The sequence below is a fragment of the Prinia subflava genome, chromosome 6 (assembly GCF_021018805.1).
Source record: "Prinia subflava isolate CZ2003 ecotype Zambia chromosome 6, Cam_Psub_1.2, whole genome shotgun sequence".
In the NCBI taxonomy this organism is placed as follows: domain Eukaryota; kingdom Metazoa; phylum Chordata; class Aves; order Passeriformes; family Cisticolidae; genus Prinia; species Prinia subflava.
The window spans coordinates 14,377,959-14,449,638 of record NC_086252.1 but is presented as its reverse complement, the minus strand read 5'-3'; the positions used below and the strand labels follow the sequence as shown (position 1 = coordinate 14,449,638).

At 42.0% G+C, this 71,680-nt stretch overlaps 3 protein-coding genes across 4 annotated transcripts in view; all 3 read left to right on the top strand.

Moving 5' to 3' along the window:
* The window catches only part of CD28 (CD28 molecule), a 9,784-nt gene extending 8,053 nt beyond the window's left edge, over nt 1–1,731 (top strand). For both annotated transcript variants that reach the window (XM_063399806.1, XM_063399805.1), the window contains one exon: nt 1,447–1,731. In XM_063399806.1, coding sequence (XP_063255876.1) covers nt 1,447–1,587 — 141 coding nt within the window. In that variant the 3' untranslated portion in view covers nt 1,588–1,731. The remainder of the gene's footprint in view (nt 1–1,446) is intronic.
* Nucleotides 1,732–32,420: 30,689 nt separating this feature from the next.
* On the top strand, nt 32,421–36,588 carry CTLA4 (cytotoxic T-lymphocyte associated protein 4). The gene is made up of 4 exons (XM_063399804.1): nt 32,421–32,602; nt 33,793–34,143; nt 34,604–34,713; nt 35,643–36,588. The coding sequence occupies exons 1-4, from the start codon at nt 32,545–32,547 to the stop codon at nt 35,811–35,813; spliced, it is 690 nt and encodes a 229-aa protein (XP_063255874.1). The 5' UTR covers nt 32,421–32,544; the 3' UTR covers nt 35,814–36,588.
* A 17,349-nt stretch (nt 36,589–53,937) lies between these two features.
* LOC134551820 (inducible T-cell costimulator-like) lies at nt 53,938–67,205 on the top strand. The gene is made up of 5 exons (XM_063399803.1): nt 53,938–54,069; nt 59,542–59,580; nt 61,543–61,881; nt 63,337–63,446; nt 64,040–67,205. The coding sequence occupies exons 1-5, from the start codon at nt 53,991–53,993 to the stop codon at nt 64,127–64,129; spliced, it is 657 nt and encodes a 218-aa protein (XP_063255873.1). The 5' UTR covers nt 53,938–53,990; the 3' UTR covers nt 64,130–67,205.
* Nucleotides 67,206–71,680: the final 4,475 nt, after the last annotated feature.

The window sequence follows — 71,680 nt, the reverse complement described above, 5'->3', positions numbered from 1 at the left end:
CTCCTGGTAGTATTCTTCAGATAATATGTATTCTGATTGTGGATGTATTTGGAGTGTTGTTGAATGTAAATACAGCTGCCTAGAAGACATTGTGAAATGTAAAAAAAGGTCCTCATTATGGTACTTGACAGACATGGCAAGCCTGATCAGTTCCTGAAAGCAGCTAAAGATTTCTCTATTTTCATAGAGTTCTGCCTTCCCTGAAGGAAAACTGCTTTCCGTTGCAAACGTACCAGTCTTTGATCCTGTAACAGCACAACAATCACTCATGCTAGCAAAATGTCTTTTTCCCATGCAAAACTACCTCCTAGATGAATTAGAAATCCTGTATTATGGAGATGAACACACAGAGATAAAGCTTTTGTATCTAATGCTTTACATGAACTGACTGCATTACATGGCTTACGCAGTGTGTAACTTACATTCAACACTTCACATATATAAAACATTAACATTAAAAAGCTTAAAATATTTCATAGTAACTGCCCCACTCTGCACATACAACATAATTCAGCCATCATATTTTCTAATGCAAACCTCCTCCAATTCCACAGCATTATTTGCATGTGTACTGCAGCATATGCAACTATTTCTGTACATGGGAAGGACATTTCAGTTAAAAGGAGATTGCAAAAGAGGGCATGGTCAGTATTAAGGAAAAAGCACGGAAGCACTTTAATTACCTCTGATCAATAAAGCCTTAAGCTATGTAAAAAACACCAGCATTTTGCACAGCCTGCAGCAGTCAGAGGCTGAAATGCTGCTGTAGCCACATTTTTGCTCTGTGATTTTGGGCAAATTATTTCACCTATCTTCTGCCACACTTATTTCTGAAAGAGATGGTTCTCTTGTATCACAGGGGCATTTCAAGCAGGAATCTAACAGTAGAAATAAGATTTTTGAGGCCCAGATAAGGAGACATAAAAGATTAACATCAGCTCTGATTCTTTCACTCCTTGAAGGAAGGTTCAGAACAACATATGCATTGTGTCTTACTGCTGTAAATGGTAGAAAAACACTTATACACGTAGTCTGGGCTGATTTTTCATGCTCTTACTCTATTCGAGTTAAGTTACTTTCTCTTTACCTCCTTATAAATGAGGACAGCCTTGGCAGCTCAAACGCTGTTGTTTATGCTGAATCATTCCACAGATGAGAGAGGCAAGATGATGGTTAGAGGCATCAGTTCATATCCTTGGTGTGTAGCATTCCTTTACCTGAAGAACTAACACTAAATCTCTCACCAGATAAGCTGGAGACTTACTTTCAGGTTGGGCAAATTCCATAGATTATTTGATGAGAACATGTGTTCTCACTCCTTTGTAAATGCATTTAAACCTGAACTGCCTTACAAATACGCCTGCTTCCCTGAACAAGGAGCCAGGGCCAGAACTGTCAGCAGTTAACATGAGAGTTTTCACAGCTGTCTTTACCCTTCTCCCACAGCAAAAATCCAAGAAGAGTATGTACCATCAGAGCGACTACATGAACATGACCCCACGGCACCCACCGTACCAGAAGAACAAGGGTTACCCGTCCTACGCCCCGACACGGGACTACACCGCCTACCGCTCCTGGCAGCCCTGAGCCCGCCAGGAGCCTCCTGCGCACTCACTCGCTCTGGGCACGAAGGACAGCCCCTCGTTTCTCATCATGTTTGTTGCTGTTGATCACAGACACCTACACCGTAGCAAGTATTAACTAAACTTTGAGCTACTAAAAGGAAATCCAGAACAACAAACCAATATAAAAAGGAGGGGGGGGGTGGGGGTGGAGGGGGGGAAGTAAAAGAAGCTTTCTCCATGGTGGCTGAAGATGAGGCCCAGCTTGTATTGAGGGTTGTCAGTGGATAAGATGGAAAGATGGCATCAAACCTCAGAGCTGGTTTCCTCCTAACACTTGTGGTTTTGCTCAGCTGTTGGAAGAAGCAGAATTTCAGATCTTTTCCAATAACTACTGCCTTAGATTTTACCCTTAATTTCCTTCCCTGTATGTGTAATCCTCAGATTGTTGCTGTTAAACCTGGCAAAATGTAAAAAATAATCTTTTTTTCTCTATAAGATGAAGACACAGTTTGAAGTTCAAAGCACATGCTTAAAAGAAAGAGGAAAAGGTCAGTCAGAAGGCATCCAAGCTATTACGCTATGGAACAAATGACCTGCCAGGACAAATCAAGCTAATAGAAAACTAGTAAACCTTCAACATGTGAATCCTTAGGCTGGACACCTTGTAAATGTTCATAAGGCCATCTGCAGTCATGACCAAGCAACTCCACAGACTAAAAAAGCAAGCAACCTGAAGACAAACTCAAGACAAGTGGGAGAGGAAGATCTGTCTTCATCATGAACAACCTCATTTCTTTTTTGTTTGCCTTCTGCAAGGGAATGCAAAGTCATATATGAAGCATTAGAAGACTGAGAGCTCAGATTTTGAGAAGATTTTTACTTTTGTTTTTGAATTTGAGAATTCAGAAGGTATTCTTCTGAGTCTTCCTGAAAATTCATGCACATCTTCTGGCACCTAGGTTGTACCTGAGCTCTTTCAAAAATCTGGGTTGACTTATGAGCAACTAAAGATCACTTAATACTTTTTTCCCATAAGTGTCTGTTTTTTGGGGTGTGAGAGGATTCTTCATTCTCAGCATTGTAAATTGGACCTGCAGGTTCTCAGCCATCTGCAGGATCTGCTCTGGGCACCTTGAGGAGCTTTGTGTTATCTGGAAGTTACTTTTCTCTGTAAACACGTTCTTCAGGACTGCTCTATGCTAGAGTAGGACCAAGTCTTTTGCAAAACAAGATCCATTCTTTCAATCTAGTATATTTACAATAACAGGACATCCTAAATTTTAATTAGGGTTGCCTTGGCATAAAATCCCTTTTCATACTGAGGAGACAGTGTTTATTTTATAAAGACTACTGAATAAACAATTAAAAGAAAAAAACCCCACCACATTCCCACCTTGAAATAAATTTTGGATTGTACATTTAATTTCCTTCAAACTGATATAAGAAGATTCCATCTTTCTTTGAGGAGACAAAAGTAGAGATATGGAAGCATGACAACAATGTGCTTTGACATCTTAAACCAAGGAAACACCTTCAGCACTTTCAAATTGCAAGTTTGAGTTTGCTGACTGGGCCACAGACCTTCTACTCTGAGTCTTGCATCACCATGAACCATGTTCCTGGAGGGTGCTGTGCCATCTCTGAGCAGCAGTGAGATGCCCCCTGCCCCAGCCACGGGCAGCAGAGCCCCAATGGCAATGGTAAGCAAGGCCCAGGAGGCAGTGCTGGGCCTCCACCATGGGAATCCAGCCATAGACCTGGCAGCCCCTGAGAGCCTTGGTCTGGTTCAGTGCAGCAAACTCAAAAGTTTATCACCAAACTGAAGAACTTTAAATAAAGTCTTACTTATTTCTTCTCCTTTGCCCTCACCACATGCACAAACTCTCCAAGGCTGACATTCTTCCATGTACAATTTTACTCTCTTTTCCTGAAAAGCCCTCAGTGCACGTTTGTACTGCAGCTGAGGCAGCAAGGAACACGTGCATGGAGCAGAGGGGAGGGAGCCTGGCAGGACACATGGCAGCTGCTGCATGGTCCCTTCCTGGCCTTCCTTGCTGGCACTGATGGGGAGGATGCTAATGCCTCACCACCTCCCTCCTCATTGGAGGGCAGACACGAATGATCCTGTGCTGGGGCGTTGAGACACTCCCAGCAAGATGAGCACGGATCTCTCTCAGGGTATGGCACTGTCTCATCAAGCTCCAGTCTGTCACTGAATGACACAATGACATGTATGATCACAGTGTGCTATGGAAAATCACAACTTCAAATATAAGATGAAGTGGCAAATGTATATCAAACCCATGAAACAGGATAAATATTTTTTACATAAACTGCATATATACGTATTTAGGTAAAGATGCATCTTTTTAATTGCATCTGTATTCCCAAGGGTTTTATTATAATTTTTGCAATCTCCTTTTAAAATCATTAAATTGATACAGTAAATTAAATCTTGAATGAATGTATTAGCCTGAGGCTAGTCAGAGGAAAGTGTTACTTTCTAAAGCAAATATTGGTATAATTAGCTTTCCTTCCCCTAACACTTTTATACATTCCGTATTTAAAACATACTGGTAGCTCCCAGGACATGATACTGGAAAGTAAGTCCTGGAACATCCGCAACAAGTATTAATTAGTTTGACTGACCAAAAAGAAAGAGGGATACAGAGAAATATACTAAACATAAAATGAAGAAATGAGGAGAATGAGGACATGAGAAGCCCCAGCACTGTGTCAAGGTGGACATTGCTGTTATATTAAAGCTCTGTAGGGACATGAATTACAGAGTGTTGGAACTGGGATACCAGTAAATTCCTTTTATCCACCACTGTAAAGGACTAAAATAAAGTGTTTGCAGAGAAGCAAACCAGTTAAGACTGGAGTCTGGTTCTGCATATGTGGGTTAGCATATCCGACAAACTGCGATCCTAATTTATTCCGTCTGGTTTTAGGCAATGCATAACATGCCAGGACAGCCCTGTCCCTCCCTGGCCCTGCCTTTGGGGTCTATATGTTTATGGGATGATGTAAAAAGAAACCTCCCTCTGCTGCAGCTCTGAACTTGGAAGCTGTCCCTCATGGAGGGCAGAGGTAAATCCGTAGGGTTTTCTGTCTTACACGTATCTTTTAATTCAAATGCAAATATAATCCTGCCAAAGAGTGATTTAATTTTTCATCCTCCTTTCCCCCACTTTTGGATCTCAGTGTCAAATGAACATCTGACCTGCAGTCATCACATCTGAACAGCAATCAACATGTGTTGCAAGGGGTCAACCAAGGGTTGTGCAGCTCCAGCCCCCTGCATGCCGATTCCTGCTCTGCACGTCTCTGCACAGCACAACACAACAGCCTGGCTCTCCTTTGCTTCCAGGAGCCAAAGCTCTAGAAGACGAATGCCGAGGAGGTAGCCTGTGCTATCTCTGCAGCGTCTTGAACCTTCCCTATTGGCGTGGTCAGGCTTACTAAAGCCAAAAGTCTTGGACATTCCTTCTAATCTGAATATACCAAATTCCGATATCATCCTCCTGTAAAACATTTTTCCAAAATGCCTCTGATTTATTCTGTAGCTATAAATGTGAACCCTGCATCTCTGCCAAACAGTATCATATCTTCCTTCTTAGTGCATCATCTTTTCCCTTTAATTTCCATTCCAGACTCAGCAGTTCAGGAATCTATCCTATTTGTTAATCCCAAACACCATTGTGTAGCCTTCACATGTACTCCTGCCTGACTGCTTACTTGCTTCATGAAGACTGTCTTGCATGCCACACTCCTCCTCAGCCATAGGAGACTGAACCATGTGGTGACTGGATAGGTACATGTTTTCTGTTTGGAGGATTTGGGGGTCTTTCATTCCTTTGAGTTTTCCCACTATCTTCAGATTTTCAGTTGTGCCAAACGGCCACGTGGGGATCCCACACACTGCATGCTTCCCACAGTGCATTGAATTTCTGTACATTTCATTTCCTGTGCATAGCAGGCCCTTGGCTATTGCCAAGTTCATTATGCCTGCAGACATGTTCTGACAGCAGAAGCAACTTTGGCTACTGATGGTATGTTTGACTAATAAAAACTTGGTACAAAACCCTTAAGTTTTAAGAGCACACAGGCAAAAGCTTCTGTGCTAAAGATCAAATCTTTCCACTTTCAGCAAGGCTTTTGCTGTGTGACTGGAAAATGTGTTATGCAAGATGAATCACAGGCCAAGACATAGTTTTGTTAGTCACTCATACTACAGAAAACAGGTTAGGGTGATGAGAACAGGATCAGCTTTGTTAAGGTCCAGTAAAGACTGGGAAAGGCTGAAAACAGCATTAGGCAGTAATTTGTAGCCGAAGTCAGTGTCTTTAAGTGGCTGTGAGAGGGAAGCTCGCTGCCTGTCTTGATGCAAATGGACTGTTCTTCACAATTAGGTGCTTTTGTTAGAGCATCACATTACAGTGTGTTACTATTCCAGCCTCAAGGGCATGCAGATAGTATGATGTGGCCAATTTGGCTGACAAAGTATTAGGAAGCTGCCAATTTCATATTAACCCCTTTGCAAAGAAACAAAAAGTTGAATGATCTCAAATTCATGGTGGGTTTTTTGTTTGTTTGTCTGCTTTTTTCTTTTTTTTACTGAATCTCCAGGATCAAGGCACGGGTTCTTATTTCCTGCCCCTCCTGCTTTTGTTGTTGTTTTTTTATTAAAAATTAAATACAACTTTAGATCACATAAACTTACCAGGAGCTCTTCAGTTTCCTTCATCATCGAAATTATAAGGAATTTTCAAATGCCACAGTTTTCATAGCCATTGTATTATGAGGCTACATAATTCCTTTTCCCTCATTGCCTTCTTATTCCTTCAAGGGAACTATTCTGGATAGGTTGAAATGTTCTCATGGGTTGGGACAAATCTAGTTTTTCAGACAGGAAAGATTACTACCTAACCAGCAAAATCAAAGATGCAAGCAAGCGATTAGTAACAGTTCTGTGGAAATTAACGTAGTGGTTTCGATCTGGTAGGAGGATCAAACAGTCTTTTTATAATTTCCTTTTCCTCTAAAATGAAGAGGTTTAAGAAACGATATACTAAAGTACCTTAAAAGACAAAAGACCAGGCTGCGAATTTAGGAAATCGAAGGTAGGAAATGCCAGAAGGAAGTTTTCCTATCCAGCTCCCCTTCTGCCCGCCTGTGTTCCCGGCGTGGCTCCTCACTCCGCGGCTCCTCACTCCGCGTTACCCCGCCAAGCCGAGCGGGGCCGGCCCCGCTCCTCGCAGCGCTGCGGGAAGGCTCCGGCGGGGGCAGAGCAGCGCTCAGCGGGCGGCAGATTCCGACAGCAGCTCAGGCCCTCCACACGGAGGGCTGCAGCAGGGCACAACCAGCAATCAGGCTAGCTTAGATAATAGCTACATTAGTGCCCGACAGCCTCGTCAGTGCCCCATTAAATTAGATCACTCTGTCGTGAGTCAGAACGAACTAATTTTCCTGCTATGCTGGCTGCCTGTGACAGCCCTCGGGCTACTTTAATCTTCAAACACCAGTGGTCAAGATGAGAGCTGATTTATTTTTTTTCTTCCTCATGAAAATGATTAAGTAGATTGCTCACATTTCTTGCTGGGCTTCTCAACCTTCCCCAGACAAATCAAAACTGGCTGCAGAAAGGAAACTGTTTCTCTGTTTGCACAGCTCATCAGCCCCTGATGCTTAGGGACAGAGGCCGAAGTCCAGGGTGGAATGTGCCTTTGGGAGCATTATCCCCTCCTTGTAGCTCTTCCTCTCATTAGCTGGTTGTTGAAGTAATGCCAATGTTTTATCTTAACAACAACAAAAAAGTATGAGACTGTGGACATAACAGAATTGGACAGCAGGAGAATGACCTCTCTCCCTCCTGCAGACACACGCAGCTGACACTACTTTCAAACCCAGCCCTGTAAGGGAGCAATTCACCAGTAAGGATGGGAGAAGCAAAAGTGGTTAAATAAGGAGAAATCACTCTGAAACCTCTCCGGTGAAATTCTGGAACAGTCCCTCAGGGACTGGAAATGAACAAACCAGCTGCAGGATGTACTACACAACTCAGATTTCGCCTTTCCCTAGCCATACACTAGAAATAACTTAAAAACTCCCTAGTCCTTCTTGCATCAAGAAGTAGTTCTGACTGTTTGGCTGCTCTGCATCATTGAGACATAAGCTGCATTGATGGTGAAAGCCAAGTTAGGTCCTGTGTGTGGACTTGGGTGCACAGCTGACTCCCAAGAAACTCTTGAGAAGAAAGCACAAATTATATTCAAAGGGCAATGGACAAGCAAACTGGCTGGAAAGGTAGGATGGATGAATGGCTGTCTGCAGGAAAAGGGAAGTTAAGCAACTTCAGGACTTTCCTCCAGCAGCTAGAGAAATGCATTAGTTTGAACTGCAGCTGTAGTGGATTTCCTCCAGTAAAAACAGCTCTTGGACTGATGAAGTGATTATGTCAGGACATTTAAATCAAAATAACCATATATATGCAAAAAAGATTTTTAAATACTCTTATTTTTGCCTTTTCTCTTTTCTGTAATAAATGATTACTTACTTACAAATCCTACATTTAACCTGCAGTATGAGGTTTTTAAAATCAGTGTTCCTTTGTTGTCCCTTTAAAAAAAATTAAAAAAAATTTAAGGTGTTTAGGTTGTAGTTCTGCAATCTGATTTCAAACCACTGAGGCAGAGGCAAAATGAGGTCCGGGGTATAGGCAGAGTATATTTGGACTGCGGCTCAGTCCAGTCCCCACACGCTGTAAAAAGACAGCAGGTACAAAGCAGAGTTCAAAGAGGCCACAGGTTACATTAGCAACCTGGTGAAGAAATGTCAGTTAGAAATGAGCAGCAGAAAGCAGCTCTATTTTCCTACTGCTGTGGCTTTGCCTGGCTATGATGACATACAAAGATTAAGCCTAACTGCACGAGCTCCAGTTGTTTATCTCCTTTTTTTATCATCGCCAGTAAGTGAAGGAGATGTGTGGGTATCACCTGCAAAAAAAAAAAGAGGTTGCATTTCTGAGAGAAAAACATCTGCAGATCCAAAAAGGCAAATGATCTTGTTTAATTTATGCATATCCCGTTTCCTTCCTGTCACTAATCTGCAGCACTGAATAGTCTCCTGGATTTCCTTAGCTTTATTATGCTGAGAGAGAGTGCAAGAGAGAGGGAGACAGAGAGACTTGAGCAATATTAAGCATCCAGAGTGACTTCAATCACTGAGGTCATTTGTAAATCACTAAGATAGCCTGGCTCCCAGGGCATGGAATTTGATTTTCCCTCCCCCTCCTCCGATCTGCTGAACTATGGAGATTTGCAACAAGAAAAACTATCTGCTGTGCAATCAATTTACAGAATAACATTTTGTTTGGTCTGCTATTGATGGATGCTAGCAGAAACTGGAAGCCCTGGGTTCATGACACAAGTGTTAGTGTCCACATAGAAGATGTGGGTTTTCTGCCCTTGCATGTTTATTCCTGTGACAGAATGAACCTCTGCACACAGTTAATCACTGCTTGCTGCATACATTGCACAGAAATCACTACTTTAAATAGAGATTTAAAAGCAAAGGCATCTCTTACATTGGATACTGATGGATACTACACATACGGACATGTAAACAACTGTACAAACACAGATGCAAGCTTTGGTCTTTCCTCTCCATTATTATGTATATATGTAAATATAAAATTAAAAAAAAAACAAACCTGTGAGCATATGTCTTGGATTGCACATCAAGCACAGTATGCTCACTGCATCTAAGGTACCTCTAGATTAATAATGTTTGACTTGGCTGTGTGCTGACTTGTCTGGGTCAACTTGCCAGCCAGTGAGATATAAGGAGTATCAGAAAAATTATAAATTCAGATACTATCTGAATGTATATATATCTATTTAGAAGTAATAATAATATCTATTTAAAAGTAAGACTTTCCTACACCTCCAAATTTGCTGTAATTTGCTCTAGCCCTGGACTTGAGATATATTCATAAGACTTTTATCACTAAGCCCAGTGAGAATGTTGATAACCATCCCTTTTGACTGTAGAACAGAGAGTGGGTTCCCTGTGGCTCTGCTACAGCTATTCTAATTGACAAACATGCATGTTGCACTCTTCTTATGTCCCAGCTACAGCCCAGGAAAACCAAGGTCTTGACTAACCCTTCTTGCCCAAAATAGGACATTCATCTTCCCCACTAAACAGACCTCTTTATAAAAATAAACTCACTTGTTCTCGATAGCTGCCATAATGAATGCTTGGTCAATAAAGATTAACTCCTTGTTCTTGCAAACAACAAGTTCTTGTGTCCGTTTACTGAGGGAAGGTATCCAGTTGATGTATCATTAGTTGTGTGAGGAAGTTGCACATCTGTGCAACCTGGTGTGGGAGTGTCTTCTTCCCTCATGTAAATGCTGGGTTGCAGTCTGGGTCAGCAAGCTAGTGTTTGGCACTTCTGACTACAGAAGAGCAGAAGAAAGATATCAGAACCAAACATCTGTGAAATTTGAGGGACTGATCAATTCAGTGCTGCCTCTGTTGAATGACATGAGCACTAGCAGCTGAGTAGCACTCTCAGATCTCTTAGGGTTGAGTTCATGCTGTAATCTCTCAAAGTTTGGCATCTCATGTGCATATAGATTGCAAAGACACAGTAAAATTCTGAAGGATCCAAGACAGTAGGAAAATAGAGAAACAAAGGTTTTTACTCACTAAAGGCAAACTGGTTTTGTGCTGCCAACAGGAAACCATGAGACAGTGCAAAGGATGTTGTGGCTGCTGGAAGGGCCACCACTATAATTACTGTGCATACCTGTGTGACTTCTCGTCACTGTGACACTGGCTTGCACTCTAATGTCCCTCCTCTCCCAGCTGACACCAGCTGGCTCATCCTGCCTGGCCCCTCCATGCTTCATCTCTGCTAGGGTATCATCTGGAAAGCACTTGGGCTGGCACTAGGATGGACTACACGCTGGAGTTGTGACATATATAGAATACACATGTGACGCACACAGGAGCGATGTGCCAGTCCTTGCTTGAGAAGATGCGAAATGGAAAAAGGAAGTGAAGGGGGAAGCAGAGGTACAGTGCTTATGTACATGTACAAAGCTCAGCAGCTGTGAGGACAGAAAGCACAACTGCGACATTCTTCACACTGCTTGTAAACTCTGCCCGCTGCATCCACCATGGGTACAAGTGCATCCTCTGGGGGACTCACTGCTCCACAGGAACTAGAGGGGATAATCATTTCATCACTGGTAAAGCTTTGGGATTGGGATTTTCTTGTAATGAGTTTTCCTATGGTCCCACAGTTGACCATCTCTCACAGGCTTTCTGTAACTCAAGTTGTCCCCTGACTACGGACAGAGGATGACAATGTTTGGTTATCAGATGACAGGGTTGGGAAACGTTTCCGTGTAATAAGAATGTCTGCTGCTGTGGCAGGAAAGTAGTAAAGCAGCATGGCTGTACACTGTGATAATAGAGTATGGCCAATTGAAGGCAGAAGAAAGCCGAAGATCTGTGTCAGAATTTGTCTGTGCCACCAGGCTGGACCCTTATGAAGAGTCCAGCCTGGTGGCATAGACAAAAACTGTCCCACTACTCTTCAGGAATGATTGGGAATACACCACATTACACAGCAAGAAAGCAAGTGAAAGTGATGAGTCTGACTTGGGAGCAGGAGCTTCAGACTGACTCACATTTTTTATTCCTCAAGAAGATTGCCAGGGTATTGAAAAGCATCTTTGGCATACATTCCTTCTTCAAACTGTGGAACTTGCTTTGCCTGCAAAGGATGAATTCGTCTGCCATTTATTGTTGCACAGATTGCAAGCCAATTCATGTACAGCAAGAATAATGACTGAAGCCTATTCCTTCATCTATCCCTGCAGATGCCCTGTAGCTCTGGGTAGCTGCTGTCCCTACAATTCAATGACTCACTGGCCAAGATCACCTGTGCTGAGAGGTCATCAGAAAGACTTGGCAGAAGCAGTGTAGTGTAAAGATGACACAGAGAAGCAGATAGGTGAGCTTTGTTGTCAGCACTGCCTTCGGAGCTTTCATTGGTACTTTCTATGTATCTACCATATTGTGACTGCAAGCTCTTTGGGCTATTTTTACTGGTGACTACATTTTTGTACAGTGCCTGGGACTCCACGTTTTGGTCAAGGTCCTCATATTGCAGTACAAATGACAGTGATAACTTCAGAAGATATTATATTAGATCCTCATTCCCTTCTTCAGCAAATGTCAGCACTGAGAGCCATGGAGGGGAAAGTATAAAAGCAAACCGGCAAAGTTGCAGGGACTGGTACAGAAACACATAAATGTTCTTATTTTCTTCCTTCCACACATTTCAATTATTTTCTGACATATCTCTTATTTACCACTTGGAACACATCTGGCCATCAGAACTGTGATCTTTCCAAAATTTATTTTTCACTGTATCACTTATTTATATAGCTTCACGTGTCAACATCGAAGGGAAGCCAAGAAAACAGTATCAACAGAGAGCTCTGAAAGTGATCTCTCTCTCTGTACAACCCAGAAACCACAGGTGATCCCCTCACACTGAATTCAAGCACAGCATTGCTCTGAAATAGTTCCACCGAGAGAGAACTTGGCTGATGCTTGACTCACAAATTTGCAACATCATGGTACTGGGGGCAGAACAAGGACGAAGCACAGAGTGCAGATCAAGCACATGTACACAATCCAGAAGACAAATGAGTGTTTTTCAAAGGGCAGAAGGAAGCTTTAGAGCCACCTCACACCCCTTCTGCCCTTCACCCCCACTCCCACCAACAGAACATACTGAACATACTTTATCCCATGGAAAACATCTGTACACAGTTGAGAGGGGTAAACATTTACACATATAATCAGTTCTATGAGAATATAATGTTTCTTTTAGAGTTATGCCAGCATGGTATTCTGTTTCCCTAGCGTTGCTCAGTGTAAGATCTCCTGGCACAAACTGTCCATGCTGCACAGTGACTGCTGCCTGCCCTGCTCTCTGGTTGGCAAAGTTTGACCATTTCTAATGGAAAAAACCCATGCCTGAAGAAACTTGCTTTTTGAATGCATCAGTCACTCCTCTCACAAACTAGATCATATCAACTCTCTTGCCTTGTCCTGGGGGACCCAGAACTCATGAGGCTTTTTGCAACAGAACAGAAACACACAGACCTGTTCTCCATCTGGCAATGGTGTCCGGTTTCGAACAAACCTAGCTGCTCCAGTGGAAGATATTAAACTTTTATGATAGCCTAGCTTGCCTCAAAAGCAATGTATTTCTATCATTAGCTTGCAATCATTGTCATTAAAAAGACACATTTATATTACAGTAATAATCAAAGATCTATTTTTTCCACGCTGTACAAGCTGAAAAGTGATATTTCATGTCCTGTAGAGTTTAGAGGGTAAAGGCAAAACAGATGACAGCTGATTGACTGGGAAATAGAATACAAGAAAATGTAAGGAATTGTAATATGATAGGCATGTATAGCTGTTTGCTTTTAAATTGGGTGAATAACCAGTGAAAAAGGAATGAAAAGAGAGGAATATATATGGTTACTGCCTTTTGGGCTTAGCTGGCTTTGTTTTCAAACACCAGTTTAATGCTTGAGAAGAGGAACACAATCTACATCTCTCTGCTACACTACAGTGAACAGTCAGCAGTGGCTGTTTGGGATTTACACTGGTGCAAGAGCGTGAAATTTGGAGCTGGAAATGTCTTTTTTTTCTTTTTCTTTTTTTTTTTTTTCCACAACACTACATATAACCTGCCTGCTGCAGCGAGCAATCTGCAGAGGAAGGTCTCCAGTTTTTGGCTAATTGGTTGAACAGTCTTTTTCTTCCTCTGAGCCTTCATTAACTTCCTCTCTGCTCCCAGCTGTCATTCCTGGAGAGCTTTGGTAGGATGCTGTCAGATACATGTGAGGGAGAGATTTCTTTTCACTGATGACCTGATCCCATTTTCCTTTCCAGAAAGGTGCTTTCTCCCGCCAGTATGTGACTGGCAGAACTAGGCTTTGTATTTTATGCCTCACCCAGACCTTGACTGCAGCATTGTATTCACTTCACTCATTAATTGCAACAGTTCTCTTTACTGCAAGCTGTAAAGGCAGAGTAATAAACCTAATGGTATTATGTAGTGTAGACTCCAGCTCATGTTGTTACTCATCCTCTCAAAGCAGGGACTGCTCAGAAGGACGGCTCCCAAATTAACGTCCTTCTGCATTGAGGAAGCCTTGGCAATTGGGTCATTTTAATTTAGATTTCAACACCAATGACTTTGATTTCAAAAGAACTCTCCCTTCCCTGGATCAAAACAAATTTGTCATCTCCAGCCCATTGGCCTCCAGGTTGCAGCTGCAGTCACAAACATTAACTGACAGAATAGGGAAATTGCTTACAGTGATGCTGAATGAAAGCACAAGTCATGTGCCCTCTTTGCAATGCCAACATGTGCTGATATTTCTTTAGCAAACACAGAATCTCACTGCTGACATCAGCTGTAGGAAGAGATATCTCTACATTACAGCAGGAATCCCATCCCCAAGGGAAATGGTATGGCAACATATAAGTTGTTTTGGAGAACTAATACAAAAATACACAAAGGCTGTGTAATGGTTCTTTTGCCCTCAATCTGAGGTCTCTGCTACTGAAGCAGAGCCCTCTTGATGTGGCTTGGCGAGTCCTGTGCACAGAGAGCACAACCATGGGAGTAAGCATTCCTTCAAAACCTCAGAAGAAATTTAGCCGTCCACTGGGCAACAGCCTGGATCATGAGAAGGTGAAGTCTCACTATGAAGAGTGAGACGAAGAACAGTGGCACATCAGAACAACCTTCTGTTGTTACAAGAAAAAAGAAAGACAAAGAGAAGCTCATAAAGAAATCTGGTACTCTGAAGGAACAAACCCACAAATCAGTATGGGACAAGTACCTGAAAGCAGCTTAAATAAAACAGGAACTCATGAGCCACCAGATGTACAGAGACCATTGTAAGCACTACAAGGCTGAACTATGCATGTCACCTAAATAATCCATTAAGTTTTTAGAACATGGGTTCTTTCAAAAGCCTTTGACTTCTCCATACACTTGGAAAGAGGCAAACTGTCAGGTCATCTTATCTTTTCCTAGATGAATAAAGCAAATAATTTTGCAAAAATTTTTCAGATGCTCTTACTGGAAAAGTAATTCAGGAGACAGCTTGAAGCTTGAGTCTTTCATGTAAATGAAGAGGCTGACCATCAACCTTTTATGACTTTCAGACAAGAGAAAGGAGAGAAATTGGAAATTGCTCCATTATCTCAAAAACAAAATGGCAACCCTAACATCTGTAAAGTCTGTTTCCTTTTCTGTTGAGATATTTTAGGGTTTGAAGGGTTAAGTCACCAGAATGGAGCAACTCCAACGCTGCAGAAAAAAAGCCTGTGAGACCTTTTTAGTGGTGCATATGTCTCTGCAGAGCGATGTGTCTGCAAACCATACTGAATTATCTGATTAGAAAGTGAGAAAAAACAAAGGCAGCCTGCAGTGAGAAAATGAGACTGTGCAGAATCCATCAGCCAGCAAAGCAATTAAAAAGATGGACTTCTTAGAACAGCATTGATTGTCGTTTGTGTATGACACTCAGTGGGCTGTGATTCCCACAGATAACACTCACGCATCGCAGCACCTGAAGACCACGTGATGATCACTATGTAGCTCACTGCATTTTCAGTAGCTAGCGCTAGTTTAATCCCTAACCAAGATATTTAACAGGTGTGAGACCGAACAGTCTCTTCACACAGAGCATGGTGCAGAAAGACTTGCTTGTTTGTTTTTTATTTCCTGTAAATGTATTTCTCAGAAGGTTTGTGGATATGTATCTCCCTCCTCTGGTGCACAATAAAGTAACACCCTGGTGGAAGATTTGGAAGATTTGATGTGGAAAAAAATGAAAATAGGGAAAGAGTCCTCAGTAAAGGAGCATTTCATAAAATTCACGGGAGATAGTTTATTTCTTTTGTTTCTCAATTTCATTATATTAATTTCATCCTATAATATAAATGTAATAGCTGTCCTCTACACCTGGGCACTTTGCATTCTTTAATAGTTTGCCCTAGAAATAGTTCAGCCCTGATTTGATGCCAAATCTCCATGAATGTCAAAGAAAGTGCATACGGCCCCCTGGCAAATTGGTAACAATTGATGAGGAGAAGGGTGAGGTACTCAAAAACCGTTTTTTACCTTTTTTACCATTGGAAGCCTCTCTTCCCACATCTGTTGAGTGGGTGGACTGCATGGCAGGCAGACTGGGGGAGCAAAGTGCCTCCCAGTGTAAGAGAAGATCACATTTGTGACCATCTATGGCACCTGATGAGATGCATCCCTGAGTCCCCAGGAAACTGGCTGATGTAGTTGCCAAGCCATGCTCTGTGATATGTGAAAAGACATGGTAGTCATGTGAAGTCCCAGGTGACTACAAAACTGCACCCATTTTTAGGAAGCATAGAGAGGAGGACTGTGGCAACTACTGAGCTGTCAAACTCACTTCAGTGCATGGGAAGATCATGGAGCAGACAACCTAGTGTCCTTCTATGATGGAGTGACTACATCAGGGGACAAGGGAAGAGCTACAGATGCCATCTATCTGAACTTCTGAAGTCCTCTGACACAGTCCCCCAGCACCTTTCTTTCTAAACTGGAGAGAAATGGTTTGATGGGTGAACAATCAATGGATGAGGAATTGGCTGCCAGTTGTATCCAGAGGGTAGAGATCAATGGCTCAATATTCAGATGGACATCATGACAAGTGGTGTCCCTTGGGTCTGTGCTGAGACCTGTACTGTTGCATGTCTTCACCAGTTGCAAGAGACAGTGGAATCGGGTGCACCCTTGGCAAGTTTGCAGACACCACCAAGCTGAGGGGTGCAGTTGGCACCCCTGATGGATGGGATGCCATCCAGAGGGACCTGGACAAGCTTGAGAAGTGGGCCCAAGCGAATCTCATAAGGTTTAATAAGACCAAGAGCAAGGTGCTGTACCTGGGTCAGGGCAACCCCTGGTGTTAATCCAGGTTGGGGCATGAACAGATTGAGAGCAGCTCTGCTGAGAAGGACTTGGGGGTGCTGCTGGATGAGAGGCTGGACATGAGCCAGCACCATGTGCCCCCAGCCCAGAAAGCCAATTGTGTCCTGGGCTGCATCCAAAGCAGTGAAACCAGCAGAGTGAGCGAGGGAATGCTGCCCCTCTGCTTTGCTCTTATGGGCACCCACCTGGAATACTGTGTCCTCCACACAGGAAAGGCATGGACCTGGTGGAGAACATCCAGAGGAGGGCCACGAAAATGATCAGAAGGATGAACACCTCTCCTGTGAGGACAGGCTGAGAGAGCTGGGGTTGTTCAGCCTGGAGAAGTGCAGGCTCAGGAAGACTTTATTGCAGCCTTGCAATACTTAAAGGGGCCCTACAAGAAAGAAGGGGACAGACATTTTAGCAGGGTCTGATGCAATAGGACAAGAGGCAATGGTTTCAAACTAAATGGAGGTAGATTTAAACTAGATATAAGGAATAAATTTTTGACAATTAGGGTGGTGAAACAGTGGAACAAGCTGTCCAGAGAGGGCAGAGATGTCCCAGCTCTAGAAACATCCAAGGTCAGGTTGGACAGGACTCTGGGCAACCTGTTCTAGTTGAAGATCTCCCTGCTCATTGCATGAGGGTTGGACTAGAGATCTTGAAATGTCCCTTCCAACCCAAACTACTCTATGATTCCGTGATCTTTTCCAAACTCAGTTCTTTCCTATCTTTCATCCCATAGGTTGATCCTATGTCTTATCAGGATGGTACAGAGACACATATTCCCATTTTCCTAGTTGTTTTGTTCATTCACAAAAATGGCATGACTAGCAAGCTGCCAGACCACATGTTAAAATGACGGTATTTCACTCATTTTGGTAATTTATGTTGATCTATACTTGGCACTACAGTGAGTCCATTCATGGCCTATGAGAGAGCCTAAAGAAACTGGGTTCATCTCATCTAACATCTGACATCAGTAAACAGAGGATTTGTCTCTGCTGATTTGAAGAGGCCCTGGGAGAACGACCTTAAATGGAGATGCTTGCATTGGCTAGCAGCCTGCCTGAGGCAGTTCTCAGAAAAAAACCTTCCCACCTCTTGTGCTCCACTCTACCTTCTGTTTGGTTCATCTTCAGTTTGAGCTGGGTACCCTGCCAGAAATCCTAAGAGAATAATATCATTGCCCTAGTCCAGAACATCAGCTGGAAAGGAAAGGTGTTCTAGGCAGGGAGTAACAAGCTATCACTGCTGACATCTGTCTGCAGCAGAGCAAGTGTTCCCTCACAGGTGGGTAGAAAACTGCTTGCTGCTTCTCCAAGCAAGACTGCTCAAGCTGGAGCAGAAAATTCAGATTAGAAGAGAAATCCTTCATCTGCAGACTTCTTTATTCTTTGACACAATTAAGGCAATTTAAGAGGAAAAACTCTGTGGGCTTGAGTGCTTACTAAGAGAAAAAGAATTAAAAAGCTTTACAGTGTGCAGAGCTCAACAGAAGAGCTTGGCAGACAGCTGCCAAAGAGGTACTTAGCTCAAGTGGCCTCACAAAATATGTCTGTATTATGACTGCTCAGCTAACCATGCCAGTGGTCCAGCAACTCTTACAGGGTCATTTGGGGGTCGGGGGTACACTGTTATCCAAGCCCAGCCATCCTCTAAGAGGTAGAACACCCAAATGGGCCTGAGGTAGTTATCTGTCGCAGTGGGAAAGGCACAAACAACAGCTCTATTTGCCCTTTCAATTTTTACTTGGCTGCATGGAAATTCAGCTTGTCCCCTTGAACACATGGACAGCCTTTGAGCTAGAAGGAAATAAATAAATAAATAAATAAACCCCAGAAGGAAATAAATGAATCAAGAATTAAAAGGAGCATCTAATACTAACAGAGGAAATGAGAAAATACAGAATACGATCCTGAAATGTAATGCACACCTATGTCTTTACTGCTTTCAGAATAAAATGGCAACAATCGTAGTATTAAATAGATCACTGCATGCTCAACACTTGGAAATTCAATTGCTTTTCTAAGTGTAAGTGATACAAGTGTGCAAGGCAGAGTGATTTTTAATGACTGAAACAATATTTTTAAATTCTGCAAACCATTTCCCTGCCTTTAAACTTACAGTGTTCGTACAGCACATTACTGCTGGGTGGGGGGGGGGGGGGGGGGGAAGAGAAAAAAAAAAAAAGGTTAAAAAAGAACTTTATTCTTGCACAGGACCTTTTGAGTAATGGATATTAAATTAAAAAAAATGTTGATTAAGTATGCTCCTATTTGCTGTAGGTCTACTTGTGGGTGTGCTGGTGGAATAGCAGTGGACTTCAGCAGCATCCACAAGTTACAGAAAGCTGCATTCACGCAGTCATCTCCTGTTCCCGTGCTGCGGTGGCAACCAGTGACAAGCGGCGGAGGAGCGCGCTGCCCCAGAGCCCGCACAGCCGTGCCCCGCGCAGTCCCCGTGTCGCGGGGCACGGCCCAGCGCTGGTGCCGGGTCGCCGCTCGGGGCGGAGGGAGCTGGGGCGGAGGGAGCTGGGGCGGGGCCGCGCTGCTCTGCCCGCGGCGCCGGCACGCAACGCCGGCTCCGGCCCCCGGCGCCCCCCCGCGGCCGCCGCTGCGGCTGCGCCTCTCGGCCCGGCCCGGCAGCCCCGAGCCCCTGCAGGTCCCCTGCTGCCTCTGCCCACGCCGGGGCCTCTGCGGAAAGCCGTGCGCTGCTGTTCTGCACCAAGAGTCTGCAAACCGCCGGAACGCACCGTGCCCCCAGCACAGCCGAGGGCTCATTCTGGCTATCCTCACATTCACATCGATTCACTTGGGGAGAAGTGAATCAATGTCCCTGGGAGGGCAGCTAGGAAAGGGGACAGTCCCTGGTATCTTAAGGTGCAGTGTTTCTCCACCTGCTGATCCATGTGGATCAAAATTCTCCTGCCTTTACAGGTCCACAGGAAGCTAGCTAGCAGCACCACACAGATTCTGGGATGTGCCTTGCCTCAGCTTTGGCCCATGCATCCAACTGCTCTGCTGCAAGCAGAAGAAGGCTAAGTTAGGTAGCTGAAGGAGAGCTGTGCATCCTTTTTGGAAAACCACCTACTCTGATGGGCTGCTGCACACAAGGGGCTGCAGTCGTCTGTTCAATATGGGCACTTTGTGAGCTGAGCTGAGGAAAACTGCATGTGGGAAAAAGAGCTGGGAGGTGCCTCTTCAGCTGAGATCCCATGCAGCTTTTCCCCAGGGTCCAGAGGAATTTGATGCATTTCCGAAAGTAACAAATGTTCTTGAAAGCAGTGACATCCAGTGCTGAGTAGCAGAGGTCTCCCAGGACTGGCTTGGACAGTTCCCACATGAGAGGATGTGGGGAGGAGAGAAAGAGGTCAGGGGTCTGTTTGGTCATTTTTTATATGAAGGCCAAATGAGGTAACTGGAGGCTCCAGAAAGTTCACCACAGTTCTCACAATTCTCTTCATTCCATAGTGCTGACTTGTCTCAGTTGATGAAAAAAGCCCGATAGTACAAATCCCAGGAATAAACTTTACTCGATCTAGTCAACTATTTCAGGTTTACACTTCTGCTTCCCAATTTAAGACTCTGCAAGACAAAGTATGACTCCATCCTAGGACAGCAGGAAATAGTCCCTGCATTTCCCATGAGCTCCCAAACTACTGATAAACTCTGGGCTTTTCACTGATGCCTTAAGTTTTATCTTTCATGTTTTTTGGATTCTGTGCTGCCTAGGGGTGCAGTTCTGAGACTCATGTTGGGTGCTGATGGGCTCTCTTCACAGAGTGGCTGGACAGGGTGGGTCCTTTTCCTGCTGGAGACCAAGGACAATTTTTGGGCCCAAGAGTATAGACAACAGTGGACTCACAGATGAGACTTCACGGCTTGGGGCTGTGGTTGGACAATTGGACCCTGGTGTGCAAATGGACCAAAACTTGTAGAAATGAAGAACCTTGTGACCGGTCAGCCATTTTGTGAGCATTTGAAGTTCACCTTGGGTGTAGCCCTGGTCAGTCTCCTGTCCTGCCCAAGGTGGATCCTGGAGGCCTTCCAATAAAAATCAACTTTATCCTCTAGCTCTGTCCAGTCTCTGTTTCAGGTCAGGCCTTCCTAAGGCATCATCACCTCACATCTTCATGCAGTGATACTCCTTCAGCCTCGTAAATGATGAAGACACCAGGACTGAGCAATGATGAAATGTCCCCTGGCAGGAGAATTGGGCTCTGCACAAAGCTGGCCAAGGAACAAAGCCACTATTGTTTTCCTGTGTGCTCCTGCCAGAACACCTGCCAGGACCCTACACTCTCCATGCCTCACCTGCTGACTGGGGAATGGTGTAGTGACCGCGCAGTGAGAAACAAACTTGACATATTGGATTTGTTCAAGGTCTGGGCTGGACCCCCATGATCCTGATAGAGCCTTTTCCCTATCTCAGGCAGCATCTGCCATGCTATGCCTTGTGGACCTTGTCTGGGGCCATGCAAATCTCTGTGACTGGACCTGGTGCAAATGGTCTGTGACCTGCAGAAGGACACTGAGCTTTCAACTCTGGTCTGCCCAGCACAACTGTGAGCAACACTGAGTAAAAAAAGCAGAGAGCACATTCCCTTCTGGAGGACACCTGAGAGGGCATCCAGCCACACAGCCACTCTGCCCTAAGGCAGAGACCACCAGTGCTGAGGAGGATATGAAAGGAAAGATTTGCCTGGCTTACACGCATTTCATAGTTACCCTCGATATTTCATCATTTCTGCCAAGGGCATGGTATTGCTGGTTCTGAGAATGTAGCATGTCAAGTGACATTTGGCTGTGGTAGACCTATTTTACAGTGATGCTTTGTACAAACCCACAGCTCTCAAACTGAAAAGGGGGAGGCTTGCGGGAAACGAATTCTTCAGGAAGGCATGGCAGAGGCTTTTCTAAGAATATACTGCATGACAACACATAACACTCTTGCCAAAGAGGAAAGGCCAAAGATATATACTGCCCTGTTCATCTATCAAGGAAGCCTCATAAGGACATTATTGCACACTCAGCTCATTTTTTTACTTCTACGTTATTTTATTCATTACCCATTTACACCAGAGTTTTTACTTAATTGGCTATGCTTAAATGTTTTGGAGGGATGATGAATTAAGAGAAATTAGGCTGAGATTTGCTCCCAATTTCTTTTTATCTTTCCTTTTCTTTGGAGCTGTCAAGTTATAGTCAGGAGCTGTTATTTCTTGTTGCATGCCCACTTACAAGGACTAGATACAAATTACAAACCTGGTCCTAATGTGAGGATGAAAACACCTTAAATGTGAAGGATAAACATCACAGAATCATAGAAGGGACCCACAAGGATCATCAAAGCCCAGCTCCTGGCTCTGTACTGGATGACCCCACACATCATACCATATGCCTGAGAGCATTGTCCAAATGCTTCTTGAAGGTGTGGGTGTATTTTAGGGGAAAAACTAATGACGCTTTTAAGATTTGAGGCCCACTCTTTAATCTAAAAGGTATGTTCTTCCTAGAAGGGGAGAACCTTGCGAGTTCCTTATAAAGCTTCAAGGTTCCAAACCCCAGAGTTACAGGAACATTGGCTCAGAAAGCTTGCAAGAAAGTGTTGTAAAGTATTTAAACTGAATGTGTGCCCACAATATAGCAGCAGAGGTGGCCCTGTTGGTTGTTAAACAGCGTTGCTCCCTGAGGAGAATTTCCTCTTGAAGGTTGACAATTGCCAGTGCGAATTAGAGCTGCCTGCAGTTTCAAGACTATAAGGACAAACTTTTTGTCAGGTCTTCACCAGAAATCAAGTCACATGAAACATGATTTGCCACTAAAACATGTTGATTATATGGGCTTCACAATGTCCCTGAAATAAGCACAAGCAACTCAGAGGAAAAGGTGCCATTGGCTAAGCTCTGCTCCTGCCTGATCTTCAAGGACCGGAGGTCTTGTTGGCATTGGAACTGAAGAACCAATCTGCCCTTGATAACAAAATACCTGATTATCTATATTCCCTTTCCTGCTAAATGAATGATGGTTGCTATAGGCACACACTCCTGTAGAAAACTTCCACCAATCAAGAGGAAAAATGTCCAACAATGACACAGATAATTATGGTAGATATTTAAACAGCAAGGAGTGTACAAGCTAGATGTGACCTTTATGATATTTGCTATTAAACTGGGTAATTGAGCAAAAGTCTTGAAGAAACTGTGAGCAGTTATTTGAGTGAATCCAAGTAACAGCAAATGCAGGTTGTCTAAAAATGCAGAAAAATGCAGTTATTCCCTGAAAGTGCAGAGCGAATGGATTACCATGTAAACAGTGTGCAGGTGGCTGCTGTCCATTTTAGTGCAAAGGGAAGGGCCTGTGCTCAGCTGGGGCACCTGCGATACCACCCCGAGGCCCCACTGGTCTTCTGCATGAGTGAGAAGTGCAAGAAAGGGAACTTTTCTTGTGCAAATTGCAAGCAGCAATACTAAAGCAAGAAGCAGGTGTGTTCCCCTTCAAGATCAGCTGAAAAGCCTGGCAGCATGAGGGTGAGTGAGGCCAAGGTCCTCTTTCAGAGAGGCTACTGGGGAGGGACTGACTGTGATTCACTTCACGAGGGTGTTGATTGACCATAAAGAAGCTGGCAGCCCTTGCCTCCCACCACACTCACTGGTGGCAGCATTGGTAGTCGCAGGGCACAGGGAAGAGGGAAATGAAGACATTGGAGTGACTGCAAAAGGAAGGGGAAATCAAAGCCTCTTCCTTTCCATCCTCTGCCTTTGGTCCCCCAGTTTCACCTTGTGTGTCTCAGTTCTGTTGTATTTCTTGGTATTTGTTTTCCCTAAGGGTTCACCTGCAAGGACAGGCCACTGTGAAGAGAATCCTTTCACCCTTCTCTGCCAAAAAGAATTCCTGCCCTGCTAGAGATCCTGAGCAACATCAGCTGGCAGGCCAGGCCTGCTCTCCCTGCCATCCCTGCCACCCCTGTGGTGGTGCTACCTGGGGGTGCCATGGGTGCCCCAGGGACAGGTGGCTGCTCCTTGTCCTTTCTGCTGACACCATCAGAGTAGTAACAGGTTTTACAAGGAACTTTGTGAACCAGGTCATGTAACCATTTCTGTCCTCTCATGTGCATTTGCCTCACAGGATGGCAGCATTTGATATCTCAAAAGATAAAGAACACTTTGTTGTAAGCAAAAGAAAACTAGAGAAGATTGATGGTGGTATGAGGGAGGGTGGAAATGAGCTCAAAACCATAGACAAGGCAAAAGTCTAAATAATCAGATGAGTGAGGAGGGTTATAGTGTGCAAGTGGAGAGTCACTGAGTCATGTTTCAAGCTTGTACTATTTCCCAGAAGGTGATTAGTTTGCATAATTCAGAAGTTTTACAAAGGGTTTTCATTGGAACTCAATGAATAATTATTTCTTTGTGTTTCATCGGCAAATTTGGAAAGTCAAGAGGACTCATTTCAGTCAAACTGAAATGAAAATAATTGATTTTTTTGTGAATAGAGAAGTAAAACATAATAATTTGGAGGCTTCAAAACAGACATTTAATCCTAAAACAATTAAGACCTGATTCGGATGGTGACTATTTAAATATAGCTGAATATTTTAAAATAGAGGGGTTTTGGAAGGAAAATGATGCATTGGAAGAAAAACGAAATAATTTAATTTGAAAAAACATTGAGAACTATTTAATTTGAAATCCTGATTTTTTTTCCTTGTTATTAAAGAATATTGTACTGGCCAAGCTCCTGAAGTGTATTACTATCTCCCCTCCTAAAATTTTGGCTGCAGAAATTTATTTCAAAAGCAAAAGCTCCATTCCAAGGCTTGAGAGTATATCAGGCAAATCCAAATTTCTCAAGATTCCAGAGCCTGCAGCTCCATGTGTCTCCAGCTGCTCAGTGGCCCAAAAACTTTAACAAAACACTAATCATTCACTGCCAAGTCACAGACAGAGATTATAGCTGCTTCCTCTCCAGAGCCTGCATTTGCCAGCTCATTGCATTATGCCTTAGTACACAATCTACAGTAAATAGCTTGAAAATGAAATTACTCTGTATCAGGATGCAGTGTTAAGAGAGCAGAAAGAAAAGTGCTCTCACAGAGCATTTGTAGTTAAACCCCTTCAAGGCAGGAATGGGCAGTGCTGCAGTTCCGTGGCTGAAGGAAAGGTGATGTAGGAGAGTGGGTGCTGCTAAGCCCCTCTAGCCCAAAGCTGGTACAGAGATACCCAACACAGGCTGATACCTGAGGCACCTAGTATTGCAGGAACACCAATTAAAAGGCTGTGGCAGCAAAATTTGTTGATTTGCTTAGATTAATGAGAACCAGGCAGTCTGCTTTCTTCTACGTTTTTTCCTAAAAGTTAGTTGCTGACATTTGAAACTCACAAAAAGTGGGTTAATACAATGGCCATTTAAATGAGCAAACATAGCAAAAAACCTTAGGAAGTGAAACTTTCTCAAGAAGGCTTTGCTAAACTGCAGTTGCTTTTGCTGAAGAAGGTTCCCTTCACCTTTTCCTCATTTCACCCATTATTATTTTCACACAAAAGAAAAAAATATATTTTGCCAGTATGTAAGACACTGCTGTGTCTTTTTTTTGGAAAAGAGCTAATGGTTTAAAAATGAAATATATTGGGGGCGACTCAAAACAATTTTAAGAAAATAGGTACATGCATTTCCCAAAAAATTTTCCTTTTTCCTTCAACGTTACTTCAAAATTGTAAAATTCAAAACCTTTCTTCCTATTTTGCTTACAGTTTGATTTTTATTGGACTCCATCCAACACATTTGATTTCTTTGTATGTACCAGATATAATCTCACTGATACCGTAAAGGAGAATTCCCCAAGTGGTGTGTTACCCACAAGCCCATCCTCTCTTACTGATTTTTGCAGCCTTTTTTCATAATTTCTTTCCCCTCTTGGAATACAAACTTCCTTGATTCTCCCCTTCATCCCTAGTACACAGGCCAACAAAACTGATCACTATCATATGTTGTAGTATGTTATCCCTGTGGCCAAAACATAAAGAATTCTTTTGGAGGATGGATTTGAATTTAAAAATGTAGGATTTCCTAGCTGGGTTTTCAGGTATGATAGTGGGAGGAACCAGCTAGAGCTGTGATGAAGCACTTAAGATGAATGCTCACTGCAGTCAGAGGCTTTACAGCAGGCATTAATCAGTACTCCAATAACCAGGAGAGCAAGCTGGCCACACTCACACATTCAACTTAATATCCCTGAGAGCTGCTATGATGGGGCTGTCTAAGAATACCAGAAAGACAAAGCTTGTAGGGAGCACTAATATCTGTCTGCAAAGGAGTTCAGCCTCCCCTTGCACATACAGTCTTTCAGATATTTCAGGGGTTTGTTTGTGTACTTAGCCCAGGTAGGCACTTTGGGAAAGGACAATTGCTAAGTCCTAGAAATATGGTTTCAAATAGTTCATTAACTAGGGAAGACAAAGGGAGTTTGAGTTATCACTAATGCAAGAGTAAGGCTTTGTACGTGAGATCAGATTCTGTGGAGAAGAATGGGTTGAACAACAAATCCTGCAGCTGATATATTTTGGAAGGTATAGGACTTGCTTTTAGTCAGCTGATAATAAAGCCACTGCTTGGCTATAGTATCCCATTTGCAGCGACATCTGCCTTATGGAGTGACAATTTTTTGCAACTGCTACACTTCAAAATCAGAAAGGTTCTTGCAAAGTCTGGGATTTATTCTACCATCCTCTACTAGAAAATCTGTATCTTTGTTTTCCAGAGCCCCTAGCCTATGATGTAATAACCATTCTAATGGCAACTCACAATCCTTGCATACATCACTGTAAACTTTTTAGCAACGTGTGGTGGCATAGACCAAGGGCAAACAGATTGAACAATAAAGTTCCTTAAATCAGGGCATCAGCCCTACAGATCTTAGACATAATTCCCAGGATTACATTATCATACAGGCCCTGAATAAACAATCTGTGATAAAGCAACTATTTATTCTATGCTTTCTGTAAATAAAGCTACATGGCAAGAGGCAAGGAGAAGGTTTCTGAAACAGAGAAGCAAGGCAAGGTTTGTACAAGGAGGGATTCTGAAATGGTCCCCATCCCTTTCTGTATTGCCTAGCTCTGTCATGCAAAATTTAAAGGGCATTATTGACAGAGATTAAGGTGGTGCTTATCTGGTCTTCACTAAAATGTTTTTCCACTCGTAAGAGACTTCTGGGCAGGTTTTGTCTCAGAATATACTTCACTCAGCCCAACAGTGACATCTGAAAGCACAAAAAAGCTACATGTACCCTTCACTGATCCAGCCACTCATATTTCTGCCAAAACATCTCTTCCCCCTTGGCATTCTCATTTCCTCCATCTCATCACAAGCCCTGAGATTTCCATGTAGAAGCTGTTCCCCTAAAATGTCCATGGATTGTGGCTTGTGTTCCCAAACTCAGTGTGCCTCTGGGAAGAGATGCATACTGTGCTGTACTTCTGGGATCTAGTCCCTGCAAAGACAAATCAGACAAGATGTGGATGTGGTTGAATGTGATCAAATACCTTCAGAAGCCTTAGCTCATGATTCTTGTTCACCTCAGCTGCTGAAACAATCTCTGCTGGCCTTGACAAATGTTGGCTCACTGCTGCGTATTACAAATGTTCATGTGAATCTGTCAGTTTGAACACCTTGTCATTCTTTTTGTGCCTGTCTAGTGACTTCTGCCTTCTGCTACATTACTGATTTCTCCCTTAATTTAATTTAATTTACTTTACTTTCATTTTCTAGCCCATCCCATTCTAACTATCAGCTTACATCCACTCTTCCAAGATGGCCTCCAGATTCTGGCAAATGAAGTTCATTACTTTATTACTCACTTGTCATTAATTCAAAGAAGTACTTTAGAATCTGCTCCATCCCATTCCTTGGATGAACTTCACTCTGTGAGCTTACAAAAATGCCTTTCTTTGTCAGGTCTTCTATATTTCAAACATTTGGATTCTCTGTAAATCTACTGAGCTGAAGCACTATCTCCTTTATGTAAACCTTTGCTTTATAAAGGTTTAATTCTAGATTTTCCAGAAGCCCTGCTTTGATCTTAATAGTTTGAAATACCGTAATTTTCTTTTTTTTTTTTTACATCAGGGTCTTAATTAGCCCTGTGTAAACTGGAATGAGGCCATTTATTATGCTCCTTATCTGTACCCTTTTAAAATATTTCTTACCCATCTCCTTACCCATGTCATTTCTCACATGATTTCAGCAAAACGTTATGATTTATTCTTGTGTCCCTCATTAAATTCAAACTGCTGCAATGTAGAGACAGAGACTCAGAAATATGTCTACCTCTTGCTGTTTTTCCTTTTTACAGTGCTTTAAGAAAAAAAGGAAAGTGGAAGTAAAACATATCTCCAGTATTTCTGTAGTCATGGAGCACACTTAATGGCTTAATTTTAGGCTTGGAGGGTTCCCTTGGTTTTTCTCTGCTTATTCATGGAAACAGACTAGCTTTCAGTGTTTGCCTTGGGGTGAAGATATCTGCTTTATCCTCTGCTCAATCCCAAGTGATTGGTCTAGAAACAACAAATATGTGGAGCTCTGCTTTGGAAAACTCTTTCCAGTAAAGGAAACATCTTAAACATCATTAAACATCTGCCAAGACACTTATGTTTTTTGTTAAAATTTGTCCTAAAATCTTTCCCTTGCCACAACCCCCTACAGGAACTGGAGAAGAATAAGGAGTTGGTGTGTGAAGTTTTGCCTGTGTTGTTTCCCAGCCCCACATCTCTGTTTGCTCTTACTTCTGTGTGTGTCTCTTTCCATACATTTTGACCATAAGCTGCATGGGGATGGGGGGGTTGCTACTAGGACATAGATGGCTTATGACAAATAAGAAGTAGCAAATCTGGCCCAGTAAGGGCTAGAATGGAAACACTCAAGGCTAACTGAGAACTAGCAGCATTAAAAAGTTGGGAAGAAATTTGCCCTTGGTGCTAGACAATAATAAATAGATGCTGTGCATATCAGGAAAGCTTGGATATAATTGACTTTATAGTAGGGGAAACAAAGCCTAGCTTCCAGAAAAGAAATACCAGTGATTGTATCACAAAGAAAAAGGGCACTCACACAATCCACCCCCATCTCAAATCTTTTTGGACAATCTACTCATCAGCAGAAGCTCACAAGAAGACCAACCCTGTGTGCCCTAATAAGCAGTGGAAAGAGAATTCCTCAACTAGTGCTGTCCTCAGCTCTTCTGAGGCTGGATTGAAGGCACAGGCATAGGACTGGAGAGCAGCATTTACAAAACCAGGTTAGAAGCTGAGAAAAAGGCAACAATTCTGAGAGACTTAAAAATCAGCAGTTTTGTGATGTGAATTGTGGTTCCTTCAGGAACAAGGTCTGATCCACCAAACTTGGTTATATCTAGACCTTTACTTAAACTAATCAGGTTTTAGTCCTTTAATGGTAACGAAATGGTGTTTTTCCAGTCACTCTGTTATTTCCTTTTCCTTTACCTCTTGTTTTGTACAAAAGATTTTTTCTTCAGCCATGCCACTTAGAGATCTGGATTTTTTTAGTGCATTTCAAAACCCCAATAGGTTTGTGGCATGGTAAAAACGTGAACTGTTTAAGTCATAAGACATGATCTCACATTTTGAGTTTAGCAAAATATCCTGAAACCAGATACTTATGCAAATTGTAAGAATTTCTTCTCCCCATTACATCTCAAGCAATTTACCAAGCAAGTTCCTGTCACAGAAAAAAAACATGGGCAGCATGAGACAGGCTTACAAGTGTGAAAATAATTTTGCGAATAAAAAAAATTTTGCAATGGGAATTCTGACAGGGTATCAGAAGGAAGGTTTGCTCTAACAAGTGTTCAGTGAAGGAAAGCAAATCACTAGAATGCAAGTGACTAACCCAAAATGAGAGAGAAACTTACATGAGAAACCTGGTTAACTTCCTAGTAATCTGAGTAATCACAGTAGTGTAGTCCAGTGTAAAACTTCATGGCCCTCCCTCAGCTAAGTTCAAAGAGGTCGTGAAGTCCAAGGCGCTCCTAAGCTGAACCCTTTGTTTAGCTCTACAGCTTTGCACTGCAAGGCCCTCAGTGCTCTCCCCTGCTCTGACACTTTGCTCTGGTAGCATATGTAAAGTATAAAGGTTTCCTGTGACATGGGAAGTAATATCACCCCTAAGAACAAAGAGCACTGCAGTACAAGTATGTGCATTAAAGGAAAGAGGAATATCATACTGATCTTTTGGAGCACAAAGCGCAAGCTTTTAGAAACAACCCAAGGAATAACCTCACTGAAAGACCTGAATCTCAAAGTCAAAATTAGGGCTCTTCTTTCAGCCATTCCTTTGCCCAGCCACTAGACCATGTGCAAGGTTCCGTTTATGGGAAAGGGTGAAAGATGAAGAGTTCCCAAGATAAAAGAGCGAGGGCAGGAAGATACCAGACTACACAGACAAGAATGTGCAGTAACTAGGTAAGATAAATCCTGTGGCTTTGTAGCCCACAAAGCATGGCCTGTGTTTTCCATATGATATATTCAGGGAAGGTGGGGCAAGCTGATGTCCAGAGACTCTTGACCAGCTGAAGAGTAGTTAGATAAGGGACACAGAGGAGAGGAAAGGTGTCCTCAGTGATTCTTGTGGATTTTATTTTAATGAGGAACTCATTCTGTTATCAATACCTTGTTCCATGCTATAACTGAGATGGGAAGGATGGGAGCAGAGAAAGTGAGATTTTATTTGGAACAAGATCTCTTCTACTGCATGATCTACCTGCTGTCTGCATACATTAACTCAAGAGCCAAAGTCTGATTAGGAAGGGCAAAAGGCACCATGGCAAGGTAATCTCTATCCATCAGAAGGGATAACCGAAGGCAGCCTGGGCTCACTTCAGGCTGCCCTATCTGCAAAGACAGAGATGACTTCGAGAGACTCCACAAGGAGACATGTTGTGCTTTACTTAGAGGAGTAATGATCATAACACAAGGTTTTAAGGAGGAACAACAGTAAAAAGGAAAAAGTCATGGATCTGAAAATGCACCCTGACTACAAAACAGCAAGGAAACAAGATGAGTATCATTGGAAACAAAGCTTGCTAGAGCAGTCTCAGACAGGAGAGAGAGAGGAATGCCAGAGTGCTGCTTGTCACTCTAGCAGTGCAAGATCCTGAGAGTATGTGTGGCATGAGCTCTGACTTCTACATGGCAATCCTTGCCAGTGTTCAGTGGCTAATTGCACCATCAATTTGCTGTCTCAATCAATTATCAGGAGATGACACCATAGTTGATGAAGTTCAAATGTATAATTTGTTTAACTGCATGCAAAACCCAAGCCCAAAATATACATAGAGCGATAATTTAGTTACTGCTCTGGATATGAAAATGTCAGGCATAACCTGGTAATTTCATGCCATAAATCTCACTGATATTCTGGTACATGATGTTGCAATAGCATTTATTTTACATTTAATATTGAAATTGATTTAAGCTTGTCTAACCAGTAATACAGCATGTGCCTGTCTCATTATTAGGGTGCAGTTTTTCATTTTCCCATAGCAGTATTTTTATTTATCAGCGGTTCTATTTTAAATGCTGGTTAAGATTAAAATGACTGTGAATCTGTCATTACAAACAAATATTGCATAACCTATGTATGGAGGTAGTAAACTTATTTATATTATTAGGTACTTATGTGATTTCAAGACTAAGTATTTATCCTGGATCTTTGCATTGGGTGGGCTAGTGTGAAAGAACTAATGCTGTTAGATTTTCTAGGTCACAGTGCAAAAGCAGCTCTTCACAATCTACTAGAGTTACATATATAAATGATGAAGCGCCTTCTAAAACAACTTCTCAAAGTGTGGGTGAAAAAAAAAGAATGCCGACCTTCAGGATAACTGAAGTGAACTTTTCGTAGAATTCTTTAGGCAATGATTCATGGATGTGACAGCTTATCATATAAAAAAAGCAAAACAATTTTCAGAGCTTACATGATTTTTAAAAGGTCCATGAGCAAAAACTGTTTCACTGAGATTTGAAATGACACAGGTGCTCTAAGCAGAGATAGCGATAATCAAAGCTCCTGCAGTGTTTTTCATCTGTCGATGTCAAGGTAGTTAGGCAGTAAAGTCTGTAGGTAGACTTTAAAGTCTGTAAAGTTGTGTACAGATGTGGAAGTCATTAGCTATAAACCTAGGTATTTTTTTCTTGGAAACAAGAAAGCGTAAAGAGGTTGGGTTCGGGGTCAAGTCACATTGCTGATACAAAAAGATGAAGTAATTGCAAGTGTAATCAGTATTTTGAAGGGGGTAGCAATTTTTAAACATAAAAAGCACTAACATTAAAGCAAGCAAAGAAATTGAGGGTGGAGGCAAGTCCTCCATAAAAAAGCTAGCTTGCAGAGATTCACTTTGCCACATTAGGCAGAAGTACAGTTCTCTGCACATTGCCCTAGTAGGAAATACCTGATAATTGCTAAAATATTAAATGCTATGATTCTGCAAGCTGGCACCACCAAAGGGCCTGAACTGCTCTAATGATGACTACCTTTCCTCCCACAATTCTTAAAGCAGAATGGACGGCAGTTTCAGATTGAACATATATTTTCCATCTGCTGAATAGTTGTTTTTGTTCATGCTATTTTGAGGTTAACTGTGTACGTACTAATCAAACCCACTACTTCCTTTCTTGTAAAACCAAAACAAAGCTTCATACTACTTTCAGGTACAGCATCTGGGATCAAAGCTATATATACACACTGGCTCTGTGTGGGTTCAAACATTTCGAAGATTCACTATCCTGAAAGGTGCCACCTCTTTTCCAGTCCTGAGAGTTCCAGTTGGTCTTAAAGTCTGAAGTCATCAGACACCTTCAGGCCCTTCAGCATCTGTCCCAGCACAGGAATGCTCTCAGTATTCGTCACCGTGGGCTTTCTCTGCACAGCCACTGCCATTGCTGAAGGTGGGTAGATGAAGGAGGCAAGGTACCTGGGGGTGTTGACTTGTTTTCAGTTTCATGTCCTTGCAGGAGGACGGATGCGGTACAACAAGGAGAGGAAGGTGACATAGGACTGATGGGAGCAAGGTCTTGGAGCACTGCAGGGTGTCTGGAAAACCAGACACAGGCTTTAGAGCAGTACTGTCTGCAGGGACACTGGGCAACATTCTGAGTAGCTCAAGAAGGAAAACCTTGAAAAACCAGGCCTTGCAAGTGAAGTTGTGAGAGATGATAACATGGGTATAGAGGTTTGAATGTATGGAGAAATTCTGCTCTTCATCTGGAATTCTTGCATTGCAGAACTGAGAAGATAAACCCTGCCCCAAAATGGACTGATATAAAATGAAATTGAAAAAATAATGCTGAGTCTTTACAGCTTACTAAAGCAAAAGACAGTGTCATCCCATCACGTATCAGGATAGAATATAGAAGTTGCAAAAAGCTGTCAGTGAGGTTATACATGGTACAGTAATTTCCCTTTAAGATTTTTTTTGCAGTCTGTTTATCAGGCTTTGCTGCGTGCTGCTGTATTGGCTTGAGGTATATATTGTTGCAATACTGTGGCTTGGAGTAGCTAGTTAAAAATAAGGAGAAAAAAGATCAGAAACAAAAGTATGCAAAGAGATTTTATATTCAGTTTTACTGTTACCTCTAAATAGTTCTGTTCCATGTTCCATACAGGATGTCAACTTTTTTTGTTCCTAGATGTAAATATATTTATTTCTACTAGGCAAAAATTGTGGATTAAAGTCCTGATTTAAAATTTCAAATTTCAGCATTACCACCTATAGTCTATTTTTTGGTTTCTTATGTATACTAAAAAGTTTGTGTTGAGGGAAACTGAAGCATGGAGGTCATTTATTGCTTGACTAAGTGAGCCAAATAACCTACTATTTAAGCAACAAGTAATTGCTGAGATCTATAATATAATTTTTAGTAATCAAAGCATTTCTTGAGCTTTTTAAAGAATATTAATGCACTTCTAACGTGAATTGTGGTCCTGGAGTCCTTTCTTTGAAAGCAGCATTTCTAGGAATCACCCGTGGATAATAGGAGGTGGCAGGACTCCCTTCCTACTGTGCAGGTTTGAAGTAAATTACTCCAGATCCTTTCTTGACAGTTCACTTACCATCACGCTCTTTACTTCCTTACAGTGATGGAAGTGACTCAGCCAGCAATGGTGCTGGCCAACAGGCAAGGCGTCGCCAGCTTGGTGTGTAAATACAAGAACATTGGGAATGCAAAGGAAATTCGAGTGACTTTGCTTAAGCAGACTGGTGACCAGTTCACAGAAGTCTGTGCTTCATCATACACCACGGAGTTCAAAACATTCTTTGTGGAAAAGGTCATTCAGTGCCATGTAACTCCCGGCCAAAACAATGTGACCCTCACCCTGGCTGGCCTGCAAGCAAATGACACTGGGCTTTATGTTTGCAAGATGGAGCGGATGTACCCCCCACCCTACTTTATGAACAAGGGAAATGGGACACATCTCTATGTCATTGGTAAGGCAAGCAGCTTTACAGTACTGTGATATTTCCAAGTTAAGGGAGTTGCTATTACGTCTCAAAGGTCTTCAGAGTTGTTTGTAAGAAGTGAGGGTGGATACTGGTTTCAGCACTGAAAATCTTGATTAGCTCTTATTTCTTTCAGATATCCCTCCATACACTCAAGCAAGCATAGTCACAGCCATGGAAGGATGGCATAAGCAACGCCATGCAGTGTACACATAGGTCTAGGCAGTTAGATACAGAAGGTATCTAACAGAGTAAGGTGTGAGCTCTTTTACAGGTAAAGACTCTTTTCACTGGAGGTTGAGTAGACAGCAACTCAGAGCTCAGTGCTGGTGGTATCCTGGGACAGCCCATGCTAGAGAAAAGCAGTGTAGAGGCTGACTTACTGACTCTAGGGGCTACCTTATGAGGCGCATGTGTGACATGACTTGTGTGATATCATATGTTTTAGATCCAGAACCTTGTCCAGACACTGCCATATATCTCTGGGTATTAGGAGCTACTGCCTCAGGATTTTTTCTTTACAGTATCATCGTCTCAGCCATTCTTGTGGGCAAAGCGGTAAGTCCCATCAACTCAGCTCTCTTCTGCTAATAGTACCCCTTTATGTGATGAGGACAAGGAGAAAGAAATGAGAACAGGGAAGAACACTGGGAACAAACCCAGTGGGAGGCTCCATTTTACTACTGCAATGTTATTACAATAATTCAAAACAAGAGAACTTGCTGGAGCTGCCACTTATATTTATTTATGGCTCATTTGTGTGCCAGCATACTAGAAAACAGTCAGCTTCCATTGGCAGGTCTGAGCCTTGGCTTAGGGCTGGATGCTTAAAACCAGGCAAAGTCCTGAATGCTTCTGGGATTGAAGGCAACAGTCTTCATGTGTACTCTCGTTTCACAAATGATTCACACAAAATCCCAGAATTTGATTTTTTCCTTTTCTCATCATTCACCTCTGCAAAGCAAATTTAAACAGCTTTCTCCTTGGATGGGGGAAGTATGACTTCAAGCATTTTTAGTTTCACAGCTAAAAATGTCTGCACAAAAGCATGCAAAATGCAAGTCCGGGTTGCCTTTTTCCACAGGGGTCTGCAGCATTCACAGTCTGTTAGAAATGAACCTGAGCTGAAACCAAACAATGTCTCTGTCCCATATTTTTCAAACAGTCCTTGTCCCTAGAAGTTAAATGAAGCTGTCAGGTGTGAACACTCCTAGCTTTGAACCAACACTGAACTCTGAAGCAGGAGCACCTTCAAAGGGTTAAATGAATGGCAGGACTCTTTTTTTTTCATTTATATTGCCCTGTACATTCTGATCCTCCCTCAAATGCTCTTAACAAATCTTCTATAAAGGGGCAGAAAAAGGTGTCTAGAATGCATTCTACTCAGGAAAGGAAGAACATCCATCAGTTTCTCTAAAATGTGCTGGTCAACGATTATGATGTGATTGCTTGTTTATTTTATTTTCTTTTCTTCCCATATGTTACAGATAAAGAGAAGACGATGTCTCACTACTGGAGTCTATGTGAAAATGCCTTCTGAAAAGCTAGAGAAAAAAGTGATTCCATTCCACATCACTGTTAACTGTAACAAGGAAAAAGAGAAACCATTTCCTTGCTGGGATGGAGAGTCTGCTAGTTCATTTCAGTCAAAGAAATAAATTAACTGTCTTTTTACAAAAGGTGTACAGGAAGGTGAGAGAATATTCTTTGTAACTTCTATGGTTTGGAAGAGAATAAATAGCAGATGTATTAATATTTGAAGATAAACCCTGTCACATAAAAATGGCTACCTTAGGCCATTGACTTTTTTGAGATGTATTGTACCAATATGTAATATATGTATGTGTGTAGCATTAAGAGCTATTGCTGTTGAAGTTGAGCATCTTACTGTCAAATTTCATCATGCCTACTGATCAACTGAAATCCAAACACTATAATGACAGAGGCTTGTGTGTCATTGCAAGGCTGATCCACAAGTCTGGGGGGCAGAGGTAGGAGAGCACACTAATGTACAAAGGAATGTTGACTTTTTTTCCCTGCATTTATATTTATTAGTTCCATTTCTGGCATTAGTGCTGTGCACTTCCACAGAGGCCTCCCCATAGGCTGGCACCAATGACACTGCTGCTCTAGAAGCCTGATCTTAGCTCCCTTGAGTGGCATTGTGACCCAGAAGTGCTGTGATGGAGCTGACAAATGCTCTCTGTGCCAGTGCTGACAGTTTTTGTTAGAGAAAAGGGTCCAGCAGGAGCCCTCTTAGACTGTGCTGGGAGAATGCTCCAGCTCTGCTGGGGCCTTGTGTTTTATAAATGCTAAATTAGCATCTATCCAAAAGGCAGAGGTATGTTGCTGTGTTTAATGAAGTCTATTTTCCATGAAAATACTGACAGTGTATAATCTTGTTCATTAGTTATGTACCATTCAATAAAAACTTCGACGCTTTGCCCAAATTCAAGTTCATTTGTTGTTCACTGTTCTCAGAAGAAACAGGAAGTGGCTACATGTTAGAAAGCAGTGAAGACAACATGAACCTTTCCTCTCTGACCCTGTGCTTTGCCCTTCAGAGACAGGCTGGGTGCTCATGCCAACACTTCCGTTCTCAGTTCTCCTCCTAGCCAGCCACCATTACAGTCTGTCAGTTCTATTAGTCTAGTTACAGCTGCTGTGCTGTGCTCCAGACACTACCAATCAGGTTTTCACTTCCAGCAGTTACTCACTTGCAGAAGGTAGCTGTGTTGCCTTTGACAGCACCTTCTGTAAATGTTTAAACAAAAACTTGTCCTAGTTTCAAATCCTGTTTTCTTTGCATCACTCTGACACTCTCACTCACTAAATGGCAGTCAACACACAAAGATGCTGGAGCTTAAAACAATTTCAGAATTCTCAGCTACTGTCCATTAATTTGACTCTTTGCTATCAAAATTTCACCTTGCAAGCCAAAACACTGGCAGCATGTGCCTCTGTTTCACAGCTGTGAATCCATTCTCTTGGCTGCCCAGCTGTGCAGCCAAACCCCAGAGCCCTTTATTCCATGTTCTCAAAGTGGCTGCAGCTCCCAGAACAGCAAATCTCATAGCTCTTTCAGTCTGCTTTCCCTCTCTTGCCCATTCATCTGGCACCACCTCCAACTGTGCAAAGACACACTCACATTCTCAATGTGCCAATGTTTGCTGGTGCTAACTGTTCTCTCAGTGTTGATATACAAGTGTGCTGCATTAAGTAAAAGTAGCATCTGATGGCATATCCTTTTTTGAAGGTATTTCAGTATTCTGACATTAGTCTGGTATTTTTCCCTACTTTTTCACTACCCGGTGTTTTGAGGATAAAAAATGGTAAAAGATCACGTATCTACTGTCACTGCAAAATGTCTAAACTTCTGCCCTTTCAGGTGCAGCCTGATCAGGCAAGTGTATTCCATGACTCTATGGTGAAAAATAGGTTTGGCCCACACATCCACCTGTAGAAGCTATACAAGGTGTGAATAATTATCCAAGGCAATTTTTTCCACCACAGCAAGTAGTGAATCATGTCCAACTCCTAATCATCGACTATTTATTTTTTTCAGGAATCGACTGTTTATTTTTTTCCCCTTTCCTTGGCAATTCCTCTATACTGGGACCAAGAACTCACTTTTCTTAAGCAATCTAAAAGCAGTTCCAGTACATTATATTCTAAGCTTATCCCTCCCGGGTGAAGAGATGCTTTGTATCTGTCCACAACCTCCTGACATCTGGCCACAGCTGGCTGTGAATCTGTGTCACCACAGAACCTGTGTATATTCCAGTTCACCTCCATTTCTGACCACTAAGTTGACCATAACAAGGCCTTCTGCATCCATCTGGACAATTTCCCCTTGGTACACCTGCATTTCCTTGAGCCATTCCGTCTGTAACAACCAGGGAAGAATTCTGCCATAAATAAGTCATAGGTTACTAAAATAGCGGAATAATGAAGGCTATGGGAGAGCAGAACAGAAACAATAACCTCACATAGTTGCAATATTTTGTGTTTGCCTCCTGCACTTAAATAATTATTGGTATGGTGTTTATTAATTATCTTATTAGAAATTACTTTGCCCAAATTCTCTGTCTGTTCTGATCTTCTCTTCATCCTTAGTGGTTACTTTTTCCAACCTTCTTTTGTTTCTGCAATGCTTAATTTTCTTAGGCTTTCCTTACCACTGTGGCAGCCTTTTCTGAGCTAAATGTTATATAATGCTTTATCCCTTTTTGTTCTAAGCCAGGCTCCCCGTTTGAATGTTCTGGCAGGGTAGTAGGTGTACTCAAATCAGCAGACGTAGCAGTGAAGACCGAGTGAGATTTCAGTTCAGATTTTATTGACAATGGTGTTCTTATCATTCATATCTGGCACTACAGAGATGAGTGGAGCCTGAGTACCCACAGAGATGATATTTACACCTACCTCCCTCTGGTCCATATAGCAGCTACTTCTCATGAGTGCAGAGCCCAGAGCTCAGGGAATTGCCATTGTCCTGGGATGCCCTCCAGAACCTCGAGGTCTGAGCTTTTCCCTGATAGCAGGGAGAAGCATCTTTCGCTATCAGCACCCCGAAAAATTTTACATATACAAGTCAAATATAGTGTTCTGTGAGATCACAGCAGTACCAAAATGAAAGGTTCAAATGCTAGATCAATGTACATTCTAGAGAATGCAATAAAAAGCAAACCGTGCCTCTTTCTGGGAGGAATGTACAAAGCAAAGATGAAAGGATTTGGTCTCAGAATTCTGCTCATTAGAATGGGGAATTTTAAAACACAACTGAGTATCTTACCTGGATAAGCCAAATTATGAGACCATACTTCTTGGTGAGGTTCGGGAAGGGCTTCTTTTGATGTGTCCTTCACCCCTTTAGGAGATCTGTCAGCCTGTTTGTGAAACAGAGAGTGTGAGTTTCTGGCTGGATGGGTGGGAATTCACAGGTATACTTGTCTGCATCAAAGACAACAGCATATGCATACACTACTCCCAGTCCTCAATATTCTGCTTTCATTTTCATCCACTTCTTTATCTGAACTTTTTTTTTCCTTGTAATTTTCAATATGAGAGTCCTATCTGATACAGTAAAACATACGACAAAGGTTTCCCACACAGCTACTCTATGAGTAGGCAATGAGTAGCCTATCATTATAGGATTAGAGATTCCCCACTCTTTGAAGTGAATCTGAACTCACTACTCTGTCAGGCCTTGAGGTCTGTAGGGAAAGTTCATTAATTCTGTTTTCCACAGATACTTAATAAATTTTAAAAAAGAAATTATCAAGGACTCCTAGGTTATGCAAGAGCAGACATTTCTGACCTATTACTATCCTTCCTAACCTCCTAACTTTTGCTCAAGGCTCCCTTGAGTCTAATTTCTTGTTTTCCAATAACCAATGCTGGCATTGGCCAGGTAACTCCTAACAGATCTGATACAATTCCTGGCTTCAGTACTGACTTTGAGCTTTGCAGGTCCAAAGAGTGTGAGTACGTGTGTGAGGAGCTGAGGTGAGGTTTGGAGGCAAACTGCCTTGGAAGATACAATAGGTTTCTTCCTTTCACTAGACAGAAGCTATTGCTGGGGAGTGAGATCTGAAAAATCAACCAGAAAATGCTTGATTTTGCTTGTGACAGGAACAGTCTGAACAATGACTAAAGAGCTCTGCCTCTAGGAGAGGCATAAACTGGAATCACATGATGTATCCAAGAGCTGTAACGTGAAATCCAAACCAAAGAAGGCTGATGTATAACAGATGGATTTATGCATTACTAAAACCAATTTATTATTGACATTTGCAAACTGCATTTTTGCTTGAACATGTAAAAGTTTCTTTGAGAGCTACTTGAGGTAGCTACTATCACAGCTAAGCAGTGGGGTCCCTGCACATAACAGTTATTGATAAAAGATCTTACAAACTGTGGAAAGGGGGACGTGTAAAAATCGTGCCTGAAGTAAATTTAAAAATTTTTGTTGTTTACTAGAGGGATGAAGCAAGGAAGAGTTTAGGTAAGGGACAAAACTTCACTGGGAATTATTAGTAATTGCAGCCGAGTTAACATGGCAGACGTTTCCATGAACTAAGAGATAGTTACCTACTCAAAATTTCACTATTCTTTCCTTTTTTGACTTTTCAAATGCATTTCTATTTCTATTTCAATTTCTATTTCTATTGCAAGCTGTTTTAATCACAGTCACATTTTTATATTTTACTGAACCTTTTTCAGTGGTTATGAAGTTCCAGTTGAACAAAAAGCTCTCAGTATCTCCATTGATGGCTTTTCCTCTTCATTCTTTTCTGACTGCTGTTTTTAAAGAGTAGCACTAGAAAATGTTCAGTTTGGTCTGTTTCATGCAGCAGAAAGACAGACCTTGCTTTCAGGGAAAATGGAGTTTCTCACATAATTACATGATTCCAATAGGTGGTACTTTAAGATGACCACATCCTGTAACAGCACGGGTGATACAGCTGGGAAAACTTGAAACACTGGGTAACATCTGGTTGGACTACGCTGTGCTGTGGGTGGGATTTACTGACATTCACGCTCTAGCCTGTGATGCAGCAGCTTTGTGGAAAGCTGAACAAGCAGCAGGGTGCTTTATTCTCCCCAGACAGACCAGTGCCTGGGATGTAGGTTTTCTATAGGAAATGAAGATTAAGGTTTGGGCCAAGATTGCAACTGACATGAAAAATATAGCATTAATGGGTTTATATAAACAAAAATATATACCCTGAGCAAATACTCCATGTTTTTTTCAAACTAGAAACTCAGTAGCTGGACCCCAAAGAGTCTTAGAGTTCAGTATACACAGACAATAAAAAAAATCTGCTCTACATTAAATGGGTTATTGTTAACTTACTACACCTTAGTTTTGTTTGTAGAGTTTCTCCTTGGGAATTTGTAGCCTCCTTGACCTAGACGTGAAAGGGGCTAGCGGAAGTACTGCTTACTTTTGTGCAAACTAGAAAGTCTTCCCTCTGCAAACTGGAAAGTGTGAGGGGATTGATATGTACTAACTTCCACAGTACTTAGTGCTGGGCACTTGCAACATCGTCAGCTGTAAACAATATTTCAATATCCTTTCTTCCTGTGAAAATTCGCATTAGAAGCTGGGCCTCTGTTGGCCTTCAGCTGAACTCCAGATACCTCCTTCCATGTGCTGGTGTGTGGGGAAAGCTGAGGTGTTTGAAGTTCTGTAGAACCCTTGATAAGATTTCTTTTCATCTTGCATGCTTTCAGAGGTGCCCTTCATACCTGCTAGACAGAGCTTCTAGTTCTTGCTATTGTCATCCTTATACTTCATTTGAAGCCAAACAAATAGGTGATTAAAAATAGGTCTTCTCCTGTGCTACAAAGGGTCTTAGGTGGTACTATGGTTTAAATTATTTGCATCACACAGATAAAAAATGGAGATGCAACGAGCTGGATAAAAATTGTAAAAATACTTGGTGGTGGGGAAACAAGTACCAAAAATAATCCACATTTGAAACTGTCATAAAACATGGTATGCTAGCAGTACTTAATCAAGATCAGGAAGCAAAACAGTTCATTTCTCTGTAAGTTATCAAATCCTTCTGGTAAGTGACACTTTGGAAACATTTGACAGCTTCGTAACTGGCTGACTTAATGTTTTACGTGCAGAAAAGATAGCTAGAACAGCAGTAATCAGCAGAATAAGTTGGTTTCATAGTTGAGCTTTGGTGAGGTGTTAGATCGTGTGGGTAGCGTTTATAAAAGCTTTCTCACTTTTAATTCTGTAGCAAAGATGACTGTCTGCTTCACGAATTAATAATATTTTCCTTTCTCTCATAATGCCAAACAAATTCATTATATAATTTTGTATTATATGACTATTTGTCTAGTCTTCTTTTATAGTACTAAGATGAAACATCTCTTAAGCTCTTTTCCCTCTTTGTCTCTCTGCAATAACATGGTATTATTATTATGATTTTACCAATAGGTTCCAAACTCATGTTATTCCTCCTCTCTTACGTAAGCCACGGGGACATATCTGGTGTAAAAATTCCTCACATTAATGTCATAATTTATACTGCAATTTTCAGAAGAACTTGCATTATTTTTTATCATGTTTTTACTTTGTATTTCATGACTAAAAAAGACCAGGCTTCCATGTACTTTCATTAAACACAGCAATTGCCTTACTGTCACTGGTCACAAGGGAGGTGTAGTTCTTTCATAGGAGCTGACAGAGAAGCCTCACTGGTGCTCCAGATGCCTCAGTCAGAAACAGACCTTATGCAGTTGCTTTATTGTTCCTGGAAGGAGGGCATTCCCTGTGCTAAGTGTGTGCATGTGTTTTCTTGGTTTGTTTTCCAGCGCTGGATGCTCCACAGGACCTGATCACCAGTGTCTCCTCCAACAAATCACTGAATTAGAAGGGGATGCAGGCTGTGTCTTACCCAGGGGTGGGGAGGGGACAACCTGCACAGCACCGATGGAAGTCGGGCGGCAAAAGGCAGAGGCTGCAGGAAGTGACAGGGAGCCAGCCTGCCTGCACACAGTGTGAAGGGCACCTCCGAACGGGGCACCCTGTGAAACGGCTCTCCCGCAGAAAGAGCATGAAGACTCAGCAACATGGGTGCTCTTGGGTTACTTCTCAACATGCAGAACATGGAACACTCAGCACCTAAGCTGTTCTAGAGACATGCAGTACTTGATTTAATATCTTCTTCCACTCACAGTAAATACATCAATACTTATTTTGTGTATAGAAAGACTGTGGAAAAAAAGGAAACTTGTTGGTATTTTTATTTCAAATACTTGGACTTCTTTCAAATAGTGTTTAACTTTATCAAATTTATAGCAAAAGAACTTTTTGCCGAACATAAAATTATTTTTTCTCAACTTCCTTGTTTGTCAAAATTTCAGATTTTCAGTTTAGACAGTGAATTTAAAACTAAATTTAAGTCTAGTCTTTGCAGAAGAACAGAAATGATGGGTGTGAGTGTTAAACCTGTTAAGACATTTGGGTGGCTAATGAAGGTCCAATTACTTTTCAATAACCAGTCAGCCTTTTTTCTTGTGATTGTGCTATGGGCAGTTACCATTGCATGATTCCAAGTTCAAGTCATTGTTATGACAAATAGAATTTTAGATGCTGCCACTTAGACCAATCTGGGTCTTTCTAACTTCCTTTTAACTTAATCCTTTTTTTACTTGATTTAATTGCCATGGAGGCCAGTATATGGATTAAAAACATTGGCATGTGCAGCCAACTAATCAGATTCACACTAAAAGCTTGTTCATGTGGCTTTAAGCTCGTGAATAAGTCACAAAATCTTACTTGTCATGTAAAAGTAACAGTATGGTAAAGTTTAGTGAAATGTTTAGGTGTAGCAGAAAGCTGTCCCTGCACCAGTACTGGAAGAACAAAAGCTGGAAATAGCCCTGTTGCATGTGAAGCAGGTAGTGTGGGAAAGTAGATTTAGGATTTAAATCTATTAAACATAGACAATAAAATATAGTAATCTAAAAATATGCTTATGAAATATGCATAACTCTATATTGAGTATGCCTGGAGGCTTCCCTTGCTACCTAAACCCACACTCTATTGCAAAAAAACTCATGACAAAACCTGTCATTTATTCAGCAATATGTTGTCTTGACACCATTCTGAAGTAAAACCTAAAAATTATCAGAAAATCAGAGTTTCCAGTTTCTGTCTAGAAAATATTTCCATGCTTTGCTGAAGTGCAACTTTCAGCCTTTTCAGCACGAAACTGATGCATTGATGATATGTGATCACTAGAGATCCCTTGGCCCTTCTGTAATAAAATGTTTAAAAATAATACCCCTGCAAAATTTCAAATCAAGAGATTTTACAAGGTGTGCAGAGTCCTCTTTAGTTCCTGCCCTACTTTCTTCTTAGGTATGTATGAGTACTGAGGCTGGCACTTTCCAGTGAGGGGTGAATTGATGCAATTAGTCACCTTCACTTAACTAGAATTGTCCAGAAAGCTCATACAGAGAATGCTCATCTACTGAAAAAGCCTCTGTGCATGTGCGTGAATGCAGCAATTAAACCGTGCATACCAACCGTGCATGCCCTTTCCTTGGGCCAAAGCAACACTTTGTGTTCAGCACCAGAGACAGGAAGGAGAGGAGCACAAAAGGCTGTGCTGCTGCTGGGAAGTGAGGCACAGGTTGCTGCTGTCTGATCCAACACCGAAGGCAGAAGCGTGCCTGGAGCACTGACTACCCTCACTCTATGCCCTTTCAGTGGAAAACTTCCAAGGCTGGCAAGCCTTCTTGATTTCTACTGATAATCTGGGAAAGATGGCAATTTTGTACTGATACAGAATGGGAAATTCTTATCTCGAAAGTTTGCAAGTCTAATAGCAAATGCACTGGTATTTTTGTTCATTGCATTAAAGTCCTTTGAGATTTCAAAAGAGGATATGCCATTACCAACGAGTACTGTGAATCTGTCTTGCAACAGAACTAGGAATCACTGTTTTCAACAATTTTCAGACACTTAAACATCTTTTAGCAGGCAGATTTTTATGACAGAAGGTTGTTTAAGGATCGAAACCAATAAACACTAGTCCTTTGTATGCAAGAAAGATCTCTGATCTGAAAATCTTATCAATGATTTAGGTGCTGCCACCTACAAAGGAATAGTATTTTGAATCTGTTTCTGGCTGGAGTTTTATCTGTGCTGGCAATACTGTGTTTAGCTTTTCCCTTCCTAAGTCACACACATACTGCATCTTATTTGTACTGTTTGTAAGTAGTTAATCATGAAGTATCATTGCTCATCTTTTGAAACTGGCAAACTGCACAGCAGGCTGTGCCCTTGGCTCCCAACCCTGCTGCAGTCACTGTCCACTCACTGGGAACACCAGGGGACTCTCAGTTCTACTGATGCCTAACACGAGAGCACAGCAGCAGCAACCCTTATTTCATATGTGGTAGCATTATTATTTGCAATAATCAGGAAGAGCACAATACAAATGAATATGAATACAACAGGACCTGTTCTACAGTGTCTGGAGGCATCATTCAAGCCCAGACAGAGCAGGCAGGAAAAGCAGGTGGGAATGATGTTAAAAGACACAGTAGAACTGTCCACTTGCCAGCAGTGCTCAAGAGCAGATAGCAGGGAAGAGAATACAATCAGTGATAGCGTGCTATGAAACCTTCCTAAAATACTGATCCAGCCCTTCTTCACCAGCAGCTCAGGAACTTCAAAGGGTGCTGCCTTTGTCTTCAACAGCTCCAAGGGATTTCTCTTCCATGAGTTTACTCTGTCCCTTTTTGAAGCCCTGGGGACTTCTGAGTTAACATAAACAAGGATGATCAGCTGTTCTGCATTACAGAAGAAATGGAAGAACTCAAAGCCACACAAACAGCCTTGAAAAACAGTGGGGAAACCTAGATAGACCAAAGGGGATCTCTGGGATAGTTTTCAAAGTCTGGAAATAATTAAATGTTTCTTTTCATAGTGGAAAAGTTATGTTTCCATATCAACTAGAACAATTTGTACCTGTCTGATATAAAGCTAATAATAAAATCACCACTTTCTTCTCTGTAACCACTAGCACTAATCACCTACTTATGAAAATATAACTAGAATGAAAGATGCAAATGGCCAAATAAATTTTTCCCCTTCGACTATTTTTCTTCTTCAAGCAAAAGAAGCACCAAAACAGTCCGTTGTTCAGGAACTACAGAGCCTTCACTGATGTCACTAGAAAACACAGTGTAACCACAGAACCACAGCCCCAATGAGAAGTAGAGTGGTGTGACTTTTTTTTTTTTTTTGGTTATGACTTTTTCTTACCTAGCAGGGAAGGGAAAAAAACCAATGGCTTGTGGAGGTACATGCCTAAATCAACATAATATGAATCTATGATCTTCTAACTACGGAATCCTATCTTTGCTGATTGCCTGTGCAGCAAGACACCCAGCATAAGAAGTAATACATCTGTACCTTCACCATCATGCTGTGATCACCAACAAAACAGTGCTTACAGATTTCTGGGTCCCAAAAAGCTCAGTTCCTGGCCTGGCAGCAAAGCAAGGCAGCTTCCTGAGGCATTCTGAAGTTAGGTTTGTGAACAGTACTACCATTGGCCCCAGATGCCAATGTAACAATAATGTTTAGCAGCACTACCAACACAGGGAGAGCAGAGAAACACCAACTTCCACCTTTTCCAACAGTCATCTAAATTCATCAGAGTATAAATGTAAAGGCTGTACCAGACGAGAATAAAAAATAAAACATCAGAGGTCAAGTATCTTACCTCATAAGTATCCCTCAGTGGGTGCCTAGAGAGGAATGCAGCATGAGGAAAGACATATGGTAATGCTATCTTGACTCTCATAACCTACAAAAATTTTCAGGTTGAGGAATTGTCTGATTCTGGGAGGAGCCAGAAAATCTAGGATTCTGTAGTGTCTATAGAAACAGTATGGACACCCCTATTTCCCCAGGTTCACTGTGCCACAGCAGGCTCCAGCAGGCTGCTTGACTTTTACTCTGGATAGAGTGGCGGGCTTTGCCGTGGTTCAACCGGGATCACGTGAGGCTACAGACACAAATGAAGCGTTAGTGGGGTGACAACAAGGAAAGACCCCATAGCAAACATTCACCTTTAATGACCAGCAAACACAGAGTGGAGATCAAAGAGACCTAGCGTGAGAAGCATGTTCTTTCCAGCCAGTCATGGGCAAGCAGTGAACTGACATTCCTATACAATGTGTGTACATCTGCCCCGGGCAGCTGGGAACAGCTTAGGCTGAGCAGAGCTTGCTGAGGTTTTATGGTTGGCACAAGGGGGTATTAGCCACTGGGGAGCTTGCCTGAATGTAACTGGATACTTCTTGCGTTCTGCCTGACACTGAGATCCCGTTAAAGCTGCTTTGGACAGCTCGCCCTAAACTGTATTGAGAGTGCACTAGAGGCACAGGGCACCTAATCAAGATGTGCCTGGCAGCAACAGAGCTCGTTCTTTTTGCTCCAGTGCTGTGTATCGCAGGAGCAGAGAGGTGCAATGGCAGCTGGGAACTTCAGTGAGGAAATCTGGAGTCTTTACATGACAAAGGCCAAATCATCAGAATATCCTATGGTGATCTGCAGTGTGATCTCTGTGGTTAAAGTCACGTTTTAGTCATTTCAATCACATGTTTTCTAGAGAATATAGATATCTGATTTCTATTTTTTGCTCGTTGTCACTCTAGTTATTACTGCAAATTCCTTTTCGTGTGGTGACAGCATCCAAGCTAGCTGAAAGAAGTGTGCCTAGATCCCTCGCTTACAGTGAGATCCCGAAGCACATCAAAGGCTTTAAAGCTCTGCTTCACTGGGTTAAAAGTACTCTGAGACAAATAGCAAACACATCAGAAAGGTTTACAGTCGACTCCCATCCTCTCTCTTGCAGGAGAGAATTTGCTCTCGGGTTTAAAGTTGATTAACTCAGTTAGTTTGGCCTCAGGGGAGTTCCTCCTTCACTGTTCACTACAGCACCTCTGAAACTGCATCAGCCACTTGAAGTGATTCCCTGAGAAATTACTTCTGTTCAAACTCCATTACCTCTTGGTCTTTCCTGGCCTGCTGGAACGATTGTTTTTACAGCTTGCTTTTTCTCATCAGATTAGCAAGAAGAGATGAACAATGTTCAAATACCTCTAAAAAAGACCAAACCCCCTTCTTGGCTATGATGCCTTCAAAACCTCCTGAGCCCTAAGGAACCTGTTCTGTCCCTCGAAGCACAGGCATTGCACTGACATTGCACTGCTCTCTGCCGTGCAGTTTCAGAATTTCTTCCTTATTAAAAACAACCCCAAACCCCTTTAAACATAAAGCCATGTGCAGAGACTGGTGTGGGATTCTAGGAAACCACAGAGAGCAGCCGTACCTTCGTGAGGGCCGACGCGCGGCCGTGCGGGGTGACCCTAACGGGCAAGAGAGAGGAGTTCGGCTGTGCCTGAGGGCCAGCGCCCCGTGTGGCACCGGCTGTGCCTGAGGGCGAGCGCCCCGTGTGGCACCGGCTGTGCCTGAGGGCCAGCGCCCCGTGTGGCACCGGCTGTGCCTGAGGGCGAGTGCCCCGTGTGGCACCGGCTGTGCCTGAGGGCGAGTGCCCCGTGTGGCACCGGCTGTGCCTGAGGGCCAGCGCCCCGTGTGGCACCGGCTGTGCCTGAGGGCCAGCGCCCCGTGTGGCACCGGCTGCACGGGACAGGCCCCTCTCCGCGGCCGGGCCCATCCCCGCGGCCGGGCTCCCCACACGGCGGTGCCGGGCGCTCCCGCGCGCCGCCTCAGCCGCCGGCCCGCAGCGCCTCCTGGCGGCCGCAGAGGCGCACGGCCGGGCCCGCCGCGATGCGGGGCGCGGCTGCAGAGCCGGGCTGCGCTGCCAGCCGGGCTGCAGGGCCAGCAGTGCTGCTGCCCCCGTGGCGCAGCGTCCGGGTGAGCTCAGCAGGAAAGGCAGCTCTTGGAAGCCTCTCCTGCGGAAGGAGCAACAAATCCTTCACCAGTCCCTTGCGGTAGGAGCCTGGGGATGGCACAGCTCTGCAGGGTACCCGGCTTTGGTGGGTTTTGCTCTGGCACCCATCAGAGGAGCGCGGCTGGACGGAGCGAGGGATGTCACCTTTGCAGGTGGGAGTACTGCCTGCGGTAGCCTTGGCCTGCATGTACAAAGAACTTTGTTTCCAAGACAGTAACCTGTGAGATTCTGAATGACAGACACAAAATATAGGAGAGTTAGTTACATATTTGTGATTTCATTTTTTTACTCCCCAAATCCACCAAGGCTGGAGCTGTGTAAACCTAGCTCAAGTTAAGCACTAACAACAATTGTCAAGTCTGGCTTGGAGACACTTGAGAGACAGGGTTTCCAAAAGCAGTTTAAGTCATCTGAGTGTGTTCAAGCACTTTAGTGTTTCTGGAAGTCCAAGACAGGGCTGTGCTGCTTTACCCATCCTTGCAATTTTCAGCATAACTTTCCATTTATCTGTTATCTGCAAGAATGCATCACAACTTTGGTGACTGTTTCTGTTGCAGCAAGTTTCTCTTTGTTAAGAGGTTGTTACCACTGTCAAGGCAGTGGTAGCAGGAGTTTACCTTTAAAAAGTAATCACAACAATGCTGAGATACAAACCACACCACAAACCCCAAGCACCACCACAGAATGCGGCTCCTTCCATCCTAACTGCTCAAAGGCAGCTGACCAGATAACCACATAATAGGGGTCCTCGCCCTACTGCAAGCTTTGAAAGACTTGGGGTGTGAAAATTTTACAAAATGTGTATAATTTGTCACTGTCACACCTAGAACAACTTCCATGGTCACCCAGCACATCCGCATAAATCTGCCATGCACTGCTCCCCCTAGTGCCCGGCAGTAACAGCCTTGGTCTCCAGGTTTGCACTTGGCTTGGGTTTTACATATTTGCCATCTCTTCTAAAAGAGCTCCTTTCCAAATCTAGACATAAGGGGCCCTGTAAAAAAGTTCAGCTCAGCAGCACGTTGGCTATAGGGAACTGCAATGGCTTCCAAAGGTACACTCCTCCTTCTGGAACACTGCCCATGAACACAGGCCATCTACAACCCTTGTATTTTCCTAAATACCTCCTGCACAGTCTGGCATATGCCAGTGAAAAGTACCTGCTGCTCACAATCCTCCTCCTAGTACACCTAGAAGGGCAGGAGCACGGTCGTTACCTTTGTTGATGTTGAAGACAGTAAACCTTCCCCAGCCACCCTGTGGATCTGCAGACCACACCACCAGCACATGCACAAGAGCTTCACTCTGCCCTATCTACATCCACATCCCAAAGACGTGTCCACTACCTCTTTTAGGTAACTGTGCTGCAGGAGGGACAGGGCTGGATACACAGAGGCATAGGAGATCCTAAGATCAGATGGAGACAGTAGTTTCCCAGGTGGCTCTCAGTTGCCTTGAGTCAGCCAGTCCAAAACATTTGTCCTGGGATGTGAAGAAGCATTTACAATCATAGAATAGTTTGGCTTGGAAAGGACCTTTAAACACCATCTAGTCCAGCCTCCCAGAAATAAGCAGTGACATCTTCAACTAGGTCAGGTTTTTCCAGGGAGGGGGTATCTACTGCCTCTCTGAGAAACCTGTTTAGACATGACTGAATTTGCCACTTAGCACCTGTCGACTGAATTTGTAGGTCAATGCCCTTGCAAGCCTTAGAACTGGGCTTAACTCCTTAACATACTTTTTTTTGTTCTTTTAGGAAACTTGATGGAAAGTATTCTCAAGCATCATCCAAAGGAAAAGAAAACAACCCCCAAAAAGAAGTGATCAGTGGGGTAACTGAACTTGTATCAAGAAGCAAAGCCACACACAATTCCACCCCAAAGGGGACTGTCTCATTAGATCTGCTCTGCAGGGAGGTGTTTGCCTGCCTGCTGAGCTGACTGAGCCCCAGTTGCCTCTTCTGGCACGTTGATAGAGAGAATATAACCAGGATGCCCATAGGCCTGGGGGAGTGACCAGACCAACAGATCAGCAAAGGAGGCATCAGAACAAATGAGGGAGCACATGAGCTGTGTTTCGGCTAAAATCTCTACATCCTGAATGACTGCAGCTTGTTTACACACCTAATGGGGAGTGGTACAGATGGGAAGTGGGATTTAAAGCCATCACAGAACTTGAAAAATAGCACAGTGAAAATCATTGTTCCCCTTCTCAATTAGGAGGACAGGAAATGAAAACGCGTGAATGTAGAGGCTTTCTACTGCAGCCCTGAGGGAATGACCCAGAGTCATGAGAATATAGGCCAGATATTGAAGCAAAGAATGAGAAGCAGCAGGAGACAGTGGAATATAATTTGTGTGGATAGACTGTAGCAGTCTCTGCAGAAAGAATCGCAAAACATTCTATGGAGAGAATATTGCTGCAGGCAACTGCTCATCCGTGAGCAGAAGTGGAAAGCTGCTGGTGAGATGGAATAAAAGTCTTCACTGCACCTTGGCTTCACAGTGAACCGTACAGTATCATTTTACCAACATGGACATTGTTTTGAGTGGTAACAATAATTATGTGACTAAACAGAGAAAAAAAAAAAAAAAAAACATCATATACACATGGAAATTCTTTACTGTGTCCTTAGGGAAACTTGCAGAAGTGTTGTTTTCTAACAGCTTGGAAAACAGTTTACTTGGAGTTAGAAGGGGAAGCACTGAAGACTGTGTAGTAGAGAACACTGGTGTATGGACCAAGGGATGAGCAAGCCCATTTCTCTTTGGAACTCAGTGTATCATGGAATGCATTTTTAAAGGCACGAAAATTCAAATAAGGATTTTCCAGTTTGCAAACAGTCAGAAGCAAGACAACAGGAAGAAAAGAAGATTATCACTATGGGGTAGCATTGGGAATAGGACATGAAGAAAGAATAGGGCGTGGGGTGAAGGAAAAGCTACATTCCAGACAGGAGTTACTGCACATGGTGAAGGGAAGCTACTGCTTGAGGAGCAAGGTACTCAGGTGTTGGGGGACAGTCAGGTTGGAGGAGGAAAGAAGTCAGCTCTGAGAGGCATATAAGGATGGGAGAGTGAAATCAAGACACAGAGAAGAGAAATGAGTGAGGATGGAAAAAGGAAACACGTGTTTGTGTGCAAAAATAGTTACAGTTATAGGAAGCCTGTGGAAACAAACTACTTGTTCCAGGTGTTTAACCGTAACCAACTGTGGTATTTAGAAGAAACACTTCTAAATTGCAGTAACAATGTCTGTGTGAAGTAGGTGAGCGCTGACAGGGGAGCAAGGCAAAGATGGAAGGATTGAAAGGCAGAGGAGAAGTCTCTGGTGGCGTGGGACTAGAAGGAGAGTATCTTTCACACTGAGCACAGATTTTGTGTCTCTTTGCTTGTGAATATACGCTGTGAGCACCCCAGGCTCATCATCAAATACACTTGGAACCACTGTTCAGGTCAAACTTCAGAATGCTGCCAAACAAATGTACTGCAAATATTCTCTGGGCTCGACCCTTTTGAAATAAGGGGGTCAGTGTGTTCTAAGTTCCCAAGAGCCAAGAAGCAGAAAAAGAGAAGGGGTAATTGTATACTTGAAGCTATAATTATAGTAAAGAAAGAGGACTTGACAGATACAAACTGGACAGTGAGACTTTCTTCAATTGTTGTAGTGAGCTGTACACCAGCCTATACACCAGCCTATACAGCTACCAGCTGTACACCAAGCTATGCTGGTAGCTATTCTTCCCCCAAAAATGAAATAGATGTATATTAATCATCTCTGCCTTGGTGTAACTGACATGGTCATAGGGAGGTAAGGAAGGAGCAAGTTCCTCCAAAATAACTATATTGGAAAAAAAAAATCCTCTTTAACAAGATTACTTTCCTAACAAAATATTTAAATTTTTAAGAAAGACAACAAATTTTGTCTTTGTAACAATACTGATTTGTTTTAAAGCTTGTTTTCATAAAAAAGCAGCCAAAACTTTGCACATGGAGTACATTTCCCTACACCTTTATTGGCCTTCTCAGCCAGTGATAGGTTTTGTAGGACTTAATCTTTTGTGTGTATTGCCACAATGCTCTCCCAAAAATGTGCGTTGGGGTACTTGACACATGATTCTTTTCCACCCTTAATTCTCTGCAGCAGCAGCTCTTCTTACTATAGGCTTTTCCAGGGCCACTCTTTATTTGGGGAGCAGTAAAGGTCATGTCCCAGGACAGAGTTGCTCTGTTCTTTCAGCAGTTCCCATTAGTTTTTATGGGGGATGGAAAAGATGATCCTACCTGAAACCTCAGTAGATCCCAACATAGCTTATAACTTCATAGTCAAATCTCAGGAGTCAGATGTGTGTTTCATGTGTATCATTGTTTGAACCTCCCTATATTTTTGGGCTTTAGAATTAAAAGCATACTGCAGAAACTTTCTCCACTTAAAGTTACTTAATTTTGATCCCAGAGACTTGAGCTGAAAATTTAGATCAACACCTGAATAAACCCAGGTTTAATTCTGAGTGTAATTTTAGAAAAGGCATGGATTTGCAGGGCTTTGGAAAGTTTTGAAGAAAGTAAAGGTCTGCCAATATCCATGTGAACAGATCTTTACCATTAATAGTGGTAGTCATTAAAACACTTTTTGAAAAAGAGTCAACCAACCTGTAAGGATTTACTTACACAGTATAAGGTAGGAATGAAACTGTAACACAGCCATGTTATTTTCCAATTATTTGACCATTACAAGGATTCAACCCTAGTAGTGTTTGTCAGACACCACTAGCAGTCCTTTCTGTTTTCTCTTTGTGCAATCAGAAATGCAATTTTCATCTAATATGTTAAACATGATTTAGAAGCTAATTTTCTTGCTTATTTTCTGCACTAAAACTAGTATTATAGACATAAATAAGCACCTAGGATTAAATGCTTTGTAGAACATGTTACAAATGGTTTCCACACAGAGCGAGACTATTAGTTATGTAAAACCAGTGGCGAAAACCCAAGTTGCTAGTTACAAATATGCATATACTGTAAGTTAATAGTAATTGCTGACCATGGGCCATCTGCAGAAGTCTACTGTAGATGACTGCAGCCTCTGTTGTGATAGACTTTACAGAAACAATCTTTGCAAAGTGAGCATCAAAAGTAATGTCAGAAAGTCTTTCATCTTCCTGTCTATGACAGCAAACCATCAGGTAGGAAAAGAAATAAAGCACTAAACCAGTTATTTGCAAAGGCTAATGCTGACATAGCTATAATGTAGTCAGGGGACAAATATTAAATTAAAAAGTCATTCTGATTATCTTACAATTTTCCCCAGAGCCCACAAACCACTTCCTTTTCTACCCATGTGTTCTTCCCCATCCTTGCAGTAGACAGAAGGCTGATGCCTCTGTGTCAGGCAGGCATGAAGGCAGTTGCTGTAACTTGCTGTCTCCTCTGCTTTCAGTTTGAAGTCCTGTATGGTGAGTAACATTCTGGACTATTCTCCTTGCAGTAGGTGTCTCTATAGAATATAACTTAGCCAATGATGGGAGACAGTAAATGAGGCATGATAGCAAAGGGTTGGAGGAATAAAGGTAATGGAGGGTAACAGCTGCAAAGAGACTGCTCTCAACTTTAATATCACTGGAGTTGGTGGGAAGAGAATTCCTGCCAGCACAGACATTTGCTCTGAAACTAAAAACTACAAATTTTCATTGTTTATGTTCTTTAGCTCATCTGCTCAGTGTTACCCTTTAGCTGTTTAGATTGTAGTGCTCCAGCCAGGTCCCCTTGATGGATATAAGATCTCATAGCAGCATGACAGTGAATTATAAAGAGAAACCAAGTTATCAATATATTAAACCTGCTCTCGTTTGGGCAGGGAATTTTTATACAATGAAAAATGTATATGGCATGGAGGAGTAGATGAGATCATTTTGGTGCAGGCTTGAAGCATAGACTTAAAAGGAAGCATGGCATTCCTATGCTGTGTTTGAGAAGGTGCACAGTGACAGCACCAATTTCAGTCCAGCCTTAAACATGGATGTAGCATTTAACAAGATTTAATGTTTTACCCTAGCTGTTCAAAGTAAAATATCCCAGCTTTATCTGCAACCTCTCTGAAACCCCCATATTAATGGGTCAGCATGGAAATACAGATAATAACAGATTAAGAAGAGTCTTTTTTTCCATACATGTGCTGTCCAAGGATTTGGCATGATGTGTTATGAAATTAAGATCTGACATTTAGTGTGCAGCTACTAAACACCATCTAAATATGCTCCTTTGATGGCCATGCCAAGGGCTACTAAATATTTGTTTCCAAAATTCTAGTGAAAAGGGATAGAATTTAAGTACCCCTGAGGTTTCAGGAAGAACTTCAGCTTTGGTATAAATAAAAACTAGTTCTCAGTTCTTTAGGTAACGTAGATACATTTTTGAAGGCTAACTAATATATGGATAGTACGCTGAATTTTCAGATAGAATGAAAAGATGGGAGAAACCACAAGAAAGAGTAATTGTAATCAGTAACTCTAAAGGGAGTTCTCCTTGGCAAGTTGTTCCTTAATCTACTAACAAAAAATCCTTTCAGTTTGGTTACTTCTCACCTGGTCAATTTAGCATGAATTCCTGACCAGCACGCTTTTACACAACTGAAGCTATCTAGAAAGCCCTTCCTCGTGGGAAGAAATAAACTGTAATTTTAAGGCTGCAAATATTTTTTTATTCTGTTTGATACCAGCATTTCTCTCTTCTTTCGCTTCCTTCAAATATGGAGGGTAGGATTTGGGCAGGGGACTGGGGAAAGGAGATGACAAGAGAAAGAGACTGCGTGTAAGAAGAAATGGTATCTCTCATGTTTTTTGTCTTACAGTGTTCTCAGCATAACTTGTGATCTCTGGATGTAAATAGGTCACAGGAGGTGATATATATGTGTGCATGTGTGCATTATGATTTGATAACACAATTGTGATAAAGAAATTGTTCATAAGAGCAGGGAGCCTCTCTGTTGCCTGCAGAGAAATACAGGCATTGCCTGCAGGCCATGGGGTTTTTGAGTACAGAGCTGTAGGTGGGATTCCATAGCACTTGAGACCCTATGAAACATTGCACATGAGCTTCTGCACACCAACGTTTGCAAAGTGTTATCACTCTTCCTGTTGTCAAGACAGGAGGAAACCATGGTAATTTCTTAGAAGGGCTTTTGAAATATTATCAACACTGGGTGTTCTTTCCGTGGTATATTTCATATATGTTTCAGCATTTCTCAACGTAAGTTATACCTTAGAAATAATTCAGATTAAAGATGGCTTCCTAGAATAAATCTGGCCGTTACTGCTTTGCCCACAAGCACTCCTTCCTCACTTAATCCTGGATTCCTGAAAGATAGAAACATGTTAGTTTTAGGCATATGACTAATGACACTAAATTGACAGTTTCATCTTTCAGAGTGCCTTGAAAGTTTGAAACTATAGCAACTTAAAAACTGTGTGTAGTTTCATTATGCATTTAGCATTAACAAAACAAATGTGTTTGTTTTAAAGGCAGGATCTGCAATTTCCTTGCTCATCTTCAGAGGCACACACAAGTGAAATTATGCTTGTTCTTTTTATCAGCTTAGTTTTCTGAGACCTGGGGAAGATCATACAAACAGCAAGAAAACCGAGTAACAGTATTCTATTCTCCTACCCTAAACCAAGCTTGAAAAGTGATATTAACATGAAAATAACACACTTTCCATTGGCCTCAGTATCCAAGCACACTACCACAGAAATTTCCAAACCTCTGCCAAAAGGCTTTCCTGCTGCACTAGAGATGAAATAGAGGTGGAAATGTACATGACTGTAAATACAGTTATACAGAAATGTACATACATTCACACTCTCCTTCAGAATTTAACATAAGATGTAACTTTCATACACATGTTAATCTCTTAGATTTATATCTAAACCACAATATTGTCTTGGCACTGCTTCATATCAGGTCATCCAGGAACAATTCCTTGCAACTCCACATTGTGACACTGCTAGGAAACAAACTAAAGATTTGTTTCCTCTTGTCTCAAACCTTTATATGCAATTGAATCACCTCTTTTACGAAAAATATCCAAAAAAATCTAACAGCCATATGTAAGCGAAATTCTTCTGTTCAATTTCAGCAATACCATAATGTAGACTTTTATTCAAATATTTCTGAGGTAGAATTAGGGAGAATTAGTGAATCTTGCAATATTGTTGGGTGTTTAAACCCCAGTTTCCTATCTCACATCCCACTAAATGTACGTCCATTCTGACTGGAGCTTGGCAAGAAACGTCCCAAATGTGTCTGGCCATTAGCAACAGCGTGCTACAGGTCCATATGACTGAATGGGTACAAATGGGCATGGAAGATCAGCAAGGGGAAGGAGCAACTTTTTAGTATTCAGCGAGTGCATTCAAATTAGGAGCTGATGCAGAATAACTAGTGAGTTGGAAATTTATATCAGCTCTCACCCATTGTGGTCATTCAGTGTAGACAATTTTGTGTTTTAATATCAGGCAGTATTAATCTAATTCTAAAATATGTTGTCTTTCTCCTACGCTAAGCACACTCTTCTGTATGGACATTTGTTTCAGAGGAATACTAATTGCATCACATTTACCAAAATGCTCATTCAGAGAAACATATTACTAAGTCTTCCTTGAAAACAGGCGTTTTAGGCTTCTGGGTTGGAGAGAATACAAAACGATCTTTCAGCTTGCCACAATATCATATGAACTAAATGCTTAATGACCTCTCTCTGCCCTTTTCCATTAAAAACAAGGACTAAAACCATGATCTCTGACAAACATTTTAACCCATATAGTATGAAAGGGCAAATTCATTAAGTAACAGCCAAATTGAACTATTCTCGGAGCCACAGAGAAAACAAATCTGAAGTTGTTACTTCAGTGCTCTGAGTAGGGTTGTCCCCTGCTCCTCTGGGACATCGAAGGAATAGGGCACCACTTGGCTCTGTAGCTGCCCTGACAGAGCCAGCATCTGCCTTTCCTCTCAGATGACCAGTGACAAATGTAGAGGTTTCACCTCCAGGCAGATGCTTCTCAAAAGTATCAGATAAGTTTATGCATTCATCATGCTCCCTACTTTCTGCTGTACATTTTTTTTCCTCCCTTCCCTAAATAATTTGTTGGGTATTTGGCCTAATTCTAAAGGTATATGTTACCATACTACAGGATGTCAAACTACAGAGCATTTTAAATGACCTTTATCTCAAATGCTGTTCTCATAGCAACAGTTTTCTCTCATCATTCAACATATAACTCATCAAGAATTATTTCTTTATTTGACCTTTGCTTTCATCTTTTCAGACTGTATAACATTTTAAGGGTTTCCACTTTCTGTCTGCAGTGGTTCTAGCGCTCTCTTTCACCATGGCTTGGCAAGCTGCGTGTTTTCTCTGCCTTATCTTCACGCCAGCGATACAGGATGCTGAATACCTTGTCTGTTATCATACACTTAAGTAACAGTCCTGAGAGAAGTACAGATAGTAGAACTGTCTCTGAATTAGATAAGGGCACTGACTGTGCACGGTAACCCAGGAAGAATTTGATAACTAGGAAAATGGTCCATCAGTCAAGAAGGGATAACAGTTTCCATTGCTCTCTAACTGAGCAATGCAAAGCGTCTTCCAGAAGTCCATTAGCTTCTGTGTCACTCTAAAGATATCTTAAATGAGTAGCATTCATTTCAACGCCTTTGCCAATGGCAGTAACTGGGGAGCAAGAATTCAAAAAAGGAGAAAAGCATGAACACTAAAAGATCGAAAGAGTTGAGATCATACAAAGGCACCAGAAAGAGAATGATCTTATGTTCCTGTGTATTTACAGGCCAAATGTCAAAGCTAACAGTGCCTTGGTGCCTTGGGAAAAAGATTGTTTGTACTATGTAAACAATGCAATACCTGGAACAGCTGAGGGTCTACTCTGTGTGGATCTATCTAGACTACCATGTAGCTGTAACAAGAATGGGAGAGTGCATCAAAGTCTTCAAGCATTTGCCCTGTATTTCTTTGGCATCATAAAATCCTGATTTAGATCTATTTTATTCTAAGCAGCATCTGAAGAACTTACTCAGGCTACCAGAAAACAGGAACAGCACATAGAATGTTTTTTTGTTTATCTGCCTATCTGAACATTTAATTTTAGGGCACTGCAAAAAGAAAAATTCCAAATGAAACACAATCAGACTGTGCTATGTTGTCAGTACTGACATACAAACCATTATAAAGTGTTGCCATAGTGTGTGGTGATGGAGGCAGCAGTTTAAAAAACAAAACCAGAACAAATTTTAGAAATGTGTCTGTGTTCTGTAATCAAGATCACCTATGAAGAGTAAGAGAAAAAGTTTCCATTGGAAAAGGAACAAAACCATATGCACTGCTTGAATGTTTTCTTGATTTATGTATTGGAACATCATCCAGATAATTATAAGATGTCTCAGTGCTATGTCAAGCAGTGGGGGAAGCAGAACAAACATTGATGGAAATGAGTACTTTGGTCTGGGAAAAATATAACACTGGCTCATTGCAAAATCAGGATCATGAGAAATCAAAAATATGCTCTTTTATTTTAGGCAGATTTCCTCCGTATCTTGGTGAAAGAGTTTTACTTTCATGATGGTTCTATTTCTGACATACACGTATTGCTTTGCAAAGGTGTTTTAAGAATTTGTGAACGTGATGTGTATGATCAACATAAATTCTTGCCTTGAGTATTTTCTTTCTACTTTGATTTTTTATATTTAATTCTTTTATCATATCATATGGCTTTAGAGTGTAGCACAGAAAGGATTGAATAGGATAATGATACCAATTATAAATAGCTTTAGCGTCTTAACATTGCATGGTTAACCTCCTGTTCCAGCATCGCTTTTCTTGAATTTTAAACAGAAAACAATTTTGTATTTTTCAGGAGCTGTCAACTGCTTATCACGTGCATGCAAAAATATAGGTAAGATGCAATTGCCTAATTTGGTTTATGGTTTTAAATGCTTTTTACATCAGAAAATACTGCCCTTAAAGAAAAAAAAGTCATTCTTTACTGCACATTTTAACATTTTTGTCTGAGGGAGTTTTCTGTGCTATTGTTTGCTGACTTTACAAAGTCAAACTGTGAGGCAGCAGGACATCTTCAGTCAGTTCATTTTCTTTGCTTCTCCAAGAAATATGTAAAATGAGAGTTGCACAATTCATAGAGATTTTGGGAGGGTCAATTGTGATTTCTGGGTTGCGTGTGGGTGCACGCACACAGTAACATTTGTCCTCTATTCCTTCCATTATCTGAGCGATAACAGTGCTATAGCCATCTAAGTAATCAGGCTGAAACTTTATGTCATGTCTCTAATCGCTATCTATTCCACAAAGACAAGTCAGGTCCTGTGGTTAAGGCAGTCACGTAGGAGCTTGTGGTTCACATCCCATTTGAAATTTTCAGCTACATCATCAAACCAGCTGGGCCACCAGGCCCAGAGTGTGGTGGTGAAGAGAGTTACATCCAGCTGGTGGCCGCTTACAAGTGGGGTCCCCACTTGCACCTTCAATAAATCTGCAGTTAACACCAAGCTAGGTGGAAGTGTCAGGTGGGAGTATAGGAAGGCTCTGGACAGGCTGGATAAATGGGTCGCGATCAATGGGTCGCGATCAGCTGTATGAGATTCAACAAGGCCAAGAGCCAAGTCCTGCACTTGGGCCACAACAACCTAGGCAGCCCTGCAAGCTGGGGGAAGAGTCTGGAAAGCTGCCTAGTAAAGGTCCTGAGGGTGCTGGTCAGCAGCTGGCTGAACATGAGCCAGTGTGTGCCCAGGCGCCAAGAAAACCAGTGGCATCAATTACTGTACCAATTACTGTACCAATTACTGTGTGGCCAGGAAGATCAGAGCAAACACTGTCACCCTGTACTCAGCACTGGTGAGGGCACACCTTAAATCATGTGTCCAGTTTTGGGCCCCTCACTACAGGAAAGACACTGAGGTGTTGTAGTGGGTCCAGAGGAGGCAACAGAGCTGATGAAAGGAGTGGCTGAGGGAGCTGGGGCTGTTTAGCCGGAAAAAAAGGAGGCCCAGGGAGAACTTTTAATTTTCTACATCTACCTGAAAGGAGGCTGCAGCAAGGTAGGGTTCTGTCTTTTCTCCTAAGTGACAAGTGGCAAGACAAGAGGAAATGGCCTCAAAGTGCATGAGGATTTAGACTGGATATTAGGAAAAATTTCTTCACTGAAAGAGCAGTCAAGCATTGGAACAGGCTGCCTGGAGAAGTGGTAGAGTCATCACTCCTGGAGGGATTTAAAAGACACATTGGAGTGGCAATTAGGGACATGGTTTAGTTGTGGACTAGGCAATGCTTGGCAAATGCTTGGATTTGATGATCTTAAGGGTCTTTTCTAGTCTAAATGATTTTATAATTGCATGTTCAGCAGGGTACAGATTATGAACCATAAACCAAAGATAATTATTATAATTATCATCTTTGTCCCACTTGTTTTATCTATGAATAAGACAATTTGACTCTGAGGTAGGGATTTTATGTCTATACAGTGTTTGGTCCAGGGGGCCTTTAAACAATATCTAGTAACTGATATTGTAAGTAATATTAGTAACCTCACAATTTAGTAGCTTTAGTAGGAATTAATATTATCAAAGTCACTGATCTAATGCTAACAGTAATCTCTCCAGCTTTAGAGCAGGTAACAGGCCAGATCTCATTTATTTTGTCAGTAATGTCCAGCACAACCAGAATAATACACTGGTGTCTCATCGTGAGGGCTGCTTTTCACAGCCAGACCATTCTGAGTACCTAAATGCCTTAAATCACAATCACATGGTTCATTTGTTTTGTTTAAATGAGTTTCTTAGCGCTTTAAGAATTCCTTTCACTGCCGTATGTGTGACTATACTTACTGTTTTAATGTCTTCAGCTCAGCCCCATGTTCCTGATGCCCAGGTGATGGTGGAATTTGAAAATGGAAACTTCAATTTCACATTCCCTAACCCCCAAAATGCGGATGAGTTCAGCATGACCCTCTACAAAGGGCATGAACAGAAGAAAATCTGTGCACTCCATTTGAGCGAAGAGGGAGTAACCCCCAAGAGTAATGTCACCTACTGTCAGACAAAGTATTCAAGAAGCAGCACCACTTTCATTCTTAAAAATCTGGAAAGAGAACATATTGATGTTTATACCTACTACCTGGAGATATTCTTACCCCCTCCTTACATAGAATGCTGTTTGAAAGAAACCTATTTGTACATCCCAGGTAAGTTTAGTTCTCTTCTCCCCTCATTCAGTTTACTGATAAGTAGACACTGGGTATAGCTATGCTGCAGTGAAAAATGTGACTACAACTTGCACAGCTTATTCCAGGCAGCTTAAAACTACTTAACAGTGGGGCTGTGTTGGCACTCTGCTTAGCGTGTCCTCTGCATATTTGTTCATCTTCTTGGGCAGGTTTTGCAGGCCCTGCTGAGCTTTGCGTAGTGGTGGTGGCAGCCAAGTTAGCTTGACTACAGCTTCTGGAGTACTGCAGGGGGGTTGTCTGCAACAGCAATTTTACTTGTCCATTTTTAAAGTTGCTGAGTATAAATGTTAAGATTAGGTGTAGCCTGTGGGGAAAAATCCATTCTGAGAGTATCTTCAAAAGCCTAGGATTACAGAAAATCGATTGTCAAATATCCATACTAGTAGGGGTATATGGAACTCTGGGATGCCATTGAGGTGTGAAGAAGATGGTGTTCACCTCTGTGAAGCAGACCTTCAGCTTTAGGGCCTCCTTAGTGCAGAAGAGATCCAGTGCTGTTGAGAATTTTTGGCCATTTACTGAGAAGGGCTTGGACTAACTCCAGAAAACTAACTTCCCAGGTTTTAGTTTTGACCTGGCTTTCATTCAGTGGCTCTTTAATTTACTAAACTGAAAGAGTTAAGGGTGGTTCTGCTTGCACCAGTTCTTGGTTCTGTATACAGCTCAGTTGCAGCATGGTTCTGCCTGTTGTCCTTCCCTTGCTTTCTCTCTTCCTCTCTTCTAACACCAGGAATAAACAAGGATAGAAGCTGAAATGCTACAGCAATTGTGTGGTTGAGTCAAGTTGTCTCTCAATCCTCTCTGTATTTAAAAAAGCTTCTCAGAATCAAGCTGTGACATTTGGTTTAGTCTTCAGTGTCCATTTCCACTTGTATGGATAGCCAGATGCTCAGAGGTTTTTCTAAATGTTTTACACCCTGTGGTATTTTCTCCCAGCTATGAGCAAGGGTAATCTTGAGTACCTCAGCTTGCCTCCCTATCAAACAAAGGTTTGCCCTTCTTTTACAGGCCACCCTGTAAATCACCTGTGGTACTTACTGCATATAAGCATAGATTGCATATAAGCATAAACCTTGTTCAGATCTGAAACACCATGTTGGAGGTTGGGATTTTTATGGCTTTTTCCTTTTCTTTCTCAGCCTGCTCTCAAGCCTGGCTTGGTTTCTTTTCAGTCTACACTTTCAGCACTATGTACCAGCCATTTCCCCTCTCTTTCTGAAAAATTGCCATCTTCTGCTTCCTCCTGAATACACTTTTCTAAGGTAGCAATTCAGGTCAGCAAAATCCTTTTTCAGAATTTGCTTTTGCTAATTTATTAATATGAAGAGGGGAAAAAATTGAAATTATCTGCAGAAGGCAAAAATGAAAATTATCAGTGATGACTTTTTTTTTTTTTTGCCTCCTCGTCTTCAGACAGGGAGAACTGCTTTTCACTTGGGTTCATGTCATGGATAATTATCAGCCTGATTATTTTTGCCATTTTCTGTGTCTCCTGTGTTGTGGCCTGTTACTTAAGGAGTAAGGTAAGCAAGTGTATGAGTATGCAGAACCCTTCTTCCAAAGGTCATGGATGGGTAACGTGATTTAATGAGATTTAGAGAGTGGGACAGGCCCATACTAAGCATGTGCTGTGTTTTTTCACAAAAAGACTGAGTAAATAATTTACCACTGGAATTCAAGTCATTGATGACAGTAACTCAGATTTAATTTTTCTAAGACAGAATTGTTTATTGATTTAAGAGTTTGGAACCAAAGGAAAGAGGAGAAATGCTGCACAGGTCAGGAAACTTTGGTAAGCAGTTCACCTGATTGTTTTCTTTACGAAGGGGAAACAAGCATCAGTGGAGCAATTCCACCACTTTTCTGCAGCAAAACCACTTAGATTTGACTCAGAAAAGAAGGAAGACCAAGGACATTAGCTATTTTTGGGGGCAATGTGTGTTTTTAATTTTCAGTTTGTTTTATTCCAAGTTTTCTATGTGAGTTTGACATGTCTGTTCTGACCTTAATGTTCCCACTGAGAACAGAGTAACTGTCCTACTTAATGAACAAAGGCAGGAGTGGCAAAGGTAAGTGACTACATATTAATGTCATGGCATCTTCTCTCTGTTGGCAGAATCAGAGGCGTGAATCCAGCTCCCATGAGTACAACAGTGAATACATGCCCATGGCAGCAGTCAATGCAGCTAAAAAAACCAGAATCTGAGGTTGTGTGAAGGCCAGCTGTACCTCTGCTTGTGTCTGTTGCAAGGCTTACTCTGGGAGGGGAAGAACTGCTTGCTGTGCCTGCCATTGATTGTGGGTGGGTGGGTGACTGGTGGGGTTGTTACAATAGCTTGTTATGGAGTTCATGTGCCACGTTGCAGCAAGACAAAACTAAAAGCAAAATCTCTGGAAACCTCATGAATCATAATGGTGGGCTAGTTTCTAGAAATGCCACTGCTTCACGTCTGTGCAAAGTAATGATCTTACCCACAAGGAAGAGATGCAAAACTGTTTTGTTCAGATTCTTGAGCTGTTGCATGGTACAAAAATCTCTGTGGGGAAGTGATTTACTAGATTTATGAATGTTACTGGCTATGGGAAAAATATTCTTCAGAGAATGAGGAACTTCCTAACTACTTAAGCCCTATAGAAGCTACTACACAAGCAGTTTCGGATACAGAACAGAAACAGAATTTGAACTTATTTGGGCATATGGATGCTGCATACAACTGATCTCCATTTCTATTCTAGGTAAGTTGCTTGTGGCATGGAAATTTTGGAAGCAGAGTTTTCCAGCTACTTGAATTTGGACAATGGAAATCAGCATTTCCCCACCTTTCCCAGCCTCCCTGAGCTCTCAGGGCCCTGTGCTCAGTCATGGGACACCCACTGTAGTACTGCTCTGAGCTGTGTTTTGCTCTAGCCTGGTTTGTGAACTGGCACAGCCTGATGCACTGACTCGGACATGAAATGATAACAATGTGTTAAAGATGTCAGCTTTTAGCTGAAGAAAATGTAAGGTTCCTGTAGTGTGGCTACAGAGAGAACTTTTATTTTCTAGTCTCCTTTATGATAAAGTTTCCACTGGGGACAAAAAACAAAAAAACAAACAAAAAAACCCAGACTACCTCCAAAGCCAATCCTTATGGTACAGCCATACTGCCATGTATTGCACATGCCCTTTTAGGGTTAGGGTTAGTTTAGCAGGGGAACAAAACCTGAGAGAGTACAGCAGAGACTTCTCTGTGACACACTGCAGAGTGTTAAGTGCATCTGCATTTTTCATATTTGTCTATTAATACATCTTTGCCATTCACACCCTGGGACTCCTCTTATTTAACTAAATCCTGAATGCTTTTACTAACAGGGGAATATATTACAAGATGGATATATTGTAAGATTGCAATTGCTCCTTAGGTTAGTTCAAATGTACAAAGATCTGTCCCTCAAATAGGAGGCACAGTCTCTCCTATTTGTGTCTTGCAGCACAAACACAACACAGTCCCTCTGGCCAGTATATTCATGGACTCTGCATTGCAGTTATCTTCCTCCTGTGCTTTGACATGAAACCTTTACAACTCCCCCAGAGGGTTCAGGGGTACTTGACCTGCTCAAATTGCTCAGAGCCTTCAGTATGAATGAAATGATGAATCCTTCATGCTGCATATGAAATCCATCAAAACTCTGACCACAGATGACCAGCTGTGAATCCAGCCTGCATATCTTGCCAGACACCTTTGGGCTGCTGGAACCAGAGCAGTATATTGATTCTGAACCTCTCTGTAATACATTAGAAAACCCCAAATATTGCTCAGAGGACACTACTGGGAGAGACACACAGCCTGCTTGTCAGGCAAACAGAAGGCTGGTTTCACATTTGATAGGGCAAATGGGGATGAGGAGGAAATAAGCAGGTACATCAAGAACAGGGTTTTCCCCAACAAACACCTGGATACACCGAAGTGTTGCAGAGGGAAGGTGTGCACTGCTAACTGTGACATTAAGCAAATGAAAATGAGTAAAGCATCAAATGCGGCAGGGACTGCCAATTACACAGCCCTGCTCAGCTAACCAGCTCCTAGGCAGAGATGCAGAGGGGAACCCTGGTGTTTTCATTACATTACATTTTCTCCCACCATTCTTTGAGAACTTTCTTGACCTCCCCAGCAAACTAAGCTCACTGTACATCCACAAATACATTGATGTCACTATTTAAAAAAAATTGATGAAATTATTGTGTTTGAAAATTATTGGGGAAAATAGCTAACATCTACAACCTATGAGAAGAACTGGATGCAAGATCCAGTAACAGTGGAGAGTTTTGGAGCCTTTCACCAGACTGAGAAGGAGATTCAAGAAATAGAGTTTCTGAAAGAAGGAAAAACTTGAGGGTTGCCTTGGGATGCTGCTGGATAAACAACAAATGATGAAAGTCTGAACAAAGCAGTTCAAAATACATATATCCTGCACTGGAGAGCTAAATGATTTATATTCATTATAAAAAGCTTGTGGAAGTCTCTGGTTCCATTACTTCTTTCTTTTTGGAAAAAGATATTTTTATTCTTAATAAAACATTTTTTACTATGCCATATGAGTCCATAAGAATGTTCATGCATGCATGCCTGTCATGTGAAAGAATTAAGCCCAGTAAAATCCACAGCACAATGGGGAGAGAGTGCAGGGCAATTTATCCCTGTATAGCATTTTAGTGGGAAACAGGAAAAAGACTTAGGAAAAAAAAAATTAAAAACTGAAAACAAAAAATTTGGACCTGTTTCTAGGCCATGAGGTGATGACAGTGTTTGGATGTGTTTATTTCCTATTATTTTCATGAGAAAATACTTTTTCATATTGCTCCAAATCTTCTTCCTTTCCTTTAATCCCTTATGCAGTATGCTTATAATGTTCCAGATTATTTTGGGACATTTTTCAATTTCTTTCCGCCCTTTTCCAATATCTCCAAATCAAAAAGAAGCTGGAAGAAGATAAACTATGACAGAACGGGGAAAAAAAAAGAAAAAAACTATGTAAAAATAACATAAACTGAGTCTATAGACAATGTGACAAGAAAGGAGTAAAATAAAAGAAAATAAAGAAAAACAGTCAGTAAAACTAAACAAAAAGCCTGATATTCTAACAGGTCATCATTTCAAAAAGTAAAATCTCTCATTGGACACTCCCAGTTTTGGGAAAAGACTATTTCTGGAGGAAGAATAAATGATAAACATAATTTAAACACCTGCATATCTTGAGATGGTTTGAAAGGCTAACCTTGATATGTATTTTGCAGATTTATCTTCCCAAGCTGAATTATGAACCCAAGTACGAATGCTCTTGGAGTTCAATGATTAGCTTTAAGACTGCAATTTCATATCTAATATATAGGATAGGGAATGAAATGACACTAAGAGGACCATTTTCCCTTAGTACAGGTATTTCATTGACTTCCAAGTTCAAGCAGTTCTGAATTCTATCATATTTCTTACAGGCTTTAAGAAGCTTATTTAAGGCTGGGGAAAAGAGGTTACCAAACTTGAGTAAAGCAAACAAATGAATCAAAATAACTGGTACTGAAGATACCACATACAATTATTCATAAGTGTTTTATAATGTGGGAAGTTCCCTATACATTTGAATCTATGAGATGCAATGCAGAAAAATACAGAAAAAAACCAAAACCAAAACCAAACCAAAAAAATCCCCAACAAGTATTTGGAAATATTTAGTTAAAAATAAATCCATGTGGTCAGTAGGGACTTTTGCCCATACGAGATTTACTGGGGAGCTAGATTTAAATCTCTGCCTTTGTTTGACTTCAAATGCAAGGAGACATTCTGCATACCCAAGTTCACATTTTCCAGTCCATCATGGTGATAGCAGTCTACCCACTGAGATAAAAACCTCCCATTTCCATGAGAGATGAAAGTTTGTATTTATGTTCTGTGATTAGGAGTTCAGTTCAGTGAGTGGGGTTGCTTGGAGAAGAGGGAGAAATAGGAAGGATTAAACAGCTTTTTTGGCAAAATGAACTGGACAGGTATGAACTGGAGATATGAATAAGAGGTCGGGGGTGAACTTCATTTAAATGAGTATGCCTGAGCTATTCAGTTCCTTTTGGGAGTAATAAGATCTTGCATGGCTTGAGATCAATTTTTAAAAAGAGATAAATCAGCTCTGATTATCAACAAGAAAGATTTAGCTGCTGCACACATCAAGCATAATCATTTTAAAAACTGCAGACATTAACAACTTTGAAATATCGAACGTCCTCCACATATTAAATCCTGCAACGCTCCTCCCAGTTTGTAGTGCACCGTTGGCAAATCCATCACCAATGGTACTTCATCCCCTGTCTCAATGCACTACAGCAGCAAGTTTCACTGCAGCTTATATATATTGTATTGCCATCTCTCAAAGCTGAGGCCGGGATTCAACGTCTGGATCGTGCAAAGACTTGCAAAGGGGAATTCCCTTTCCACCTGATGAGAAGGAAGGCTTGGTTGCTGCCCTGAGGCTCTTCTGGAAAAATCTGTGAAACACTGAGAAAAGTGGAAATTACGTGAGCTGCAGCTGATGAGGGCAGGAGGGAGCACACTGCCTTCCAAGGGTGGCAGTTTGAACGTACCCTATGCAGTATGAGGGCACTGCCTGGGCTCCTCAGGCTCCTGAGGCCAAATAGTAGGGGAAGAAGCTCAAAACTGCTATTCTCAGTCCTTTAGCTGGCTACTTTCCTCCACAAAATGGAAGCACTTGCTTTTGTCTATTGAGTCAAATAATTCTTCCTTTGAAAAACAACAGCCCCCGCAAAAAAAACCCCAACCCAAAACAATAAACCAAATCCCCACCTCCCCCCTAAAACAAGAAATTAATTTAAAAAACTTTAAAAATTTTAAAATTTTGAAATAAAAGATAAAAATAAAAAACTAACAAATTTGAAAAATTAAAAAATTAAAATTGAAAAAAGTTTTCAAAATATATTTTTAAAATAAAATATTTCTTAAATGAAATACATTAAATTTTTTTTTAAAAAATAAAATCTTTAATTTTTAAAAAAATTAACGTTAAAACATTTAACATAAATTTTAAAAAATGAAATAATTTTTAAAAAATTAAGAATAAAAATTTGATCATGAAGTCTCTTTTGGGCCCAAGTGAAACAATGGATATTGTATTGAGCACTTTGGTGTGTGCCAGCAGAACTGCCTGTGCTGATTGTTTTGATGCTCCTCTCTACCACACAGCTGGGCAGGACCAGGACCATGAGACAAAGGCACTAAAGGATCTCCCAAGGGAATCAGAGCTCGGTGCTGCTGCTCTCATGAAACACAGCTCTACATCAGCAGCTCCTGCTACCTGCATCCCTGAAAGCCAGACCAGTGCTTGCATTTCTGTCCCCTCTCCTGGCTGTGTCTCTGCTGTTCAGTCGCAACCACGGCTCCATGGAAATCTACCTCATTGCACGCCCTGGCTGCTCTGGATGCCTGTGCTTCAGAAGCCCAGCCAGGAGTTCCCCCTGCAGCAGGGTGGTGCTCCAGGACATCCAGGACAGCAGCAGGACTTTGCAGCTGCCTGCTTGTGCAGAAAGGGGAACTCAGGGGAAGGGCCTGGCAGAAGGCCCTGCTTGGTCGCACTGGGGTCATGAAAGAGAAGTTAAAGCCATTCTCATAGCTGTGTTAGAGGGATGTGTGGGTTTCAGGAGTGTAGGAAAGAAAAATGAAATTAAAGGATTTACTATTTGGGGAGTCTGCAATGTCTCATGACCATGACACAGCCCTGTTTGCAATAGAAGCTGGCAAACACTGCCTGTGGGGACAGGTAGCTTCCAGAAAAATGCCTGACATCCACCCAGCTGATTGACAAAACCTTAGCCATGCAGCAACTTCTATGACCTACAGACCTTCTGTAGGCTACAATAAGCAATCTTTAAGGCATACTTCCAGAGCAAAAAGTGCTTGGAAAAAGCAAAAAGCCATGTTTTTTACTCAAAAAGCTGTGATTTTTTTTGATTAAAACATGCAGCCAGTGAATAAGGATCTCTTTCAAGCACAATATATTTATTCAGCAAAACACTCCCTGGCCTGGGCCTTCATCTGTATGAGGGTCTGATGCAGACACTGTCCTCCCAAACACTTCCCCATGTTTTCCATCTATGAAGGAGCTGCTCAGCCCCTGACAGGGCTGTGCTGTCAGCCAAACAGGCACCCTCAGCGACCTGCATCACCTGGCCTGGCCAGGGAGCCACATCAAGGCAGTGCAAGAGATGCTGCTGAGCATCTTCTCTGCATTTCCTTCTTTCTTTATCACACTGTCAAGGCAAAGTGGTATGAAGCATTTCCTACTATACCATCACCAGCTTCAAAAGCTAAAGAAAGTTTCATCTGCATCAGGAATCCAACCCAAATGAATCAAGCCCTGTTTTTTCCTACTAACTGGGTTGGTAATCTTTCTGTTTGAAGATCAAAGAAGAAAGTATGCTCTTTACTGGAAAATATAGACATATGAAAGAAAACAGCCACCCATGTTGACTAGTGGCTCATGATTCATACATTCCACTGAAAATCTGAGTGAGAAATATCCTTTTCAGTCAAGATGAAAAAAAAATGTTTTATTTAGTGAGAAAATAGACCTCTGTATGTTTTAAGGAAAATCCTGCCACTAGGCACAATTATTAAATAAAAGTCTCCAAATGAGACCCAAATGCCTTCAGCACACAGATCCCAGCACACAGATCCCTGCTCTCCTTCTGTAATTAGAACTAGCCAAAATGTCTTGCAGAGACTTGAACAGTGTTCTGGTAATGGTGACCCATTTCCCTTTCCGTGACAAATAGTGCTCAGTTAGTAGACACCAATAAAAACAAGAGCTGTGAAGAAAAACAAGCAGAGAAACATTGCTACAGTTTAGGTAGCAGAAAAAAACACAGGGCAGTGGATGTTTTAAATGCAGACATTCAGCCTGGGATGGCTCATCAAAGCATCCCCTCAGGAAGTGGTGGCCATCCCACCATGGCCATGGAATCCTCTCTCAGTCATTTTTAAGGTACACTTTCTCTGCTTTCTGCGATGGCAAATGCAGATAAAGAATCTGAGTCTAGAGCAAGGGCAACAAGGGTAATTTTCAGACATTTAGGTGCAAATGAGCAATCCACAAAGGATCTGCTTGTCTCTGTGGCACCTCGAACTGTTCAGAGATGTTGTCCTGAGAATCCAGTAGTAGAAAAGGGATATTCCTTTGCCTACATATTGTAGGTCCCTGAAGCCATACTCCAGCAGCTCAGTTCACAAGTGCTGTCTTGGGATAAATGGCTTTAGTATCAGAAATAGGACAGGATAGGACATATACCTAGAACATGGCTCATTCTCCAGTAAGATATCTGAAACACCCCAGTGATCTGAAGCACTCAGGCTTCCCCAGCCTGATTAGAGCTGCCTGGCTTGGGCAGAGGATGCCACAGCTGCTGAAGTACTGGGTGTCACCCCAAGCGCCTGGGGACAGCACTTCACCAGTGACTTCCCTGCAGCAGGTCACAGGCTCAGAGAAGGGATGGAGCATGTTCTGCAGTCTAATGGTTGCACCCTCACAGTATCATCCCAAGGACTGTTGATGAACTCTGTATGAAGAATTCAGGGTTAAAGTACCAAAACCAGATTTTTAATCAGAACTACGGCTCTGCCTTTCCCAGTGACTAGTGGACTACAGAGGTTTCTCTCTTCCATCTCTCCCTCACCTCCCTGAAACTTCAGCCTATTTCAGGTCATTTCAATTATCCCTC

What these genes read in the sequence shown, in the direction of transcription:
- CTLA4 (XM_063399804.1), top strand. Translation starts at nt 32,545, where the DNA reads ATGCTCTCAGTATTCGTCACCGTGGGCTTTCTCTGCACAGCCACTGCC. An exon ending in AGCCACTGCCATTGCTGAAG is followed by an intron (nt 32,603 to 33,792) that starts GTGGGTAGATGA and finishes ACTTCCTTACAG; the next exon opens with TGATGGAAGTGACTCAGCCA. An exon ending in GACACATCTCTATGTCATTG is followed by an intron (nt 34,144 to 34,603) that starts GTAAGGCAAGCA and finishes CATATGTTTTAG; the next exon opens with ATCCAGAACCTTGTCCAGAC.
- LOC134551820 (XM_063399803.1), top strand. Translation starts at nt 53,991, where the DNA reads ATGCCTCTGTGTCAGGCAGGCATGAAGGCAGTTGCTGTAACTTGCTGT. An exon ending in TCAGTTTGAAGTCCTGTATG is followed by an intron (nt 54,070 to 59,541) that starts GTGAGTAACATT and finishes TGTATTTTTCAG; the next exon opens with GAGCTGTCAACTGCTTATCA. An exon ending in AACCTATTTGTACATCCCAG is followed by an intron (nt 61,882 to 63,336) that starts GTAAGTTTAGTT and finishes CCTCGTCTTCAG; the next exon opens with ACAGGGAGAACTGCTTTTCA.